At 44.6% G+C, this 72,089-nt stretch overlaps 1 protein-coding gene across 1 annotated transcript; it reads left to right on the forward strand.

Annotated features, from left to right (window-relative positions):
- The first annotated feature begins 3,167 nt into the window (after window positions 1–3,167).
- LOC134044690 (bifunctional heparan sulfate N-deacetylase/N-sulfotransferase 4) lies at window positions 3,168–54,500 on the forward strand. Its single transcript, XM_062494022.1, has 13 exons — window positions 3,168–4,148; window positions 23,404–23,491; window positions 28,031–28,185; window positions 34,143–34,328; window positions 35,257–35,385; window positions 46,069–46,251; window positions 47,140–47,236; window positions 47,335–47,458; window positions 48,331–48,505; window positions 49,553–49,723; window positions 51,089–51,198; window positions 54,028–54,130; window positions 54,381–54,500. Exons 1-13 carry the CDS (start codon window positions 3,168–3,170, stop codon window positions 54,498–54,500), a joined length of 2,622 nt encoding a protein of 873 aa, XP_062350006.1.
- The last annotated feature ends 17,589 nt before the right edge of the window (window positions 54,501–72,089 follow it).

Raw genomic sequence — 72,089 nt, forward strand, 5'->3', positions numbered from 1 at the left:
TGGGCTGAATGGACAACACCTACTGAAGGAGCAGCTCTAGATGACTGACTTGATTCCTTGACTAAATGTGCCCGGTTTTGGGCTTTACCTCCCTGAGGAGTCAGTGAATGCTCATCAGCGACCACAGGAGCACAGGACCTCAAATACCAGTTACCAAAAGGAAACTGCATTAGTAACACTAATTATGAAATATGGCCTATTTTCATGTTTTTCAAATTAATCTAGCACAGGAACTCTCCAAAAACAGTTGAATTCTGGAGCGAATATAAAGCTGTTGAACTTTAAGGGGGAGAGTTTCAAAGGCACAAATGGCACTTAACTTCCAATTATGCCTCGGAGAAAGTTCCACTAATGGCTAATATAGCTGATTTATTTTCATGACCTTTAATTACTTCACACCATTCTTTTTTTTTTACTGAGCAGCATAATCACTTCAACAGAGCAGCTCAAAAACAACGCGCAGACTAAAAAAGGTCTGCTCCAGTGGCAGGTTTCCCTACGCAATTTTAAAATCTTTATCAATTGTATGTAATGATACATCTCAATAAGTGGGAATACTTGCACTTGATTATAACATCTACATAAAACAGATAGCAGCTAACATGAAAGCTGGTTATAAGTATTTTATCTCGATGAGATTTTACCAGTGTTATCAGGAGGAAATAGGGATGAAAACTATAGTTTTGTTTTGACTGGTATCGAGTCAGGGGCTTCTCCTATTTCAGTAATACAAGCGATAATACTCGTGAAGTTTACTGTTTTGGCACCTTGTAATACCAGTACCCGGGAGATCCAGCGGGGCCAAACACTGAGGGAAAACCTTGCAATTTTAGGTCTTGTCACAAGCTATTCCCTTGTTCCACAGGTGGAGGCTGAAACATTTGCAAAGCATCCAGGGTGATCTAGCGGCACATTCCTTAGAGCAGAACTCCTGGCTTTTATTTAATTTTAAACCTAGGAGTCTTAATTAAGGTGTTTCAGGTGCCCTGGGGATTTTGGAAGCCTTCTGGCGGGAGCGTGGCCGCAGGCAGGGCTGTGCGCTCGGGAGCTAGGGGAGAGCAGGAGCTGCCTCGCAAAAGCGACAAGCGATTGCCCTCTAGTGCCCAAAGCAAGCCGAGGATGCACAGTCCGGGGAGGGGCAGTTCAAGATGCTTCCCAAGCTACCTGCCAGTCTCGTGCTGACCGAACAGGCTTTCTACAATCAGCTTTTTGTGGGGTGGGACACATCACCCAGCGCTGCAGGCTGCCCCTCCCACGGACAGCAAGAGTCCGGATCTGCTAAACGCTCGGAGTTGGGCTGAGTGACAAATCAACGTCACCCTAACTCCAACGCCGTCTGGCACAGGATGCTTCACTTGATCCAATGTTATCTTTTGAGGAAATCTAATTGGAGGTTTAATAAGAAGTGAATCCTACCAAGCAGACAATTGCAGAGCAAGGGAGGCACCAAAGCAGGGCAAATACTCTTAGGATTATCAGGATGACTTCGATTTCTTAATGGTAGCTGTGATTTATTTTTTATTTCTTCTCTCACACGGAAGAAAGGAGTGAATGCAGAAGAGGCTTCTTATTTCTGTCCCTACCTCACTGCCCTCTTGGCCAGTAGTGTGATACAGCAGGGTCACTGAAACCCCTGGACTGTGGGCTACTCCAGCAACCTCCTTGCAAGCTTCCAACTGAGGAGTGTAAATCAGATGAAGAGCTTGAACCTGCCAGAGTCACAAATGGTCACAGAAAACAACTCCTTCTCTCTAAACGCTTCTTACAAGTATTTTCCAGTTGTAGGTGCGAGCCTTAAGATGAATGATTAGTTTTCAAAGCACGAGTCAAAAGTGTAATCTAAGTTAATGGAGGAAGATACATCGACTGATAAGTATCTGCCTGGAAAAAGCATTTCTTCCCTGCAGTTCCAAAATCATTCATTGCTTACTGTTCTCATTGTTCCAATAGACAAACAATATAAATAATTCAGAAATATGTTAATTTTTTTACTTAAATCCATAGAGCAGCATAGGCTATTTATTTAGTTAGCTTTAACTGCCTCTGAATCATAGGGTTTACTGTTAGCAATGGCAATTTTTTATGAATTTAGGCAGAACTGCCAGGAACTGCACGAGGGCTTCAGAGCAATGAGGTTGAGGCACCTCGTACTTCATCAGTACAGAGGCAGACCAGAGGCGAGGGCTTTAGCTGGAGTTGTCACGGACCAGCTTGGACACACCTACTTGCCCACGTAGCACTGAAACAGCTCCCTTGAGATAGTTCTCCTGCTACACAGCACCTCCCATTGATCCCTGATGGAGGCAGTCTCATGCACAGCTCCACCCTGCAGTTGCAGGAACCTGCTCATTCACTTGCAAAGCCCCCACAGAATCTTTACAGTTCTGAAACCAGACCATGAAGTACTGATCACTCGAAGTGCAGAATGCCAACTGGAGAGAAAGCCCTACATATCTTGCCTCAAGCTCCTGTCATATCTTTCACTTTGGTTACGTTACTTTTCCAATCTGACACACAATTTATCCCTTCTGCAGTTGGAATTTTGCATGGAACACAGTCCCGTATTGAACAAAGATTCACTTTGTCCTAATTTTGTCCCTGAAATCTTCCAGTGTTCGTATTTGCAACAGCAACAACGCATTTTAGATAAGAAAAGCTGCTAAGTCGATGCAGATCCTCAAAAAGTTACATTCAGAGTTCATTTCTGTCTCCTAAGAGCACAGGGGAGCTGTTTAATGCAGCTTATCTTAATGCACCAAGAAAACAAGTGACACTGAGTGCTCCTTGAACCACTCAGAAACTTCCCTCTTTGCTCAGATCACCGGTATCAATCACCCGCCTTATTAATGTGTGTTTTTAATTGCTTTATGGATTTTCTTTTACTTACTCTTCTTTTACTTCTTGTTGCAGATAATGCTAAAAGTCCTCTTCATTGATTATTGGTGGCTGCTGCATTCTGAGAAAACCTCTTTCAATTTATCTGTGTGGATCCTTTGACTTCCCACCCCAACAGCTTTACAACCTCCCCGAACGCTTTCTCGATGCACTGCAATGGTCACATGAACATCTTGGAAGGGGAACCTCCACAACTCCTCATTCCTATGGCACTTTAGGAAGAGCACCCGGAAAAGCAGCGAGTCCAGCAGGAGCTGGAAGCCCTGCGAAAGATGAATCTCATCGGGAAGCTGCGCAGAAGCTTCCGAACGCTGGTCATTCTCCTGGCCACCTTCTGCTTGGCAAGCATTGTCATCTCTGCCTATTTCCTCTACACTGGCTACAAGCAGGAAATGGCCCTTGTGGAGACCACTGGACAAGCAGAGTGTGAGGACCTCAAGCTCCTGCCCTACAGATCTGCGGAGCTGAGAACACCTAAGCCAATTGATCCCTCTAGGACTGATCCCACTGTGCTCCTGTTTGTGGAGAGCCAGTACTCCCAGCTGGGGCAAGACATCATAGCCATCCTCGAGTCCAGCAAGTTTCAGTACCACATGGTCATTGCACCAGCCAAGGGGGACATTCCCCCTCTCACAGACAACGGGAGAGGGAAGTACGCAATTGTTATATACGAGAATGTTTTAAAGTACGTGTCCATGGACTCGTGGAATAGAGAGCTTCTGGAAAAATACTGTGTGGAATACAGTGTTAGCATAATTGGTTTTCATAAAGCCAACGAGAACAGCTCCCCCAGTATCAGACTGAAAGGGCTGCCATTGCAGCTCTACAACAACGTGGCCCTCAGAGACTGCTCGGTGAACCCTCGGTCGCCCCTGCTGCGCATCACCAAAGCGCCCAGGGTGGAGAAGGGTCCCCTGCCCGGCGAGGACTGGACAGTGTTCCAGTTCAACCATTCCACCTACCAGCCCGTGCTCCTGGCTGAGCTGCAGCCTGCCAGGCCCACCCCCAGCACGCTGCCCAGGGCTGCCCTCTATGCAACCGTCATCCAGGACCTGGGGCTGCACGACGGCATCCAGAGAGTCCTCTTTGGGAACAACCTGACCTTCTGGCTCCACAAGCTCATCTTCATCGATGCCATCTCCTTCCTGTCGGGAAAGAAGCTCACGCTCTCCTTGGAGAGGTACATCCTGGTTGACATAGACGACATCTTCGTCGGGAAGGAGGGGACAAGGATGAACATCAATGATGTGAAGGTAAGGCAGGAACTGGGGGATACCATCCCAGACATATGTATGTGCTAGTGGGTGTTTAAAAAGAGACAAAGCTTGAAAGAGCTGAGAAGCTCCTTTTCCTGTTAAGGGCTCCAAGTGCACAAGTGCAGCCAGCAGATACATAAACCACAGCCTGAGATTAAAAGCCATTTTTCCCACATATGTACAGAGATGCACTTGTGGATGTGTGTATGTAGGGACATACACATGTATGTTGCACACACACACATATGTATAATATACCTTCTGGGGGCATTTTCTGTATTATTTCTCTCACTACCACTGTAATGTAGACAGAACAATACAGGACGGTTGCCTTGTTACACCTCACCATTGCTGAATTTAAAAAGATCAAAAAGACATAAGGACAAAAAGAGTCTGAAGAAGTTACAGCCCCATGTGACTTCTAAGAGTTAGAAGGATAATTTTCATTACCAGACTAGCAGGTAAGTATTTAAAGTTACCAGTGACAGGGTGGAAGCACAGCATGCACTTGAGTAAGTGACATAACCATCTGATAGAGTGAAAGGCCCACAGACTACTCACTGGGGGCTCTTCTGCACTTATTTTTCTGATCTGTAGTATCCAGGGACACCATTAAATTTGTTCAGAGTAATTTTAAAGATGTGTTCAACTTGGAAAGAATAGACAGATCTCAACAGCATGACAGTTATTTCTTGTCATTTTCCACATGTGGGAATCATAGTCAGAGATTAATTGAATCCCTAAGCATGCAATATCACATTCTCCAGCCTTTATTCTGGAGGGTTTTTCCTGTAAACACCCAATGCTTTCAAGAACAATAGCTAAGCCTTGTGTTTTTAAAAGCACATTTCTATTTAATCTAAACTTATTTCCATTTCTACAGTTTCTATATTCATTTCCCTCCTCATCCAGACCATTGAGGTATCCAAATACCCAGCAAGATCAGTAGTCTCACATAAAATAAAAAAAATTTTGTACATCAGAGCACTTGGGGTAATTCTGTTAGCCAAACCAAGCATACGAATGCTCATCAGGACTGATGCTGAGCACCAGGCACTTGGAGTGCCTGATGCCTTTGAGATCGGAGCACTGCGCACAAGCGCAGTGATCAAGGGCTCTCTCTCTGGAATATGTGGGGAAATGCTCTGAGAAAGGGCTCTTACACAAGAGGAAATGAACTCGAAAGGCAATTGTGAAACCAGTCTTTCAGCAGTAGCTTCCCATCTGCACCTCTTTGCCAGCATCCTTCTGACATGGTTTGCTCCACTAAGGAAGCCTGCTAGAATTCCACAGTGGTTCATGAGCCCCACTGCCAGCAGAGGAAGGTCCACGCAGAGACACTTGGAGATCCAGAGCAGAGGTCTCGCTGCAATCATCTCATTATGCAGGAAAAAACCCAAATCAGCCCCATTACTATCCAGCAGTCAACAACATGGCTAGGGAAAGCTTTCCAGCTGTGCTTAGCACAGCAGCCACGCTCCTTCCGTGCTCATTCCAGGAGACACGGCAGAAAACTCCACATCCAGGGGCTGCAGTAAGGGCTGGATGCTGTAGAAAGCATTCAGAACTATATTTACGTGCTGCACACATTTATCCATCTGAAAACCAACTAGTCCACACTGCTGAATAGCTAGACAATAACATCTGCTGGGATTCAGACCTTTTTAATTTCTTTTTTTTCAAGCAACACATGGTGAGGCTTCTTTCCTTCGTTATGTTTGAGCCAGGGAACAAAGGGAAGCTTGCTTTCTTCCCACATTTCTCCAGTGCCAAATTAGCAGCCCACTTTCCTCACTAAAACACCCAAAGTGCCACTCACAGGATAAATCCCCTCCTCACCTCACACAAGAAATCATCTCACACACACACACTAACCACAGGGAGAAATCTTCTGCAGGCACAGGCTCAGAACCTTCCCCTCAAGCTCTCTTCCGGGGACAATAAAAAGTTTATCTCCCCTTTTTAGGAGAATGTTTTACACATAAATCTGCCCTGCAACTTGAGCACCCATAGATACTCTGTCCTCAACATTATGGATTCCATTTTGAAACAGCTACCCGGCACAGATTTGCTCCTCAGGGTATTTCACAAACACTTGCTACACAAATCAGTCAGTTCCTACAGACTGGACATTCCCAGAATACATTAATCCACAGAACAGAGCCCTGTTAATGAACATAACACTGAAAGCGGAGTGCACTTGGGTTAGTTTACAGAAAAGGATAATTACAGCCAGTTAGAGAACAATCTCCCAAGTCACTGGGGGGGAGGAGGCAATTAAGAACAAGCAGACCTGCCTTCACCCAGTAAGGGTGAGCGCCACAGCAGCTTTGCTCGAGAGGCAAAAATAACAACTACTTAGGAGGTTGATATTTCAGTGATGGCAAAGCGTTGCTCTGCCTTTGGGAGGAGCGGCTGTGGCTGCTCGCAGAGGGGTCACTTGGCAGACATGTAGGGACTCCCTGCTAGGCTCTCCAAAGGTGCCATGCCCTCCCAAATCCCTCGGGAGTGCTTCAGTACACAGCGAGCCCTCTGCTAAGGATATTGGCATGTAACAGCAATGAAACAAGTCAACCTGTGCCTGTGTAATTACCTCCTGCAACCCTAATGTTTTTATTCCCTCACAAAGCCATTTCTCAATTAGGGGTCTCAGGAAGATATACACTTTTATAAAGGATGGCATCAGCTACAGAAACAGAGCTTAGAGAACAGGGTTATTATGGGCTCTGTTTACCACAGAAGACCTCCTAGTCCCTGGTGCTGAAGAAGTTGTGCCAGGTCATGTCTGGCTAAGTAATTAACAGGAACTCCACAGACACACAGAAAGCTGTTTTTCCAAGCTTTGTGGAGTTCTGTCTCGAGCCTAGCAAGCCTTTGCAAGTGAATTTCTCCCTTTTCCTGCCTGCCAACGTACTATCTCAGTGCTTTATTTTAGAAAGCAAAAGAATTCACCAGTTAATTCACAGAAACAGTGAATTTGTGCACTTGTAAATGATGCTGGTTCCCAGCCACACAAGTCCAGTACCACCGGCATCAGTGATTAGGTAAAGAAAACGTTGGAAATGCCTTTTTATGCTGTTGTCTGGGAGAGCCACACAGAAAAAATACAAAGCTTTCACCTTTAAAGTTTCCTTTTAACTGAGCACAAAGAGGGCTGCATTACCCAAACTTTCTGAAGTATTTCTATTTTTTCTGTTGCCATTCTGTGAGCTAGTACAATATTTACTCACCCAGGAAGAGCTCAACACAACCACCAGGGCTTTTCCAACACCTTTCACAAATACACGTCCTGTTATTAACTCAAAAGCCCTGCGAGAGCACAGTGCAAGCTGAGGCATTTACTCTTTAATAAATAAAACAAATAAAAAACCCCTCCAAACGAAGCAAAAAGCTTTAGCCTTGCACTTTCTAGCCTCCTCTTAGCTCTACAGTGTAGACTGCAACACACCTTCTTCTGGGTGGATTCAGGAACCACCCGTTCCCCTCTCTTCTCCCACTCTCCCAGCCGGAGCTGCTAAGGTTATCCAGGAGCAATTGCTTGTCCCAGCACCACCATATCCCACAGCCCCTTTCTCCAAAACCTCCATTTCCCCTTTCTGTAACCCCTCCAATTGTCACTACAGGCATGGGAGCATCCTTGGACTTTCTGAGCTACAGTAAAAGGATGGAGCCATGCTTGGCCGCATCCTTTGTGTCAGTGTCAGTGCTAGCTGCAGGCCTTCCTTCTCCTAGCAGCCTGTCTGCCTTCTCTTGCTGCCTTCCCCTCTGAGCTCCACTCCACTTCCTTCCCTGGAAATTAGAATCAAGTTAGCCTGACACGTCCTCACTGCCACAGTCTGCACTTGGTCTTTGACCTTCACCATCATTAAAATGCCTGGAACACTTAAAGCCCGTGATTTCTGGCTCATTTTAGTGTTTTAAAGACAACAATTCATGTTGGAGTTGCATCCTTCCTGACAATTCCAAAGTAAGAAGTACTGGCACAGCAGGGAGGTGAGCTCAACCCCTCCATCTCTCCAGCATATGATTACCCCTGATTTTTGTGCAAGGACAACCGCTCTCAGGTGGAACTACTGGAAATGCCTGGGCCACATCACCAGGCATTGCAGAATGGTCAGTCCTGAGATAAATCACCCTGATACCCTTTTAATAACAGTAAGCCCCTGTCAGTAAAGTAAGCACACCCACGGCCAGCCCAGGGAGAAGCTGAGCCCAGGAGATGTGTGAGCACAGGAACCCAGAGCAGACAGCCAAGCATTAGCCACTGCAGGCTCGGTGCCACTTCTGGCACCTTCTCCAGCACTTGAGAGCGACAGTGAAGAACACAATCAAGTGGAGTTCTGGAGCTCCCACTTTTGGACAGCCTTAAAGTCTTTAAAAGTGAATTTGGAAAGCAGCTGAGAGGCATTACGTGAAAACTTTAATAATCTTCTTTAAAAAATGGGAGTCCCTGCTCCATTGTGCTTCATCAGAGATGACAGTTCCTTCAATATTTTCCTTGTTCAGGTCTCTTCAATCACCCATTTCTTTCTGTAATTATTTAAGTGTTGAGGCACTACTCAACTGCCTTGTCAAGACACATCAGACAAAATGTTTCATACTTCTTTTGTTTCAATGGGGTCTTTTCTTTCATTCAGAATTTCAGTACCTGTGTAGTTAAAAACCGCAATTCCCACCAGCAGAACCTGTATTCTTCTCCTGATGGATTGACTGTCTATCCAAGTACCCTGCCTGAATGATAATAGATTTGGGGCTCTCCCATATGCCAGGTTCCCACTCAAGATTAAGTGGTCTTGACAGTGTTTTATACAGTCTTGCATTCTATGGGCTCAAATTTTCTACCTCTTGAATTTATTAAACAACTTTGTCCCTAGCAAGATTTTCCTGAATGTTTGAAAACTCACTTGGTATTCTTCTGTCCCAGAGAACACTCTGGTTTTCGGTCTGCAGGGTTACGTAACTCCAAGGAGTACAAACAATATACCAAATTGAACAAGCACCACAGATTTCTCAGATGTTTGGGGTTTATCCACAAGGGAAAAAATGTAATATTCCACAAAACAACAGATAAACTAGGGAAAAAAGAAGAGAGAGAGAGAAAGAGGGAAAAATCATCCTTCATTCTGGTTGCAAGAACTTGAGAACTTAATTTTTTAAAAATTTCATGTTCTAAAAAAATGTCACAATATATTTTAAAACATAGAAATGGCAGGTTTTCCAGGTCCCATTCAGAGATTTCTAGTGCTCACATCCTGTGCCAAGCACCACTGACTTGTGACACATTCCTCTTCTACACTTGCACTGATTTCCTGGATTTGTTCTTATTTCTTGAATCCTTTGTCCAAAACAATTCTGAAGTCATAGGTTGTATCAAACTGGAGTATATTTCCAGGATGCACGTGGCACTCTTTAATTTAGCCCCACTTAGGGAATCCATAGGAGCCAAAAAATACATCTGCTTTACATCAACCCCTCAAGAGACCTGCATTAACCTGAGCTTGAGAACAAGGCATATTAGTTAAAAAGGAGCACTAACAGTTGCTTCCTGCACAGAAAACAACACTCTGAAATGATGGAATAGCCTTGTGGAAGGGCCAGGCAGTGCGCACTGCGAGAGCAGTCATAATTATTGCCTTAAAAGCACTTGAGGCAGCAATAAACACATTACTAGGAACCCATCTATAATGCAGCTCCTTCAGGAGCAGCGTTACTTAAGTGACTTTAAATATGCCTTTGTCATCCAAATGGGAGCAGGAGGAACACTTAGAACAAAAGCTCCATTCAGCACTGTTGGCATTATTCAAATTATGTGCAAGTGGCAGCGCTCAGGAGAAGGGTGGGTACAGGGAGGGATGGACAAACAGGTGAGGAACAGAGAAAATCTCCAAGAGAAAAGGAGAATTAGTAAAGTAAATTATTTAGCAATAATGAACTAGGCATTTTCTGTCCACATCTGTGTCACAATGCAGTACAAAACCAAATATTTGAGTATGTCTGGCTTCAGATCCTTAGACACATCCATCTATCCGTCCACCCCTCTAGCTTTATATACATATCCTCACAGAAATTAAAACTTGCAGTCTTTGCCTTTTCTAGGAATATGGCCAAAGATCCCTTCAATTACTGCTTTTACTTACAATGTTCTACACTTTCACCCAGGCAAAAGAAAAAAAGCCTAGTACCAAAGAGTTTTTTCACCTCATGGGAAATTCTAATATAAGATTATTTAGCATTTAACTTTGTCATTTTGTGTCAACACAATTTCTAATGTTAATTACATTAACTTACAACTTAAATAGTCACACCTATTTTACAGATAATACCTTATAGAAGTTAAGAATTTCTCTCCAGAAATGTCAGGGAGACAACAAAACTCTTTTCCTTTAATTCCATTAAGAATTAAATTTTCAAAATTTACAAGAAAATTAAAGGATAAGCTTCCTGCAAACCAATGCTTTAGTTAAAACACTCTGGGTCTTTCTGGGCAGCATTTTCATTCATCAGGATTTGATTTAGTGCGACACATGGCCTGCACTGGAGCGTTCTGATCTCAAACATTTCTGATCTCAAATGCAGCATTTATCACTGACGAGGGGAGCACACAGTAACAAGTTCTGGATGTGCAGTTGAGGCTGGCACAGAAGGCACTGAGGCAGCCTGGTGTCCTTCCAGCCTGACAGCTTATGAGAAAATCAACTTCCTCCTTTCAGAGTCAAGTTGGCCTTCTTTAGGAAATAAAGCCATGGATTTAGTAATTTCTTGCCCCTGCAGAAGCACGGATTATAAACGTCCTTTACCAAGCCATGAAAATTTCTCTAAGTACCTGTAGGCCCTACTCTTTTCTGTGTTTTCATTCTTTGTGCTAGTTACAAGCACTCCCTTAGTCTGCTGTTCACATTTTTCATCCAGACAGCACCCAAACACAAGTGGGATCTGTGGTGTGGTACACAGCTTCTCTAGCACATGAGATCCCTGCTATTTTGAATACTTCTGATTGGAAAATGCTGAATCCCTTAGCACAGAGTTTCATTTCTTAATTGATGTAGTCATTTAATTGGCATTTTAGCATTTAGTTTCAAAAAACCACAAACTAAATCTATTAAAACTGATACCATCTTCCTAATACTTTCTGACCTAGGTATGGAAAAAAATTCCAAGAGTTAGAGGTTTGGATTTTTATTTTCCTTCCATCCTACTTGTTTAGCCATTTATCCTTATACTAAATGGGTGGAAAACACCTCCAAAATGGCAAAGTGACAAGGCAGAGGGAAATGAAGTTGATATTCCTGTTATTTGATCAACCTGGATTGCTCCAATGAAACAGCTTCCTGTGGCAAAATATTGATTTATGCAATGCAGAACCTATCACTGGAATACGATTCAAACAAAATTATGTTCTGCCAGCTCATCTGCTCTGGCAGACTAAAGGAAAAGGGTGCAGCTTGTCGAATATTAAAAAAAAAATAAAAAATCCAAAGATGATAATTAAATGTAGCTTTGGAATTGCTGATCTTCCAGAAATTTAAAAATTGGAAGTAATTCACACTTTGCTGAGAGACTTCTTTAATACAAGAATTTCCCAGGAAATGGATATTTCAGGTTTTTACTGCCTCTTCATTTTACAGAAAAGCCAGAATTATTAAAGTAGCTTTTACATTACCTATTAAATCTAAAATACCAACAGTGAAGCAATTCCTGAAAGTTGTCTCAATATTCCACTTGAACTGCCTAGATTCAATCAGACTGAATTAAAGCCATGGGCTTCAGGACGTGTGTGTTTTTCACCCCAAAATATCAGCCCTTCAAGTACAAAATGGTATAAAAATTGATGGAATTCACTTTTTTGACAGGAGACTGCATTTGCCTGCCTTGCCCAAGCCCTATGAAATATTGGCTCTTAAAGCTGTCAGTGATGCTTGATAGCCACAAGTGTTTTTTTGTTGGAGACCCAATTGTTTTAAGAGGGCAAATCCCATGGGCAGCAGGTTGTAGCTGGGGAAAAGCAGCCTGGTGAAGAGCAGGACAAGGGAGAGAGGCTCAGGGGATGAGGACCAAAGTGCTTTGTCCATTTTGCAGTAATATTTAATCCCTGTGGGCTACAAGACTTAAGACCTCCTTTGTGAGAATATTTACTGTAGCATTTTCAACAAATTAGCACAAATGTTTGGAAATTAATGGAATATACATGCACAAATAAGCATTCATCTATATGAATTTATAATTAATAAAGATTAAATACTCTATAATTATATTCATTTAGGATTTCCAGGCACAAGTGTGAACTGCTGAGGCTACACTCTGCATGGTTAATAGCAACAATAATAACAACTTTTAAAATAAAATAGGTTCAGCTGCAGAACGTGAATTCTTTAATATAAAAAAGCTCTGCATGCGTCTTCCTAGTAACATATCCCAAGATTTATGTGCATCATGAACAAATATGTCTGTGGTATTATAAAGTGTAATTCCACTGTATTTGTTATTAGGAAAGTGAATTTAGTTTCCCTTATGCTTTCACTGTTATTTCTGCTCCAACTGGGAACAGGCTGCCAGTACATTATCAGGAAACAAAGCTACCCATCCCTGCTCTAAATATTCCAAGGTGAACGTTAAAGATCAGAGGGAATTTTGGGCAGGAAACTTGTGCCTGGAAAGATCCTGCTGTAGGATTGTTAAAACCAGCCTTCTAAAAGGCTTCTGCTCTTAACCTGCTCAAACCCATCTGATATTCCACATCCAGAAATATTCTGGACTATTAATTGCACTGGTGGGATAACAGTGGGATAACGCGTGGGGTGTGCTGAACTCCAGCAGAGGAGAAAAAAGGGAGCAAAGAAGGAGGAATGCACAGCCCAAAGAAGAGCTTGAGGAATAAGGAAGGTTTTCCACAATGAGAAAATAGCACCCAGATTTTAGCCCTTTCTTATCTTATAGCTGCAAATGATTTCCAGGATTTGGATGAACACCTTATCAAACAGTCCTGTTTGGCTAGCAGAGCATCACCCAAGCAGAGCCTGTCGCAGCAGTTCAGGATTTGGGATTTTTAAACACCTATTCCCATAGAAAATAAAGTGATGGCATCACCCTTCAGCTGTGAGAGTAACAGAATCTCTCACTTCAGAAATGAGTGGAAATTTAGTGTAACAGCTATAATTAAAAGCTTGATAGTTTGCTGAACATATTTTTCCTGGCTTAATGATCCTGTGTTACATGAATTCATACTTTGCACTTGCAAGTAGCTACAGTTTTCAATGGGAATATTTAGAGAAAAAAGGAATGCCTTTAATGATTAAGATCAGAAGCAACTAGACTTAGAAATTAACTGCCTCAGTAATGCCACTTTCTGTCTGCCACCAAAACACATCTTTCTGGGCTCCTTTTGTTTCTCAAGACAATGCTATGCAAATATTCCATGTGCTGGTGAGCCCAGCTCTCTTCCCTGCTCCCAAGTGCTAGAGACCTGCTCACCACAAGGGCTCACGAGAACCAGTGTTCTAGGTGTGAGAAGAGAGGAAAGCCAAGAGTTTCAACTGTTATGAGACTTCGGAAAGGATCACAAACACTGATTTTTCACTGGATTATTACTGTCATCAGCCACACTCACTCGTGGAAGGCATACTGCTCCTAGAGGGTGTGCTCAGGGAGCTGGGGAACAGCTGGCTTGCTGTGGGCACTTACACAGGGCTGAGCTGGAAAAGCCACGGAGCAGGGCTTCCTGTTATCTGAAGTTTCCTTCCTAGGAAGTTACTGAAAGGACCGAAGGATTTCATCACTTTTCCACAATTACACTGGAGCACTTGAAATCCTCAAGGGTGCAGCTTGGAGTTTTTGCCAGTCTCTATTCCAGAGTGATCTGAGGAAGAGCAGGGCTTCAGTTTTGCCCTGAGTGTAATTCCCCTGCTTTTGGGAAAGGCGTGGTGATACTTTTGAACCTGAAACATTTCCTTTGACTGTTAAAAGACATCTGCCCTCAATTTCACCTGAAATTACCTAGTTTTATAGAAAAAGTAACCTACTGGAACTTCTGAAATTGCTGATTTCCTATGTGCCAGCCTCAGTTAGTGATCTGGATTGATTTTATTGGACAACATAGTGGCCTTTCATGTTTCTATTCAAGACAATTGAGGAGAAATGGAAGATGGACATTGTCATTTCACTTTGCATCTTCCAGGCTCCTCCTCTGGACAGTTCACTATGCTGTCTTCATGCTGGGAAGGATAATAAAGCAGTGCTAAGCAGGAGCATTTTCCAGGATGGAGGGATTTTAAACCTGTCCTGGAGAACAAGAAAGGTTTTATAGCTCCCTCTGCTCTGAACCTGAAGGAGCAGGGGGTGGCAGAAGCATTCTGATGTCTGGTGATAGAGATGTGGTAGAAAGCAAGAATATTTGCCTTGAAATTCCCTCCTCATTCCACAGAAACATCCAATTCTAGTTATCAAAACACTGAAGCAAGCTCCCTGGATAATGGAGGAGAGCATCACAAAAGAAGGAAGAAGGGTCAGAGAAGTTAAGCTCTGTCAGACAAGTGTCAAACATCTCAAAAATATTAAAAAGCAACACTTAATCCTAAGTGTTTATTAAAGCACACCCTTATCCATCAAGATTTTGCAAACAGAAGGTTTCACAATAACCTAGGAAAACAGTTCTCCAGACTTCCATGGGTTCTGATTTTTTACGGAGAGGGCGAGCAATGGGCAGACCGGCATAGGAAAAAAAACCCCAACATATGGAGGCACTCTCCTAAAGCCACAAGACAGATCCATCATTGTGCCAACACTCCCATTCTGAGCCCTGAAGGCCAGACCTCACTTCAGGATATATCACCTGCTCCAATCTCTCCTTTATGATTGAATGTGTGCTGAAAAAAATCCCTTAATTCTCCACCACAAAGCATATACATCAGTTAGTTTTTAAGCAGTAAATTTAAAGCAGGAATTTGAGATTGCTGGTAGGTGCTCAGAATTTTGAGATAAATGTACATGATGAGAACTTGAAGGAAGTTTTATTTTTGTGACAAGTTATCCAAGTGAGTGATTTCCAAGGGCAGTAAAGGAACAGAAAACCATTCTGATTAAACCTTAGTAGATCCAAGTCCATAAATAAAGAAGACAAATAAGGTAGCCTCCATTAGTGTAGCCTTTCAATAATTTATAGCAACTGAGTACCCACCTGTAACAGATTGTAGAGCTTTTTCGTAATTCCTTTTTTTTTTTTTTTTTTTTTGCTTAAGGAAACAAGCCTGAAGCACCAAGACACAAGAAAAAACATACAACTCAACCAACATGGAATTGTTGGTGTTATTTGTCTTTTACCCTATATTTGTATTGTGCCAAAGAGAGGGAGACTTTGATCCTTTTCTTGGGGTGGCCTAAACACGACCTGAGCTAACTAATGACCAGTCTGGGTTTTGCGTGGGAGACAGGCAGCACAGTGACTGACACCAGCACAGTTTCCTGCAACAGCACCACGATGGCCCAACATGCATTTTTAATTACCAAACTATTTCAGACCTTGATGTGGTCCCTGTAAAGCCTTGAGATGGTTCAGTATGTATTTTAGGGTTTTTTTGTGATTGATCAGAGCCGACATGAGGCTTCTCTCCCTGCCTTTTGGGCTTCTTTCTTGGTAGCTCTACAGTGGAATTAGGGACAGATAACCCCTGCCTGCCTCATGCAGATGTGCACATGGGGAAATAGAGAATCTCTTCTTTATTTCACAGGGCTGTTGTGCTGGCCAGGCTGCAGCTGTAGGGACCAGAGCCAGTGAAATTAGAACAAGCATTCTTGATCTTGTTGTTTGAGAAACTGGACCAATAATCCTTGATCTCCCACTGGCAGATTGCCTTTCCCTGATTCCCCTGCCTGAAGAACCTTTCTTCAAGAGTTTTCTTTTGCTGAAAAAAGCTTAAGCCTCTGAAAAGTCAGAAGTGATAAGAAATAATCTCTAAGGCCCTTCGCTGCTCGGCTCAAAGCGCCACCAGCTCCCGTCCCTGCTGCATGAACCTGCAGGGCAGGATCCTGCTCAGCCCCAGGGAATGTGTGCCAGCAGGCTCCCCACAGCCCAGGCAATTGCCACCTGTTCTCAGCTCGGGCTTTCCCCCTTCCAGGGCTTGTCAGCAGATTTGGTTAGTATTCCTAGAAAATCCTTCAGAATCAGGAGTGATGGATACTGGGGACCCTCAGTGCTTTCCCAGCTCGGCTGTAAATGTTCCCAGCGGGTAAGGCCACCACAGAGCAGCAATCACCGCTGGCAGGAAACGCTGCAGCGTTCCCTGCTCCTGCAGCTCCTGCTGCAGCTCCTGGGGATGCTCGCAGCCAGGCCTCGTGCCTCTCATCTTGCCCAGAATGGGGAGCAATTGCCTCAACTCCTCCGTGGTAAAAATAAACCCTGCTTTTTATTCATGTTCTTTATTTTCAATTCCTATTTTTTGCCCTGTTAGACTGTCCCCTTGCTCTCCATTTGAGCTTTTTGCTGCTAGATGCTCTCCAACAAGGCCAGGAATTCCTTTTTCCAAGAAAAGAGACTGGATAATTGCCATGGATATTTTTATGTATCTGTAAAGCCACGCTTGTTGGTCAAGATGCTCTCACTGCTGGGGTATCTGTGTCACACTCAGCATCCTCTCTTCTAATATTAAATCAAAAGCCACCTCCTGAGTTCTCCGGGATGTTATTCACCACGAAGTCATCAGTGAGCAGTAAATTTTGTGCAGTATTACCCCATCCATCTCTTTCAGCTCAAACTGGCTGAACCTCTACTGGGACAGATGCACTCCTCTGGATCCAATTAAATGCAGGTAAAACTCCTGAGTATTTTCTGACTTCAGGACACAGTTACAAAACAGCAGCAGAAATAGATCTGATAAACTGGATATTCCATTCAAGAAGGAAAAATAATTATTTTCTGTTTGCCGTAGACATACTGCACAAATACGTGTAAATTACGACCTTTTTCTTGCTTCAAAGAAACCCACCGATCCTGTCAGACCTCACACAAAGGCAGCCAACTCTAGGGAAGTGCTGAACAGACTCAAGTAATAGGTGTACACTAAAAAACAGATCTGCAGCCAGAGCTGGCGGGGCTCAGCCCCAGCTGAGAGCTCCCTATGAATTATTTATATGGCACTGTGGGTTAGCACGGCGCTTCTGAAATAAAAGCATGAGGAAATGCAGTCCCACCCCTCGGGAGGGCAGGGCCAAAGCCCGGCTCATCTCGCTGGCTGCGCCCAGTGCCCTGCAGCCAGCGGTGGGGGTGGCACCATTTGTAGGAAGGACTGGGTGAAAAGTGTCTCCAGGCCCGTCAGGTTTGGCAGTTGCCCTCCGATCCAGGCCCTGCTATTTCAGTCAGGTTTGGCACAGGGTACAAGGCCAGTCTTTTCAAAAACCCATTAAAGGTTTTGCTAACTCCACCCCCTACAGTGCTTTCAAACTCCAGCCAGTAAGTGAATAATGTAGATTCTTTCTAATTCCTACACTCTGGTATGATCTTCTGTAAGCATGGCAAGTGGGCTGAAATCCTCACCAAACAGAAATTATCAACTCAGCTTCAGCTGGCTTATAAATTCCTCACCAAGTTGAGTTTTAACAAGTGCAGATACAGCAGAGTTGATTGTCCCCCTTACGACAGAAATTCATGCTCCAATCTGAAAGCTGAAAATAAGCAACTTGGAATCCCAGTCTTGCAGTGACCCCATCAGTAATGTCAAGCTAGACATCACTTCTTTACTGACAGCTTTCCTGTCAGAAAATAGCAGTGGCTAGTTATTTCACACCCTCCTTCCAGCCATTACTATGATTTTAACTGCTTTGGGGTATTCCTATCAACTCCATTTCCACCGGCTTTGAAAATCACCAAGACCACAGCAGGCTTAGTCAGATTTTTTTTTTTATCCTAGCATAGATTTCAGGGAGGGAGCAAGAGCAGGAAAAGTCAATCAAAAAATCATATCCTGACAGCAGCTGCTTGCAGTGGAAAGAAACATTGCTCAAAGTACTCTTTGCTTTCTCTTTTTCCTCCCAAAAATTTCAGTTGGAAATTTAGAGTAAAATTATTACTTTGTAGTCCTCCAACTTTCCACAGACCACCAGCAAACAGCTGCACAAAATAGTTTGGGAATGAACCTCAGAGCTATGTAGCTGCACAAGCATAAGGGACAGATGTTAGGGACAAAAATGAACAAATGCATTAGAAGACTTCCTGGTATTAATAATAAGTACGCGCCATAGAATCCTGAGAAAACTGTCTGGAAGTGAAAAACAATTTTGGTTGGAAGGAATTTCTCGAGGTGATCCAATCTAAGCCCCAGCACAAAGCAGAGGTAATGTCCAAGTTATATATGTGCAAATATTTGCACGTATTTTCTATCTACGGTATATATAAATAAAAGGTATTGTGTATATGGTGAGCATACCAATATTTTATACACATACACACGTAAAAGCACAAACCTGCAGCAGTGGAATCACTATCCAGCACTAGCATCTGCTCTCAAATGAATAACGACTTTGAGTAATGGCAGGTGAGCCCATTTTCGACAAGATTCTCAGTCATATCCCTCAGAAGGTGATGGGACAGTGTAACCTTGGCCAGGCACCCCTGGGATGCCGGGCACTGGCATATCGTCCCGTGCCAGAAGCACTTCCTCAAATGAGTCTGTGCAAGTAAAATAACTCAAGATGACAGCAAATGGCAGATACGCTGCAAAGCAGGAATACCTAACTTCCCTCCTTCCCTTCATCTCCTTCCAGACTGAGTGAAGAACTTTCTCACCGGCCCCACACGTTGTGTCCTCACCAACAGGCTCTGTAATAACTTGGGATGGTGTTTGCCCAGGCAGCTCTCCCTGGTGGAATGCCCCAGAGCTCACGGGCACCCTGAGCACCACGACCACACAGATCCTGCCACGGACACAGGGACCTCCCAGCTGTGGGGGTCTAATTTCTGCTTCCCAAAATGCACATTCACTGCACCGCCTCTGGAAGGTCACATGTATGAGCAGGAGCCCTAATGAAATGCCAGGTTTTTCTGCTCCACACTGGGGAAGGGTTAAGTCCTACAAATCTCGCGTCCTCCCTGCGCTTTTCCCGACTCACTGTTTCTGGCAATGTCCCTGAGATACCTCTGACTGTCAGGAACTGAATTCTGTTTTGCAGAAATAACATTTAGAGGTGTCACAAAGATATTCTGACAGCTACAATTTTCAAGCTAAACAATGTTCAGAGATTCTTAGGATTTTCCTCCAAAACTAGATGTTTTTACCAGCTGATCTCAGAGATATGGGTCCTTTCTTTCCTGAGAACCCTTCTTGTCTCTAATGCTATTGCCTGCCATGGGAACAGTACAAAAGGCACATGGAGCAATACTGGTTAGTAGAATACTGGGAAAAGGACAGGGAGCTGGTGCATCAATTCCCATCATTAATCACTTTTTGGTTTAATTGAGGTGCCAGGGATCTCCAGTCCCTGTCTGCGCACTTGGAGACACACACACAAACCCACAGCTGCATTAACATCTGCCTCCCTACAAACAGCCCCAATATTTGCCTCACTTTCCCCAGTAAGAAATATAAGATTGCACTATCCTCCTCCTCGCCCCAAACACCACTGCACATGCAAGCAAGGGCTCATGCTTTAGCAGCTCTGTTGATCCGCACAGACCTTTGGGTGAGCAGGAAAGCCTCTTTAATTACATTGGCTGACTTTCAGGTTCTGTTTTGCCTCAACAACGTCTTCAGAAATCCAGTACCGCGTTTTAGTGTTGTTATCACTTAGATTTGGAGTTTTGCGCCCCAGAGAGGCACCTTCTACCTCAGCCTGGCCAGCTCATGCTTGGCATCAAAATCAAGAAAAGTCATTCATTTGCCTTCTCTAAGGATTTGATAACCTCTACACTCCCCTCAGCCAGAGGTGTTTTGACCTTTAATTAAAAGGAAAATTTGTTGTCTTCCACTCAGAAGGCAGCAAATAATGAACTCATTAAAATGAGGTTACTGTTCAGGCCTTAGAGCAATAAGAGGCAAAGCCTCATTAGCAGCTAACAATTCAGAACATAGCACATAAATCAACCTAATATGGCAGAGCAAAATGCCTTGGTGCATTAAATTTGAGCAGAATCAAATGTTTACAGTCAGTGATGTCTGGGGCATGAAGTTTTAATGTACTTAATGAAGGAAAGCAAATTACTTCCTATTAGGCATGAAATGTTCCCGCAGAAATTGCCCCAAAAAGTTTATTATGCAAATGAAGGATAGAGTTATAATTAACAAGGACATAGCAGGAAAATATCAACTTCTTCCTAATAGATGCACCAATTATGAAGAATAAAGACACGGCAACTTCAAATCTACAAAAGGTAATTATATGGATTAATGTAAAAGGTTGCTGAATGCAGTATAATGAAGAAACTGTATCTGGTGGGTGTCAGAGAAAAGCTTCTCTGACAAAGCAAAGAATCAATTAATAAAGTTAAATCCGTGAGTTTTGAGAGATTCCAGGCAATTAAGGATTTGTATTTGAAAGAACAGCTTAGATTACTTAAAAAAAAAAAAAAAGTCTTTGCTTAGTCTGGCACAGAGACGTGCCTGTTTGTCCATGCACAGTGTGCTCCATGGCTCTTCCCTTGGAAAGTGATCATTATTAAGCACGATCTATATAACTAGAAAATAATATTTATTAACAGAATAACCACTAAAAATAATCACCTGTGGATTCAACAGGGAATGCTGGTTGTATTTCCACAGGCACACAGTGGTGACTGGGATGGGATGGGAACCACTGAGCCCCAGGGAAGGGGGGGATACCTGTGGAGCCAGAGACAGCAGGCAGGAGCAGGCAGAGTGGGAATAGCTGTGTGGCACCTGGCCTTGGAAAGGGAGCAGCTTCCCAGCTGTTCCAATCCAATAGCCCTTCTCCATCCTGCTGAGCCTTCAGAATCAAATCAAATAAATAGCTTCTGCCTCACATGGAGCCTACGCAAATCCCAGGAGGGTTTCTGCCACTGGGTGCCAGGGATGTGCAGCCTCTCCATCCTTTCATTAAAGATAGGCAAGTCAGACCCTAATCACCTAAAAAGTTTTTCCATATTAAGGGTGTGGAAGATATTACAGCCCTTCCCCCAAACACACAAGCAGTGACAAAATAAGTTTGGACTTGCTTAGCTCACAAGACCTTCTTGGCAGTAAGAGGAGGGGAGGTCATGACAACAAAATTTAGCTGCATATTATGTAAATTAATATGCATATATGGAAATCAAAATGCAAAGAAAAAAGTTCCTGAGGACCGAGCCAAATCCAGTTTGAGTGACAGATTTGCCCTTTAGACAGAGGAAGATGCTTGACACACTGCAGGTTGCAGGATTTATATCTTAATCCTCACTCTGTGTTTTTAATGAGACCTCCCTGGGCTGGAAGGCTCCTGCCTGTCCCTGTCATCTTGCTGAGATGTGAGGGGAGCAGGAGAGAGGAGCCCAGGTGATGAAATTATGTTTGTTCCATGCCCCTGCTTGTGCTATATGTTAAGTGATGATAATTTCTCAAGATGCTCTCCCCTCAAAGGAAAATTAAATTGATTTTGCTCAGCCCATCAGTCTTTCTCAACATATCCAAAATGCTCTAGATAGCTTGGAAAATTACGTTCTAAAATATAATGACTCAGATTCTATGCTTCTGACTTTAATGGTGTCAATTTAGTGCCAGTTTTTACCAGCTAGGGATTTTCCTCAATGTCTCAGCTAACAGTGGTGTTCATCTCTGAGGTTTTACATTTTAGTGAGCATTTACTTGTTATATATTATGTAAATATAGTCCCACATGAGAAATTGTCACAGGACTGAAATCATCAACTTACTAAATGTCTGGCAAGATGGGCTGGAAACCATACAGCTACCTTAATATTTAATGCTAAAGCACAAGATTTACTGTCATAAGATTACTTTATTTCCTTTAGCAAGGAGAGGAATTTGCTTGGTGACTGTTGTAGCTGATAAACACTATCTCTGTTTTACATCTTCCTTGCCACCCAATGTGTGCTTCTATTTAAAAAAAAGAAAAAGCCAAGGCAGATGCACCCTGCCTGGAAGTCTCTTGTATTACTCACACACCTCAGCTGCTTAAACCCTGGTTTCATGGTTTATTCTGCACTGGAGATACTTCTGGCTTCTGGTCCCAAGTAGGGGTGCTGGTTGTTGCTTAAATTAGACCAAAAAACTATGTTCCTGCAAAGTTAAGTGAAATTATGACCATTCAGAACGTAATTTTTTCAAATTAAGGACAACATTAGCTTGCCTAGGGGAGTGTGTAAACCACTGCAATCATTTTATCTTTGAACTCTGCAAGAACATGAAGGTCTAATCAATAGAGGTGTTATTAATAGATAATAGAAAAAGTTCTCAAGAGCCACATAATGGAGACAGGGAAAATTGATGAAAACACAGTTCATAACCTATTCAGCAGTGGCAAGGCCAAGAGGGAGATAAAATGCACTCCCCATCTCACATGCAGCACACCCAAATGCCACGGGCTGGGGATTGAAAGCAGATCTGTGCACGAGGACCAGCTCTGAGAGAACGCAGAGCTAACCACCAGTAAACAAAGTAAAGCTCACACAGGCTTACCCTTCTTCTCTCTTTCCCTAGTAGCTGGAAATATGTCCAAAACAGAAACTGGACAAGTGGCCAAGCCTACCTATTTCTTCTATAAGCAGCACCCTTTCCTTCCATTTCATTTACAGTGGGCTTATCTTAGCTTGGAGATAATGAATTAATTAAACATTAATTAAATTAAAAATTAATTTGTCCATGGACACTGCTTCTAGCATAGGTCAAACCTGAAGCTTTGCTCATTCACACTTAGGCCTGAATTTGCTATTCAGACACAGCCCAAAATGGTTCTGCAGGTAAGTCAGTCCCGACCCCTTCATGCCTAGATGATGAGTAGTATTCCTAATTTTCTTTTAGGTTTTAAGCAGATTTAATCAAGCTTCACTAATAACCCAGAGCATGGGTGACCCAGTATATTGCTGCCTGAGTGGCTGGATCCAAATCCTGCCATAGATCACTGCCCCTATGAATAATACCCTGGGCCAAGCCACAGAACCATCACCTCCTTGGATACTTGGGGATTCTTACGCACTTTTCTAGTCCATTACACTCACATGGAACAAATTAAGCTCTCTGTAATAGTCTTATAAAAAAAAAAGATGAGCCCAAAATAATATTAACTTTCCTAAATTCCTGTTAATTTCTTATTTATTTCAGGCTTTACTAGAGACTCAAAATTTACTGCGCACTCAGGTTGCAAATTTTACCTTCAACCTTGGATTTTCAGGAAAATTTTACCACACAGGTAAGAAGGAACTCTGTACTCTCAGGCAGCTGCAAGTTAAATAGGCGACAGAATTTTAAATGTAGCTTTAAAAATTCCCTTTCTAAATAACCCAGCGGCTCACTGGAAATACATTCCATCATTTTAGTGCCTAATTCAGTGTCCGAAGGGGTAAAGACTCATTATGGTTGAACTGCTCAGGTACACCAGGATGCCCTTGGTGTTTTCCTGAGAGATGTGTGCTGGTACATCTTATTGTTATAAAGGAGGCAAAGCAGTTGCAGAGATCTCTCTAATTCCACAGCAGACAGGCCAGCACAGAACACAGAGTAAGGTTTTTCTGGTGTGATAGGTATGATAAAAAACAAAAGATGGGGAAAATCATGTCTCAGAACCTCTGAGGAGACAGAAGCCTTTCAATGGGATGCACCAGATTTTGTTATACCTGTGAAGGTAATCTATTGCAGTGATCTGCAAATCAGGAGGGATGATATAAGGAAAACATGTTGAAAAGAAATTCCTATTGAAACCCTGCCCTTTCCACACTCGGTGCAGTAACAAGCTGCACACTTGCACTGTGCTTCTGTGGAAGATGAGGCACTTCCACATCTCCTCATCCTTGTGACTCCTTTCTCATTTTTGCTTCATTTTTCCACAGCACAAGACCCACTTTTAAAACATGCTGTTTCTTTTCCTCCTCTTTTGCCTTCCCCTTTGCTGCACTTTCACTCAGGCTTCCCTCTGATGCCACTGAGCTGTGCTGCTCCCTAGTACTGCTGAGGCAAGAAAAGACTCCCTCCAGGGGAGAACTTCCTGTTCTTCTTTCCAAACCCCATAACCCTTCCTTCCTCTGGAGACCAGCTCCAAAACCTTCAGCTGTCAGCCCATTCAGCCCCTCTCAGTGAGATATGCCAGGGAAACTTCATCTGGAGCATGGGACAAGGCAGCAAGAGGATGGGAGTGTGAGTTTAGAACTAGGAATGATGCAGTCCCTGCTTTCCTAGACTGGGAGGCAGGTCACCCTGGGAGAAGGGAGATGAGGAAGCCTCTGAGGGATGAGTAGAGAGAAGGCAAAACCATGTATTTGCATCACTGCCACTAAGTCCAAGCTGTTTTCCCCTTGTGCTGTTTTCCCTTAATGCTGAGCAACTGCTGCCCAGGAAACCTCATGGACTAAAGATACAGGCTGGAGAGCCTGGGAAAAGTGAGAGGCAGGCAGAGATGGAACGACTTGCCTGGAGTCATATAACAAGGCAGTGGCAGACCTGTGGTCAGGGAGCAGCTCTGGAGACAGAACTGCAGTGTTCTCCTCCCTTCATGCTGACCTGCCTGTGCAGCTGTTCCTTCTGGAGGTCAACTGCACACACGTGCAATGCAGCAAAGCAGACAAAAGCAGCCCCAGGCTCTGAGCTGCTCTAAAGCAGAATGCTCTCCAGAGCAGAGCTGCTACCCATCTCTCAAGTCCACTGTGGACAAAGGTCATCCGTGGAGGGGAGGAGATGAAGAGTTGGTTTCACAGTTGATATTATGACACAGTGAGCAGTGGTGGGCAGAGAACATGCAGTCTTTATGAAAACCCCACTCCCTGACCTGCCACCATTTTTCCTTCCTTCCTTCCTTCCAAGACCCCCTGCTCTGTCACAGGTTTTCTGATACAACGCTGGCCAATTTCAGAGTTGCTACCCTGTAGAGAGAGAAAAGAGGAGGATATCCATGTGTGCCCATCTTCCTAAGGCTCCTCAGGATCCCTAGAACAGCACAGACCTACTTCCCAAGTTGAAGCTGTCCTTGGCTCCATTAAGGGGCCTGGATGCAGCCAGGTTTTTAACAGAGCACTTCATTTACAGGGTGGGGATGGCCCTTGGTCGTCTCAGCTTACTGCAAAGGGTTCAGCGTATTCTCCACGCAATATACACTTTATTAACTCATTATAAATAAAGCATGGAAAGGTGTTCTTTAATTACGGGACATGTGGCTTGCTGACCAACAGAGGCTTTTACTGTCAGATGCTCAACATGTTCTATTAGTGCTCTACAGCCGCTGTGCCTTACTGACTTCCTTAGTGGGGCATTGTGCTCTCCTTTCCAAAACTTGCATCATTTTATAACTACAGGAGGCAGATGAGCGTGAGGCTGTGTTGGCAGATTAAACTGCTACACATTTTCATGGAAAGATGCTGCTGACACATCAGATAGTGCAGTCCATCAGGCCACATCAGCTGGTCAACTCTGCACGGCATTAACACCATTAACAAAACAAAAGAGCAGACCCTGTTAGTTCTGCAGCTTTAACAAACGCTTTGCACTTGTTTATGCTGCAGCAATTGCAATTAAGATGTTCTCAAGATCTGCCTGAGATTATTGGTAGCGGCTTCCAACTCTGCTTCAGTTTTGAACTCCAGAGACCTCTAAGTACAGTTACAGTTTTAAAATATGGGGTTAAATATTATGAACAAACTTTGAATTATTACCTGTGTCAAGTGCACTCAAAGCAGACACATGCTCATCCTGTTCATAGGTTTTATGCATTTTCAGATTTCACATTTAAACTAACAAAGTTACAGAAAGGACGTTGATTGTACAAGAAATCAAAACCTCAAGATCCCTTGTTCAGCCTCCAATACTCTGAATAAGGGGTTGAGCAGAAATATTTAAACAACATAAGCACCCACCAAAGGCTCCATTCAAACTTCACATGAGATATTTTTTTTTCCCAATAACACTACCTAAGAACTCATAAAAACAAACAACATCCTTTCCTAAGGTTTGCCAGAAAACTTAGCCTCATAAGCAACGTCACCACCTAAGGTTAAACTTCCAGTCTTTCTGCCTCACCTCTGGCATTACACAGATCCCATGGGATGAAGTTATTCTTCTTTAAAATGGAAAGCATTAGGCTTCATCTTGTTTGTTTTTGTTACAGTACAAGAGGCACACTCTACTTCAAAAGTTAGTACGACACTAAATCATACATGGACCTAAATCTACTCTGATTGTAATTCTTTATATATTTCCAATACCCACTTCTTCCCTCTTCATCCCTAACTTTGGCTTATCAAAGCCATCTGCGGTTGCCTCACAAACGCCAATTTCTCCCTGCTCTGTCCCATTTTGAAAGCCTGTTTTAAGTTTCTTCCCTTCCCCATGCCTGAGTGACTGCAGGTGAAGCACATAGCCCAAAACCAAGCCAGCAGTCACTCCAAAAATGCAGGGCACAGAGGGAGCAGCCGTCAGGCCTTTTCTTCAGTATGCAATTCCCTAGTAAACAAGGTTGTTTTCTTTTTCCAGCAGCACTCCCATCAGCAGGAGCAGCTTCCTTGGAACTTGCAGAGTGCTGCAAAGAGGGGAGCAAAGGGATTCAGTGACTCTGGGAGAAAGTTTCAAAGTACTGCTCTCCTTGTGTAGTGGCATTCTTCAAAAACCACCACAGAAATGAAAAATGAAAGCCAAGAGCTGAGGTGCAGGCACTGCACAGGCATCTCTGGATGTTCCTGCCAAGTAAACAGTAACATCCATGGAGCATTCGCTTCCAGTGAGTTTTGCAAAACATTAAAGGACCTGCAAGAAGACAGGATTTCTATGCTTACATCAGGAGACTGATTTTGGCAATTATTTCTCAGACTGAAGCAAAAGAAAAGCCTTCAAATGGCAAAGAACACGAAGGCAATCTGACAAAAAACAAATTCTGTTGGGTGGTTTGAGGGTGAAGCTACTGCAATGTCACCTGGCCTTTCCAGGCTGGAAAAGCAGGGCAGATGTGTCTGCAGATGGTGGGAGCAGCACTGTGTCCTTTCTCAAATGGAAGTTTTCTTGGTTACGGCCCCACAGCCTCACTTCTGCCCCAAGCAGACACCCTTCACTAACACAGATGGTTTTGTTGGGTTTACTTCAAGATTAAATCTGGCCAGAATCAAATCGTGAGCCCTAAGAAATATTTGGAAGCCTTTTGCCATTACAGCTTCATGCTTTCCACCTAATTATATTTTAAAACTTGTTTCACACTTTACCAGAAATTACTAGATTTCAATTAACCAAGACTAATAAAGAGGTAGTTACAAGGAAGATAGAGGGGAAGCATTGATAAGACTGCATTTTTATCCATCTGTTGCCTTTATGGAGAGTATTTTGCATTTAACACTGACATAGTTATCAGGACAAAATGGAAAATAAGTTATATATACCGAACCTTTTCTTTAATACTGATTGAGCATCATTTATCCAGCTTTCAAAAGACCTGGAAAACAGCATTAATATTCCTGACACTGTTTTGTCATGTTAGATCCAAGCTGCCAGGTTATGGCAATGAAAAGATAGTGCGGCATTAAAATAAAGCAAACAGAGAAAATGGGCAGGAGGTGGTTTTTAGGATCATAGATGTTAAAAAAATATAAAAGTCCTACTGTTTATATTTAATATTCCCGTAGTTTATAAACATGACAGTAACACAGTGAGACAGGCCAAGGACACCAGGCTTTTTGGCAGAGTCTCCTGCGTTTAAAAGACAATTACGGGCCTTATTTGCTTTTCTAGTATCTTTTTTCTCCCTTTCTTCCCTCTGCAGGGACTGAGGAGGAGGATGAGGGTGATGACCTGCTGCTGAGATCTGTGGATGAGTTCTGGTGGTTCCCCCACATGTGGAGTCACATGCAGCCACACCTCTTCCACAATGAGTCCTCACTGGTGGAGCAGATGATCCTCAACAAAGAGTTTGCAATAGTGAGTAAGGGTTCCTAAAAGCTTTACTAGGATGCCTTCAGTACCAGGGCCATGCTTTCCCCGCTGGTTTTGTGCTTCTCTATACAATACCTATATATTTACTCAGGCATGCAAACCGAGGCAGCGAGGTTAGAAACTCTTCCCAAACCCAGCCTGTTTGTGACTCAAACTGAATTTTGTCTTAGCCTTCCCCATTGACACAGGCTCTCTGCACAGGGAGCAGCCCTGCCCCAAGTATCCTGGCAGGACCATAGGGGTCAGAGCCCAGGAGAGCACAGCAGACAGCAGCTGGCCCTCTAAGCTTTAGGCAGCAGTTTGTACACAGGTTATCAGCTTCCTGAGGCCTGCTGCAAGCACCCTCAGTAAGGCAGGGAGGAAGTTGCAGGGAGCCCTGAACCTGGTGTATGGTCAGGGAGAAATCTTGATGCTGACAGAGCCAACGAGTGAAGCTGCTGGATTTCACCATGCCTTTCTTAAATGACCTGCTTGAGAAATGCTCTTCATATAGCTGACCTCTTGCTCGTATTGATAGATAAAGGTGCTTCCCTTGTCCTCATTTGTGCTCTGAACTTCCAGGAGTTCAGATCTGAACTTCCCTCCTCCCCCCTTGCCCAGACCTCACAGCACTGGTACTACTTACAGCCTTTCCAGGGTAATTCTGCTGGCTCAATGCACATGACAAAGAGAAGCTGCCATCTGTAAGTACTGGCTTTGGAAAAGACACTGCATGGTCTTTGGTGAGGCACAGAAATTCCAAGCAACCAGAGCTGCTCACAGGAGCAGAGGGACATAGTGGGGCTTTCCCAGCTGCTTGGGGAACTTTAGCAATTGCTAACTGCTTTAGCAATCCCAGTCCTTCCTAGCTCCAAAAGGCCAAGCTCCTTCCTCCCGTCCCTCACACCAGCCAAGGCACATCAGGAAAAAGGCAGAGGCAAATGCCTGAACAAGCAGTTGGAAGCAATTTATTCCCTTGTTTATGGAAATATATCCCTAACAACCTTTAAAGAAAATTAATTAAAAGTGGCTTAACTGTTTACTCATCATGCCAGACTTTCTCCCCCTTCCCACATCCTGCTTGGCAGGATGGCTTCTTTTCCTTTCTACAGTTCTGCTTCCCTGTCAGCCTCATCCCTGGCACAGCCTCTTTGTGCCTTTTGTGTAGCCTGGCCCAGAGACCCAAACGGAGCTGAGATTTTTAAATGCAAGAGTAATTTTTTAAACAATCCATATCTCAAAAACACACAGTCCCTTCATCTTGAAACCTATGGGGAAATTCTCCAAGTAGTTTCAGGAAGCATGAAGTCATCCAGGTCAAGCCACCTTTGGGAGTAAAATCTATAGCATAGCCCAAAAACAGAGCTGGTAATGGAATCTGTTTGGAGCTTCAGCTCCAGAAAGATAAAGCCTTTGTCCTGAAGGGTAGAGACTCCTTAGGGTGCCTATAAATAAGGAGCTGATGTCAGTGAAAAGCTGCTGTTATTACACTTTTATTTCCTGCTAACATTTGGACAGGGGTTGTATCAACCCCTTGACCTTGAATCCATACGAGCTGCACAATTTACTTACGAGAAGATTTCTTCTCAAAAGGCTTCCTCTGAAATTCTCTCTTGTGGGAGAAATTTATCTTCCTGATATGACAGCCTTCCTGATAGCTATCACAGAGGTCCCAGCCATGACTTCAGAGTGGGTTTCATTCTTCCCTGGCTTTCTCATCCTCAGCATCATGTCTTATTTGAGAAGCCAAGTCCCTGTTCTGCACTTCCCTAAGGTCTCCAAGTTAAAGCAAACCTCGTTCCCTTATTCTTTGATTTCACAATGTGGATCCAAATTTAAATTGGACATCTGAAACAATACATAGAAAATTTTCTTGGTGCTACATGTGTTTTGCTTGTAGTCCACTGTCTTTATGTAACATTATACTCAGGAGAACACAGTTGATGCTGGTGCCATTTTCTCTTGCACTTCTCATTTATTTACCCTATCTGCCCACCTCCTGTTTTAGCTGCACACAGAGGTGATACTTTGTGTCAGCTTCTGCAAGGAAAGCTGCAGTAATTATTTGGAAGTGTGATCACATTAATTCTTCACCTAATGTGCTATTTCTTCGTTCACTTTTTTAAAACATGGCTAAGTAGGTAACAGGGTCTTCAGGAAAGGAGAGTACATCATACATCCAAGAACAATACTCAAGGTTGCTGAACATCACAAATAACACAGAAAAGTTCTGTTTATTAAGACCTTTTGGCTCCTCTGGCTGATAGATAAAAGCCTTGGCTCTATTTCACATGGCTTTATCCACACCTCCTAACAAGGCTCTATGAAATAGGAGCTCACAATTGCAGCCTGCCTCAAACAGCTCTGTCACAACACACAGATACAAATCAGGTATCTAAACAGGTCTGTAGACACAGAACTAATTGCTAATTAGGTACCTAATTGCCTTGATTTCAGCGCAGATACGGACACCTCTGTGCATCTGCCTTGAAGGATTCCCTTCCCTTGCTTGTGAACCAGGAGACTGCCTTCACCTGGAGCCCTCCAGATTGTTCTGTGTATCATTGAGATGTTTATTATTTCCACTGCCTGCATGGTGAGAGGAAGAAACTTCCTCACATCTTGCATAAATGTCACCGTGCCATTGCTCTGGATGGGGCAGGCATCAGGGGAAGTTTTGCCAGGCAAAGTGCTTATCCGTGTGTACCTGAGTGATGGGCCCCACAGCTGCACCATCCACAGCCCCTTTGCAACGTCCTCACTGCCAAATCTCCCATCCAACACCAGATCCTCAGCCTCACAAGAACAAGAGGCAGAGATTTGAACTGTGGTAAAGGAAGTCCCAAGCTACCCAAAGCTTTGTTATGCCACTGTCATCCCACTTAAGTAAATGTGGATGGTGTGTTCCACAGCCTGCCTAAGGAAACAAGAAACGACATTTATTTTCATTATCAACTGCATTTGAGTTGAACATGTTTTGCGGTTTGGGTTTTTTTTCCTCTGTCAGAGGTTCCCAAAACTCTTTAAAAACACTAATGAACAAAACCTCGGATGAAATTTAACAAACAGGTAATTCCTGAAGTATTATTCTCCTTGCTCATAGGCAATGCAATGGATACACAAAGAAGAGAGAGGCAAAAAATTGCTCAAGCAGAAGTCTCTGATAGCATCTATTCCAAAAATAAAGCAAACCAAGTTTTCCCTGCCATCAGTAAAAAAGACATTCCTCTTCCCCCTTTGTACATCCTTATCTGACAAAACCAAGTAGAATGTATCTAATCCAAAGCCTGTCGCTCTTCATTTCATCCCTTGGTTTGTTTGCTCAGTGATTATCTTCTCTGCTTATTTGTGAGTACAGAGCCCAAAGCACAGCAGAGACAGGGCAAAAACTGTCACTGGCTGTACAAGGCAGCGGGGAGCTGATAGGAAGAAGAAAGAAAGATGGAAAACGAAACAATTCAATTGAGAACCTGTCTAGTGACACTCTTTGGCTCCCTCCTCCTGCTTAGAACCAGCTGCAGATGCACATTAGCACTTGCTCTGCCTGGAACTCCTGAGCTGCTCAAACCACCACCACACCATGAACTTTTAATACACCAATTAAATACCAACAATATGAGGGGCCCAGTGACCACACAGCCAAGGCACAGCATCTACCTGTGATGAAAAGAGTCTAATTTGTCCTGTTATTAATATCTGTACTTAATGTGGGGAAGGAGAGGTGCCCACTGGAGAGTGCCTCTAAAAATGGGCTGTAAATACAAGATAACATGATCCTGTGCAGCAGGATGAGATTTATTCTGCCTCACCTTATTTTCTTCTGAAACACTCATTTGCTGCATCACCTGCTATCAGACAAAGTCAAAAGGTCGGGCAAACTTAGCTGAGGTTGTATTTAGCTTTTGTACCTAATAAAAGCCCTCACACCTGCATCTTGACTGACTGTGTAAAAAGATCTACAGTAGACATAAAATTTATTAAATAAGAAGTTTGCTTTCTTCTTTTCTCTGACAATGGCAAATCACACCTACATTCCAAAATAAACAAACAAGTTTTGAAATGAAAAAAACCCAATGCACCTTTTAAACGTAAAAATCAGGAAATCATTCCTTGGAATATACAAAGAAAAATGCTCAGTACAGGCATTTATCCTACCTTGACACACCACAGTACTCCTCCTTAAACACATGAGTTTTCAATCCCAAAGTAAGTTTAATACCAAAATGCGAGGAAAAGAAGAAAAGTGCAACAGAAAAATGCTAAAAGGGGACACACAGTATTTAATCTTCCTAGGTAAACTGCAAATAGAACTGCCCAAAGAATATAGAATTATTTGATAGTTGTTTCTTCTTAACTCCATATTGGATGTCTGGGTGCCTGATGTATTTGTGTGATGAACTACGTAGCGAGCAGGTTTTATTCAGAGGCTAATTTGTTTTTTTATGTTGAGAACTCCTGAAAAGCTGCCTTATTTCATCTGTGAATGGCAGGTTGGCATTTCAGCATTCTGTTGCTATGGCAATCCCAGCATCAAACAGCAAGGAGATAAACAGGATCTTAGACGTACTCATCCAGGTCCCTACTTTGGGATATGTCATCCAGAGCAGTGTTCTTTATCGACCCCAAGACACATTTGCCTTACATCTATGTTTCTGTGTACTCCCTGCCCCACATTTGGTGAAGGTTTGTTACATGGAAGCTGAGACAGGATATTCAGGTTAGCAGTTTGACAGTCTGAGCATCGCTGACCTCTCGGGCACAGCAGTCAATGGCCAGCTTTACAGAAGCCTTTTGATACAGCTTTTTCTTCTTTACATGTCCAAGGCAAAACGAAAAAAAAAATAGAGAACAGGATGATTTACCATCTCTCATTATAGGCCTATCACTCATTTCACCCTTAAACTGACTCATGCCTCTTAAGCAGCATTAATAAACTGAAATTACATTTTGTTCTCAGTAAATTACAAAATAGAGAGTTTGGGTTTCTCTTTTACAAGATCAGTCAGTAACCTGAGGTCTTGACTATAAGGAATGGATAATTTTAAGTGGTTGCATTATGTGTTGCAGCAATGAGTGTTCCCTACAGATTTAACTTAATTTTTGCCAATGAATCAAAACCCTTTCTTTGTAAAGTACTTGAGGATGCCCAGCAGAACCTGCTGTTCCTGGAATTAAAGTAATCAATGGATAATGTGGGCAAGAGGAAGGACAAAAACAAGCCACAAAATCATCGTGTCATATTTTAGCTGTTTCCCTCTGCACATCAGTTTTAAAGGAGTGAAAAAGAGCTGACATGTCCAGTAGTACTGGGAGCAAGATGAATTTGTGTCTTTGCAAGAGATTTTTCAAGATAACCTGGAGATTATATTCATGAAGATGCACATATTTCCATATAGAAATGGAGCTAAATATAAATATTTATAAAATGTAAAAGCAGTCCAAGCTATTTTTTACTACTACCTTAATACCATGAAAAAAAAAAAGGAGGTTCAGAAGATGGCAGAATATTTATTCATTAAACTAGAAAGGAATCTTTCTCCTATGCCAGAACTAGGAAACAAAACCCCATCTCTGCGACTGCAACGTCTTGTTTTTTACCCATCTGTTTACTAGCTTAGTAAATAAGCAACACTGGTTCACTAGATTACCTTGAAAAAGAGCCAGACAGATAGGATGCATATTCAAATAGATGTAATGGAACAGGAGGCAAGTCTATTCCGTGCAAGAGCGACGGAACATAACCCAGAAGGATTATTTCTCACTGGAGGTCCCCGGCCGCAATTCCAGTTCCCTCCATCTCCCCCCCCATTTCCAGCTCGTGCTACAGTGGGTACAGCAGCTTCTCCAGCGCCAGTGCGTGGAGGAAAAAAAGCTTTGAATAATTACATAGGGATTTTTTTTTGGGGGGGTGTGTGTGTGCGTGTTCCTAACCGCGTGTGTTGCACCCCCGGGGTGCGCTGCAGGAGCACGGCATCCCGACGGGCATGGGCTACGCGGTGGCTCCGCACCACTCCGGGGTGTACCCGGTGCACGGACAGCTCTACGAGGCCTGGAAGAAGGTGTGGCACATCCGGGTGACCAGCACGGAAGAGTACCCGCACCTGAAACCCGCACGGTACAGACGGGGCTTCATCCACAATGGCATCATGGTACACTGCATTTCCATGTTCATAGCAATAGTACTGCAGGGACCCCAAAGGGGGCTGCTTTTGCTGAATGCCTCCGGCGTGCCAGCACCCTTCAAATTCCCTGGGGTCGAGCACTTGTAAGGATGCCAAGAGAGTGCATTTGTTAGGCAGTTTGGAAGGGGGGGGGCGGGGAAGAAAAACCCGAGTCACACAGACTCGGGCAACTGCAGAAGTACTCCTCAGAAACGAAATGTGCTCGTGGTCCCATCGACTACCACCCGAGTCATGGCTGCGCTCTGCAAAATCATTAAACTGCCTAAGACCTCTGTTCCCAGCTCTGCTTCGTCTTTATGCAGGAAAGGATTAGAAATCCATCACCTGGGAAGGTGAACAGGTGTAAGTCATCTCCTCAGCACTTGTGCAAGGCTGAAATTTCAGCTCTGCTCCTGAAATGGCCAGAGCCAGGACTGGGACACCTGCCTGCCTCTTACAGCCTGTGCACATGTGCCAGGGAAAAGCAGGCTCCTCCCAGGCACTTAGAAGCACACAGAGGACAGGAAAACTGGAGTCCTTTGGCCTGTCCCAGCAGCCCGCTGCAAACCTCTAGATTGGGTGTGCTCAAGTGAACTGACAGCTATTCCAAGGGATGGTTTAAAGTCCCAAAAGCTGTTCTGAATATTGCTTATGCCTACCAAGTCAAAACTGGGATCCCCTGTACAAGGCAGAGGGAGTTTCTCAAAACCAAACTCCCTCAGAGTCCAATTATGACTGGAACAGACTCAAAATCAGCAGTGTTTTTCCAAATGCTCTACTAAATGTAGGTTTTGGTTGTTGTTTTAACTGAGTAAAAAAATACAAAATATTGAACTGAATTAAGGGAAACAAAAGTTGTTCCCCAGGTGGATGATGTCGCTGCAATACCTGTAAGCTGCTGTTCTTTTGTTTCCAGGTGCTCCCTCGACAGACCTGTGGCCTTTTCACTCACACTATTTTTTACAAGGAATATCCTGGTGGTCCTCAGGAGCTGGACAAAAGTATCCGAGGAGGTGAACTCTTCCTCACCGTTCTCCTGAATCCTGTAGGTACCTCCTTTTGCTATTTCTTGGATGTTCTGATGAACAGGAGGGAGGGAGGAAGGGAAGGAGATCATGTTGGGAAATAAAAGCCAGGACCACTTGCTCAGAGGTAACAAGCAGTTTAAGAAGGAAGGAGAAAAATGTCTTCTACCAATTCCCAGCTGCAACTGTATGTGCAACCATCTCCTGGAAAATGCATTAATTCCAGCTCCTCATTGTTTCCCAGCCTGAAGCCAGATCCCCCTGAGAGACCTGTCTGAGGCTGAAGCTAACCTGTGAGGGCAGAAAAAAAACTGCTTTTGTTCATTGTTTCCCTTTTTCCATGAGCTTGGCTCCTCAGGCACTCCTCCTACAGGTCAATGGAAACGCCAGGGCTCAGGTCTGCTATCATTCCTCCACCACCAGCTCCTAAAAATAGGTTTTGAGCTGCTAAAAAACAGCCTGGTACCATTTCAGGCAGGAGCCTAGAGGCACAAGGAGGAAGGCAAAGAGCCCTAACCCCCCATATATCAATTATTTTTTCTTGCCATTGTCCTCCCTCCTTCCCCTTCCATCCAAACAAGCTGCACTTGGCACAAGATAAATATCCCTTGTCTTGCCAGGTGGCCTCATTTTCAGTGAGTTTAAACTGCAGTACTCATTGACTCCTCTGCAGAGCTAAAGAAACTTCAGGTGGAGCTGACTCTCAAATCCAGGTCACTTTTATTTAGACACCTAAATATAGATTTTTGGTATTATAGAGTTAGGTGCTTGTGAGTGAACATTTTGGTTGGGGAAGTTAGTTGGTGTCTGAGTCGGATTCAGTGGGCTTAAAGAAATGAGACATTTCTATCAGGAATTTTCCTATACCATATCCACGACACCTCATTTGAGAATAAAACAAATCCCTCTTCTCTATCCTGTCTCCCCATGACTTGCAATTCTCTCAGGCTGGTTTTTCTTCCCATACTTTCCTTAAGCATAGCTTGGAATTCACAGTGGGCTTTATTGAACTTGGATGAATACCTGTGCATTCCTCACTTAGGTGAAGATTTCCTCAGACTTGGGCAGTGCAGTAGCCTGCAGCAGATCATGTAGAGCTCCTTACCCCATGAGCAATTCTTAGGGCAGCCCAAATTCCTCAGCCAATATGCATCCCAATAAAGTGAGAGTGCCATAGATATTGGTGGTGACATTTGAAAAAGCTGCCATGATCAACTTTTGACTAAAGAGTTTTTCAAGAGGTTTACAGAAACTCTGTCCCTTCCTCAGGACGTGGTTAGCAATTTCAGCAAATGTGTTACAAATACATATTAAGCTCAAAAAGCAAAAATGTTTGTGCTTCCACGAAGCAATACCACACAGATGGATAAATTAGAAAGTGCCCAAGGGACCCTGCATTGGAATAAAGTTTGCACAGAGATTGTCAAGGGGATCTTAGGATGGAATTTTTTTGAAACTGCTTCTACTGAATACTCTGTGGCTCAGAGAGATATTTTCACTTTCTAATTTATGATTCCTAAAGATGAGTCATGTCTGGCAGAGATGATTTAGTAGTAGGCAGAGGAGGGATAAATTCCACCAAGACAGACAGAAATCAAACCAACTTCCTTGGAGTTTTAATGAGGGTTACATGAATCCCAGGCAGACTTTTCCAGAATCCAGCTAAGGCAGCAGGCTGCTCAAGCCTGCAGTTTGGGATACTTACTCTTTGCATAAACACTTCAAAGTAAAGCTCATTGAAGTTAGTGGGGAAGGCTCAGCAAACAGACTGGGTTTGAAATAAACCCAAATAATGAAACTCTTTCAAAGGTATCAATCCAGCTCCCCTCTGAAGAGTTTGCTTCATTTGGAGGCTTAGAGCAATAACAAGGAGCTTCAGATGTATGTACAAATAAGAAATACAAATACATTTTGGGGCAGAAAATGAAATGTTATCTTCTTGGACTTGTGCTTTACTATTTGATACGAGTAAGAAAATTTGCAGTTAAAAGTTTCTTATCTCCCTTGCCAGACCAAAGCTGGATGCTCCATCAGAGTTAAGTTATAATCATCTTTGATGTTATTTACTGTGTGGTTTGACAAACATAAAAATCCAGTTAATCACTAAATCTTAATTAGGACAGACCTCCCAAAAGCTGTAGCATCAGCACTTACAAAGCAGCAGTGAAAAGAGAGCAGCAGAACCACCACACTCAGTAGAAAGAAGGGAAGAGGAAAAAAGGACATTTAAAACTTCAACCAAAATGTAAAAAAGCTTCACAAAACTGGCTTTGTGCCCCATCTAATCTCGATAGCAAAATAAAACTTGTCCCAAGACTATGATTCTTATCACAGCATCTCTATTAAGATCATAAGCCAAGAAAACACGTTATTACTCAAAAAAGTACATTGCTACTCATGGCATATCTTCAAAGCCAGGAATGCAATACCAAAGGGCATCGGACAAGAAGAACACCATGTCCTTAATAGGAATATAACACTACCCAGCTGTGGCAATATGTTAGAAATTTCTCTGCTTCTAATCAGCATTGCAAAAAAATATTTAGGTTTTCTGCAGGTGTGCAGCATTCCACAGCTCCAGCAGCACAAGTTAAGTCAGCCTGAAGGTTGTAAAAAATTATTTTCTGTTTAAAACCACTTTGAACAGCATCATGTCATTTTTCTTTTCCTCAGCCTCTCCAGTTCTCTACTACTTTTTGCAGTGCTTTGAGGTGCTTTCAAAGATATTTTTTAAACATTTGCTTCATTGAGTTATATAAGATTAAAAAAAACTTAGGGCATTTCAAGGAGTTCAACATTTCAGTTATTTTCAGCCTTTTTAAAATTCTACCTCCCATTATTTGCTTAGCTTAATTGTGCTTTAGAATAACTGTTTCTTCTAACAGCATATGTTCTTAAAATCTCCCATCCTCATTGTTTACTTCCCAGTGCGGCGCCACGCTGCTTTCCTTTTAAACGTCTTCCCATCAGCTCTCCAGGCACTTCTGGTTTTGCCACACTCCATAAAGACAAGTTCACCAGCAGAAAAACCAACCTGCTTTTTTTTGGAAAGGAGATTGGTGTGGAAGCTGTTGTGTTCCCAAAGTATTTTCCAAGGATCCCAGCATCTGCTGTCATGACCAAACACAGAGCAGGAGGTGGAGGGAGCAAACGGGATGAACAGAGCAAATCCCTCCCTTTGCTTCCATGTAACCCATGAAAATTCAGAATTAAAAGCAACCCATTTGTAACATATAGTCCCCTAATCTGAAACATTTTCAGCAGCAAAAGAAAAAGAGCAGGTTTCTCACAGGAAAAGTTTGAGAGCTCCATTGGAGTTCAAGTTTTCCACATCAAAATGTCAGGCTCAAAACCAAGTGGGTTCTGTGACTGCTGCCCTTCATTCAGTCTCCGGGGAAAAGCCATGACATGTTTAATGCTTTTGCAAACTGTTCTATTTATCACCTCTTCAGCATCCACAAGGTCTTCCCCCTATCTGTTTGATAGCTCCTCTCCTTTCCTCCCCTGCTCCACAGGCCATAAACAACAGCCATAAACATTTAACAGCCAAGATAAGCTAATAAATACAGCCCTAAATATTATTGCCTCTACAAACAACAGCGAGAGAGTCATTTCTCCTAAAAAACCACCTCTTTAAAGCAGAGCGCTTTTTATTAAGCCAGCAAGTGACAGCACAAAAGGCACCTCAGTCAACACTAGAGCAAAAATCAGTGCATGGGGCTTTGAGGAGAAGCAGCAGCACCCTCTGGCCTGGTTGAGCAGTCAGTCAACGGGATTTACTTGCCAGTGTGGTGCACATTTCCCCATGACCTGCTCACCTTGAAAAGCTTTTGGATAACCCAGAATCCTGCCACCCCTTTCCTGCAGCAGCCTTCCTCCTCTTCCTTTCTCTCCTTGTTACACAGCAATTTGCCTGGGCTGACTCTTCCTTTCCCTTCCCTCTCACAGGGTGTTTTTATTCAGTCTCCCACTGACTCCTTTCCAGAGTTTTACCATAAAAATAGGCACAAGTCCTTGTTTTTCCAGATATTTATCTATATATCCCCCCCCCCCCCCCCCCACTCTAGATTTACACCTGCCTCACCAAGTATCACATACATGCAACTGGCAGAGCAGGTTAAAAATGGAAAAGCAGCAGAAAAAGGGAGAAGTTAAACACTTCTTCAGGCTTCTCTTCCCACTACAGTCAAACACCCCTAAGAAGCTTTAACCAGAGGTGAAACGTGGCAGATGAATTTCAGGAAGATTAGCCTTTTTGTTGTAAGAATTTGGTTGTGGAGAGCAAAATCAGACCTGTGATTGAAAGGTAACTTTGAACTCCCCTTGGCAGAAGCTACAAGGCAGCCCATAATAATGTACATTATTATTCCAACTCCCTCGGAAGTGGCATGGGACGCTTTTAATTCTGAAGGCCACTTAAAGGCATTTCCATTTTTAAACTCTCACTGTGTCTAAAGGGTTATTGCTCATTTTCAGCCTGTTACATCTGCATTCTCCACATCCCGCATGGGCCACACTTGGAAGGTTTTGTTCTTGTTCCCTGCTCTCTCTCATCACAGAGACAGAGGAGAATCACACGTTATTGCTTTGGAATATTAAAAGTAAATGTAGAGAGGGGTTAATTTATACCTTCCACAAGAGATTTGGGAATGTTATTATGGAACATCTTGAGTGTTGATAATATTTTTCTTTTTATTTGCTTTGTTTCTCTGAGTATAGCTATAGAAAGAATAAAAAATAACCTTGGGCATTGTAGGAAATGTGCTGCAATCCAAGAGTAATTCACAGCACGGTTCTGCTGAGGGCCCTGTGAACTGAGCATCTCAGCACATTGTGGGGACAGGAGAAAGCAGGCAGGCAACCTCCCCACTAAAAAGTGTCAATATTTGTGGAGCTGCAATTATCAGGGTATAGCTCACAGGGACAGACTCGTTTCTCTCCAACCTAAGAAAGGGTCTTTCTACCAAATTAAGAGGGAGTTTTACAAGCTAACAAGTTACATCAGAATTTATCTTAATGGTCATAAACACACCTAATCAAGCCTGACCTTCCTCACGTTTTTGAGTCTTTTTTTCCCCCCTCACCCCACATGGCTGCACAGAGCTATTGCAGGGAAATACTATCCCATGGAAACTCAAGCCTTCAGCAGCATATTTAGAAACTAATTAGCTTGAAACACAGCATGAGGAAAACATTTCAAGGATAGCACATCTCCTTTCCTTCTTCCATGACATTTTCCTGCTTTATGAAGGCTTCTGCTCCACTCCACACGTTTTGATATTTTACCAGAATTCCTTCCCAGCAAGTTGGGTGATGGCAGCAATAGCAGTAAACGACTGTGTGTCAGCAAGGGGGTATTAGGGAAACAATCTGCTACCTTCATGCACACACCATGCAATAATTTATTCCAGTGTCCAGAGCAAGCCTTTCAGGTGACAACAAGCTGACTCAGAACTCTCTGATTATTGAAAATGAATCCTCAGTAGAAGTAAGTGGACAAGAACAACATTTCCTCACCATTTAAAATTCATTGGAAAGTGGCTGATTTGAGAATATTATATCCTCTAGTGAACTGAAAATGCTGCTTTTTTTTTATTTTTTTCTCTGAAACCAGAGTGGGGAATTAAATGAACTCTGAGGTTTGTTTGCTCAGAGTAGGCCACCAAACTGGATTAATTAATCATCATTTACAAACACTCTGTAATCCAGAGCAGTCAGAAAACTGCTAAGATAGCAACACGACAGTAGAACTGTTATAAGAACAAATGATAAATTTCCTACACCTCCAATCTACATCAACTTGCCAGGCATTTCAAAAGAAAATATCCTGGAGAAAACTCTTACATAGTGTTTATAGGAGTGGTCATAATAAACAGAATTATATACACTTGTTCTGTAACTTGGTGTGAAGGGTCCTGGGCAGTCATTTCCATAGGGAATGCCAGGATTACATTTCCTTCCTCCACCTGGAGATTACAGAGTGTCATGTCAAGGATTAAAGACATAATTCATCCCATCATTTCAAGCAGAGTTAGAAGCAGATCTTAATTTACCTCAGCTCTAAGGAGAAAAGGCAGAGAAACTGCCATTTTATGGACACTTATCCAAACTCATCATCATCATTTGGACTTCTTTTTGCCTTGATGTCCCTAGTCCTCCATAGCTCTGCTTCATGTTCAGCCTGACCTAAGCCAGCAGTACCCAAAACCATTTCAGTCTGCTTTATTTCCTGAATTAGAACTTGAGTTTATTCTTATGTCTGAGCTGAATAGATTTATTTTTTTTCTTCTTAGAGAAAGTTTAAAGTCTAAGGAAGTCTTTTCAACAAGAAAACACAGATGGCAAGAAAACAAATTCCTGTATGATGAATTTCACTAGGAAATGAAAATAACAAGAGGATTGAATTGCTGTAGACTCACAGATGTGAGTGGCAGCAGTGCATTTGAGCAGAATTCATTCAGCTTTGGCCACAATTAGCTGTGCTGCTGATCACTTACACCAGTGTGATAAATAAACAGCCATAAAACATCCATTCAGATTTTCCACCCTCACGCAGCTACGCAGCAATTGCACAAATTCATCGTGAGCAGCAGTTATTTTTTTCACAGCCCCTGAACACATGCTAAGAGTAAATAAAAGCTAAAACCCACCATTTTTTTCTAATTTTTTTTTCTTTTTTTTTTTTTTTAAATACAACTTATATATATATAACTAATGGATTAGAACCTCCCAACCAGTTTTCTTCATCTGGGACCCCATGCACCTGTGTTGTCAAAAATGACCTGGGGAACAGTGGCTGTGTGGGAATATGCTCATGATTTAGCCCTTATTTTAGCAGCAAAACTTGGAGAGATAATAGAAAAAAAAATAAAAATCAAACCTAGCAACTGTAGTCTCAGAAGGGAAGGAACAAGGCACAGAATTGTTCTGTCAATACTAAGGAATTCATTTAATCCTGCCAACTAAACAACGGAAAAGTAGAAAGCGTTCCCGGGTAAATGAGAAGCAATTTTGCTTTTCCAGTAGGGAATTTTAAAACAACCTAGAGGCTCTACAGCATTTGTACAGCTGTCCCAAGGCCACTTCCCACCACTGATGGACAGCAGCTTCCACTCCCATCCTGGGAGCACTCGAGGTGGAGAGCAGACCCGGTAATGAATATGGGCACAGGAAATAAAGTGCCATTCAGTGGTTTTGTTTCCCCTTCAATCAAAGACAAAAATGTTTCTGTCCAAACACTGACTTCGTTGCTTTCTTTAGAAATATTATATTTGGAAAATATTTGATTATCCTGTCAAGAACATTAAAGTATAAACAGATGTGCAAAGTGGAAGGAGAGTAAGAGTCCAAAAAAAAAAAAAAAAAAAAAAAGGCGAGCGATTTTCAGGCATATAAATGATTTTGCTTCAGCAGCAGAAGGGTCATGAATATGAATAGAATAGCGCTGAATTCTGGAGAAGCCATTTGTCATTATTAAAATTAGCGCTTTGTCAACACAAAAGTCTCCCTCGCAGCTTCCTCCTAGCCGCACGAGCAGCTGCATCAGGGGATCGGTGATCAGGGAACGGGGCTCTGGCCCCGGGGGGACACGGCTGTGATCCGTGACCCGTACCGGGGGCTGCTGGGGGGGAGCGGGACGAGCCGCTCCGGACCGCAAGAGGCGGACCCCGAGCAGCCGGGGACCAGCGCGTGAAAACCCGGCAGGTGTGCGCTCCGCAGCCCCGCCATCCCAGTTCGCACAGCCTGAAATCCAGGGGGCTGCCGGATGCAGATGCCGTGCCGGGGCTTTTCCCGAGCACGCTGGAAGAGCCGCGGAGGAGCACAATTCGTTTTGGTGGGAGAGGAGCCCAGCAGGAAATGCTCTCGCACACTGCGGCAAGAGCAGCTCGGATTGCCTGACCCTGCTCTGTTCTGCACGGGGCCCAGCTACGCCCCTTGCCTTAACTGCTCCCTTCTGGCAAATCTTACTAAGAGGTGAGAAGGCAGGGAAAAAGACTCCAAAGACAGTAAGCATCAATCTCCTCTCGCAACAGCGGAATTCCCACATGACACCCATCTCTGGCTTCTGGGCTTTCCAGCAATGGGCCAGGGCCAAACAAGCAGCAGGAGGAAAGGACTAAAAGGGAACACCGATCCTGTTTAATTATGGAACGGCTGAGAGGATGAGGTGGAGCACATTTATACCTAAGTTTGCTAATGGATTTTTTCATTTCAAGAGCTTGATCGATGAATAGGGAGAGTTTAAGATATCAGCAGAAAGCAATCAGCCAATATTTTATTCCTAACACAGGACTGCCATCCTTGAGCTGGCGTTGCACTTCCGCCGTGCCCTCCAGAGGCAGATGGCTCATCTTTCTCCAAAAACAAACTTTTAGCTAAAGCTGGGCTAAGTTTGGCAGTTACAGAAGGTAAAAAGCTCTTTATTCTGCATTAATAGGGCTGTGCATGCAGAGCAAGCACGCAAACTCTGAGCACAGAATGCAGTTTCAAGGCACGGGTTTATAGTTCCAATAGTTCTTTTAACAAGCCCTTTGTTTCTCTCTACTAGCTACTGTAGGTTTCATTTTCTTTACAACACAAGCCTGCATTCCATATAGAGAAAACACCGTATATGTAAACTCTAGATATAAGTGATATGAAATAGCCCTAGAAACAAAAACCACGGAGTGAAATGGTGTCGTGGTCCTGCCATTAGTTTGCAAGCAATCTGATATCATCCGTGATCTAAACACAAACAGTTAAAACCATCGCCTCTCATCCTCACTGATCTGGAGATAGATGGCAAAAAATTAAATCCTGTTTTATTCCATGAATAATAATGCATCGTCTCTGGAGGTTTTTCACTTCCAAGAAGACCAAGGGAGCAAAAGAAGTCAAAAGAGACACCCAAGATCTTTTGACTCCACAAAGAGTGATTAATTGGATCTTTAAATTGGCTTAGAGCCTAATGAAACTCCTAGAATAAACTAATACTCATCTCCTACAAGCACATTTTAGCATTAAAAAACAATCTCATCCATTTTCAAGTGTAAACAAAGCACAAAGAGCACACAAATTTACTTGCACACTTCATTTGCTGCAATAATATCAAATGTCATTGGCAGACCCTTTAGCACTCATCAAACAAACGCTCCTGAGACAAGGTGATATTCTCCATCAACATTTCCTGCAAGTGTTTTGCTTTTCATCACTTCAAAACAGTTTGCAGGAAGAACTTTTCACATTTACAGGAGTTGAACTAGCAAGGATCTGTTTCAGTTGGCTGGGGGTTTATTTTGTGAGGACAGGATGATTTATTACCTTCCTGATAAGTTTCTGAGGTAGTACATAGAGACATGCACCACGTTCAGGGTAATTTTAAGATTCACTCTGTTTACATCAAATGCATAGCGTTGTAAAAGGTGCAGGATGGAAACCAGCAAATCAATCCCCAGAAAAAGACAACTTGTACACTTTCCAGTCTCTGCTTAGCCAAGACCCAGAGCAGAATAAAAGCAAAGAATAAATTACCTTTTGTGGCCTAAAGTGTGCACAGTGGCCAAGAGGGACACTTTCTCCCAAGCCTCATCTGTCTCCCCCTTGGAGGAGTACTAAAAGCCTTGTTAATAATTTAACCAACTAATGGACACATTTGCAGACACTGGGGGCTGGTGGTTAAAGAAGCACCACCTTGGCACAGGAGAGGCTGAGAGCGGAAAGCTGGTGGCTTCTTATCCCCTGATGATGAGCTAGGAACAAGCCTGGGACAAGAGAGCAGGAATCTGCTGGAGGAAGAGCTTTCTCTCCAGGGGGATCAGTGCTAACAACCATCCTGAGACACACACAGAGGTGTTTTAGAGCATATCTGACCCTCACTCCAGGCTCCAAAGGAGTGCTGCCCAAACACTGTCCCCCATGCCTGGGTTGAGTAAGGCAGCACTCAAACCACATCCAGCAGCCCTCCACAACATGAAATCAATTAATTTTGAATTTAAAAACTCCAAATTCACTGACCTGAACACGACTCCGGCAGCAGCTTTCAAACAGGGAAAAAAAGCAAGAGTTCTGCACATGACTTTATAAACTCCTCCCAATTTCTAATCAGCCAAAGTGAGGCTCACCTGGACACAGTTATCTCTGCAAAGCAAATCATTTACCTGGGAATCAGGTGTCCTCACTGTCCACAGCTAATTTCTGCAGCATGAGGTGCTTCAGTGCCCCAAATCTGCCTGCAGCTGTAATCAGATTTCATTGTCAGTCCATCCTGTCTCAGGCCAATGCACTGACAAAAACAGCCAGGTGACAACATTCCATTTGGTGCCATCTTCATAAAAGTAAATAATACCAATCTACATGTAAAACAGCCACAAACATGAGTTTAATCACCTCGTGGAAAGAAAATGCTGGGAAGCACATTTGTCACATTATTCTTGTAAAATCTCTTTATCCCTCTGAAATAAATCACGAGATCTACAAGGCAGTGGCCACATAAAGGCTAATAAAAAACCAGAAGTGATACCAGCTTTAAGGAGAAAAAAAAAAAAAAAAAAAAAGACAGAGATACTTAACTGAGATACCGTAATTCCCAAAGCCTAGGAGTGTTTCTGTGTCCAAATTTATTCCCCTACTTAGATCCATATTCTAGGCAAAGCAGCCAGCACTGGGAGGAAACAGCATATTGGATTTTCAGTGTGCCGTGCCTGAAAGGCTCCTCTTGCCCCCAGATCAGCATTTTCATGACCCACCTGTCCAACTACGGGAACGACCGCCTGGGCCTGTACACCTTTGCCAACCTTGCCAGCTTTGTCAAGAGCTCCACAAACCTGAAGCTGCAGACGCTGCCCCCCGTGCAGCTGGCTCAGAAATACTTTGAGCTCTTCCCCGAGCAGACAGACCCTCTCTGGCAGGTAAAGTCACCCCCTCTTCCTCCTCCAGCTGCCATCAGCTCATTAGAACCAGCATCTTTTCCTCTGAAAAGGTTTTTTTAATCGTGGGAGTGTGATACCAGCACTGTAATTTAATGGTTACACGTACCTGCCTCTTCTCTGAATTGCATACCAGGAGCCACACTGCTTTTGGCTACTCGGGCATAAATCCAGGGTGGCACCAAGGAAACCTGTGCAGTTACTTGGGGTTTGCACTGGCCAAACGGTGCAGAAAACTTCCCCTATTATTTTTGGCCCGGCTACAAAGGAAGCATAAATCTATAATATTTCCACTGGGCTGCAGCAATTCCCGTCAATTGATGATTTTCTCCATCATATTTTGTTAATTTTATTCACCAGCAAAGTGTATCCTCTGTTACCAGTCAACACTGTGTAAAAGCAGCATCTGTATGATAACTGCTTTGAAGAGCAGCCTGTCCCAGCCTCTTCTGCGGGGCCTTTTGTTCAGAGGTTTTTATTTTGCATTCATAGGTAGTAGAAAGATAAGGAGATGAATAATATCCCACATTTCTATTTTGTCCTTCCCTTTTGCATTCTCACGTAAATGAAAATTGGCACTAAGCCCCGTGCATCCAAAACCATTCTGACAGCTCAAAAAGTAATGCCTTGAAGCTATTCAGAGGTTTCCATTCTAACCTCAAATGGAAACGTGATTAAATCAATGTTTCAATCTTTTTTTTTCCCCCTTTTTTTCTGCTAATGACTGAACCTAGTCCTCAGTCATTCAAAAGCATTGTACACACGCTGTGGGATCTTACTGATCAGTGTAGGGCTCTGGCAGTACTGCATAACCCTGCAAACATTTGGGATCCCCCAGTGTGATGTCCACAACCACCTTTCCTCCTTCAGAACCCGTGTGACGATAAACGACACAGGGATATTTGGTCCAGGGACAAAACTTGCGACCACCTGCCCAAATTCCTGGTGATAGGACCCCAGAAAACAGGTAAGAAGCACAAATTGAGCTTTTAAAAAGTTTCTACAAAGCCAAAGGTGGTGGGGTTTTTTTACTATTTCCTAATGCATCTCTTTTTGCTGTCATAGGAACAACAGCCCTTTATTTATTCCTTCTGATGCATCCTTCCATTATCAGCAATCTCCCCAGTCCAAAAACTTTTGAGGAAGTTCAATTCTTCAACGGCAACAACTACCACAAGGGAATTGACTGGTAAGAAGGATGACAAAAACGAGGTGTTCATTCTTAATTCATGGAAAATCACAGTGGAGCAGTTCCAGGAGCGGGTGTGACATCGCCTTAATTACTGAATGAATTCGTTATGCTTGGAATTATCAGATAGAAAGAGGATCTAATCGGTAATGATGGGACTTTTAATCAAGCCCCTAATTTTGTTTAGATATTGCAGTAAGAACTTTCTGAGTTTTCACACAAATGAATGCAAGAGGCAGCTCTGTCATGAGCTCTGTCATGCTGAATAACATCTCTGTCTGGCCATAGCTGTAGCTGCACTGACTTACGCTCTGTTTCTTCCAAAGTGGCTTTTCATAAAGTAACGTTCCATTTATCTCTTCACGAGAATCCATCCAATCAGTTTGAAATGGAAAAGACCATTCAAAGCCAAAATTCAAATCTTGCATTCTGAAAGTGTCCAGAAGCAAAGATATGTCAGTTCCAAAATGAAGTGCTTCAACAATGTTAAAATTAAACAGTTTGACATTTAAATGTTGACATTAAATGTTGACATTCTGAAGCTTTTCCCATTTTTTTACTGCAGCTAAAACTGAACTCACTCCAAACTGGTGAAAGATATCCCTTTGACACTGAAGTTATTAGCAAAAATCCCATCCATCAGAGGAAAAACCTAATTACCAGACTTCATGAGGGCTTTAGCTATTACCAGCGCCACTTAAGAACCAAGATGCATTCCCATTATTCCAGTCTGGGCTGAGCTGAGAAATTCAATTTTGCATCTTGAGAATTATGTCTGAAAATTCACCTTCTCAGCCACCACGAGATGGGAGGCATGGGGCCGAGACCCTTTTGTGCTGCTGCTAATTCTAACAAGTCTCTTCCCCTCCCAGGTACATGGATTTCTTCCCCACTCCTTCCAACGTCACCACCGACCTCCTCTTTGAGAAAAGTGCCAACTATTTCCATTCTGAGGAAGCTCCCAAGAGAGCTGCTTCCCTCATCCCCAAGGCCAAGATCATCACCATCCTCATCGACCCCTCCGACCGCGCCTATTCCTGGTACCAGGTACGGAATTCTAAGCCTCAAGGAGTGCACGGCAGAACCAGTGGCAGGGGATGGTGGCTGGCAGCAGTGGGAATCTGTGTCCTTGAGCAAGTAATGGGAGTTACTGCACAGCGTTGGCATCGTGTGGAAGCAGGAGGATGCTGGATGCCAGCTTTTGCACTTGGCACCTGTGACACCGGTGTCAGAAATGATGAAACTTCCCAGCACAGAGCTGCCACCAGCTGGAAACAAACAGTTTAATCTCAATTACAGCTGACAGGGCAGAGAGGGAGAGCAGTGCTCCTCGCCCAGGGAGACACACAGGGAAAAGCAGCCTGGCCCAGGCAGGGAATCGCGGCTCTTGACGCCGAGGATCTGAGCCCACATCCCTTCCCCCAGCGTGCGAGCTCAGCAATGTGCAGCCGTGCACAAACGGACCCAGTGCCTCCTGAAGTTTCCAAGGAGTTAAAAAGAGCTGTGTCTGGAGACACTGGCTTTTTTCTCTCCTTGGAAACAAAAGCAAGCCTGTTGTTTTCCCCAGGAAGCTCCAGGAGGATGTTCCTTGCCTTTTCCAGAGCGCACACCCTTCTGTAACGAAACCCGCACTATTTAAAAGTTCTGTTTTTAGAGAAATGTATGAGCGTGCTCGTGAAACACGTCGTAGGCCTGCACGTAAAGGAAACACTAAATGCAGTGTTTAGATTCAGATGCAGTTCAGATTAATAATGTTGGGGTAAGCATGAAACACATCTTTTCTGATACTGCCGGGAAGTTCTGCAAGGAATAAAGCGTGGCCAGGGGCTGCAGTTTGCACCCGTGTAAAATCTCATTGGCGCCTTTACAGCTGCCAAGGCAAAGCAGTAAAACAGTGACTCCTCACTCCCCAGGGGAGCCGGGACTGAATGGTGTCCCCGCCCTGCTCCTTGGCCCCCATCCCTCTCCTACCTGGCAGAGGTGGCACTGAGGGGGAGCCCAGTGCTCCCGGCACGGCCCTCCCGGCAGCTCCCACAGCATTTCAGGCTTCATCTCCATCATCCTTGTGAAACGTATTCCAATATGTCCCTCCAGCACCAGCGCTCCCACGAGGACCCCGCCGCGCTGAAATTCAACTTCTACGAGGTGATCACGGGCGGCCCCTGGGCGCCGCCGGAGATGCGGGCGCTGCAGAGGCGCTGCCTGACTCCCGGCTGGTACGCGCTGCACATCCAGAGGTGGCTCTCGCACTTCCCTGCCTCCCAGGTAAGGCCAGGCCGGGTCCCACCCAGCTCACCGAGCCTTGGCACGGCCCGGGGGAGTCCCCGGGGCTCCCGCGGCCCGAGGGAGCTGCAGCTGCAGCAGGAGACGCTGTGGGAAGGTCTGGCAAATCCATTTAGAAGATGCCAGGGTTTCTGCTAAGTAGAAATTTCATCCTGCTTCCCACTCAGTCCCTGTCATAGAAAGCTTCACATTTATTTGATCCTGATACGGAATTGGCTTTTCTCCGGGCTGGAGCATAGATTCCTTCTTTCAGCCCCTTCTTCAGATATTTCATTGAATTGTCTTTTATAACCTTTGCCATGAAAAATGTACCTAAATGCATAGATCTAAAGAATATTTCCATTGGTGAAGTAATAATAGAAAAAACGACCTAAAGCAAACATTTCAGTACTACAAAGTACATGCATGGGCAGTCTTTATGCATGGACCTGGTCATATGTCAGTTCATATCTGCACCTGCTGTAAGACAAAGCTGTAAAAGGCTGTTTCACGAGTGAGCAAATGAACACAAGGATCCCCAGAGACTGCTCTGGGTGGGACAGAATTTCCTCAGAAAGGAGGCAGAGCTGAGTGTTGCCTACTTTCTCAGGGACCTGAGGGAGAGTAAACAACAAGAAGAACTAGCTCTGCCTTCTTGCAATCCTCATTTTGCTTTTTATACAGGCCCAGCTATACTAGAGAGAGGAGAAGCAGGTCAATCCCATTTCCAGGAGAAGGGAGAAAATCACAGACAGCCATTTACTTCCTCCTTTCATCTCTGGCCTTTCTACTCTTTCATAAATGGGGAGGGAAGTCCTGCCCAGAGCTGCTGAGCTGGCGGCAAGGGCAGTATTGCCCTGGGAGCAAACAGGCCATGTCTCCTCCTCACCCACCTCATCCCAACTTATTCCTCCAAAGGAGGTGGGGATGTCCTGGCAAACTCTGAGCATGCAAAGGATGCTGAGCATCCCATGCCCTGTTCCCTGGGCTCTTCCTCTGCCCTCACCTGGAGCTGCTGCCTTCTCTCCTCAAGATTTCCCACAGACACACCATAAACCTCAACAATATTTTATATTCTTTCCTTATCTCTCCTTCTCAGAATTGTCTGAGACTCAGGTTTGGCTTGGGACGTTTAACTCCTGCATTTGAACAACACGCACACACAGACTTACAAGGCGCCCACCTAAGTAAATTCAACTCAATAAAGTAAAAAGTAAACCTAAAAAGGAGTTCATCCATATGAATGTTTTTAGCACTGTACAAAGTCACGCGCTAGTTTAAATCCAGGTTCTCACAGGAGTGAAACAATGCCATTGTTTTGCTAACCTTAGTCCTGTTTCCAAACAAGTGCCATATTTACCCCTGCAGTTGCTCATTATTGATGGACAGCAGCTGAGAAGTGACCCTGCTACTGTGATGGATGAAGTACAGAAGTTTCTGGGAGTCTCTCCTCATTACAATTACTCTGAAGCCCTAACGTGAGTGCATTGCTTTTATTATTTGCCCTGTGGGATCCCAGGGTACATCCCCTCCCACCAGGATCCCTTGATTATTAATTACAAGCAGACAACACAGCAGGACAAGGATAACTTTGAAAAGCTTGAGGTTCTCTTCTGTCAGTCTCCAGGAGCTGAAGCCTGGACTGTCAGGTGTGGAAAGTTTGGCTTAAGGGTTTTTATCATTCCGGTGGGAGCCTGCTGGCAGAGGTTGGGTTAGAAGCACTCGTTCCCTAATCCCATTTTCCTCTCTGGATTTCCATGGACGGCTGAGACTCCTGCAGGGGCGGGAGTGGGCTGAATTCCCCTCTCCCCTCTTAGTCCAGCAGAAAATTGTAAGAAGCTTTTGCCCTGAGCCTCTCTGTGTGAGGAGCATCATCTCCCTACAGCCCCAGCCCTGGGATATCTGTGGGCTCAGAATCCTGCCACTGCTTTTCCAAGTCCCTGTGGAAGCAGAGAGCACGAGCCCACTCCCTCTGCTTCACCTTCCCTGCAGGCTGGGCCTGAGGGAAACACAACCACGGACATCCCGGCTGCCCCACACTGCTCCTCTCTGCTTACAGTTACCTTTTATGTAACGTTTCCTCTCCTGGGAGGGTCTAGATTATTCATAGGAGAGGTTCAAAGTAGGACTCCAGTGCTTAAGAAAGTTGCTCTGCCAAAACCTTTTTCTAGAGGGAAAATGTTGGGTTTCAGGAGGCAATTTTTTAAGTCACTGGTTTCCAAAGCGGATAGAGGGGAGGAGGAGTCTGATCGCAGAGCTGAGCTATTGATGTTTGAACAACTCACAACTGCACATCTGCAGTGCCTTCTGCTGGGTTTTTAAAATCCACACCCACAGACATACATCTTCCCTTTCTGGAACTAAATTAAAGTCAGTGGAGTCGCACAGCATGAAGAAATTTGGCCTCTCATACTGGTTTGGACAGGAAAAACGGATTGTAAACAGATCCATAAAATTATGCACTCCCTGTTTGGAGGCATTGAGAATGCAAATGTGCTGTGGAAGCACACACTTCTGCACGGATTTGGGATGGAAGGGGAAAGTGCATTAAAGTATGTAGCTGCTTTCGGGTAGGGCTTGTCGAAGGGGAAAAGATTGCATAGGATTGTTCCTAGTCATTACTGCCTGACAACTGCACACCACACATTTTTAAAGGTGTCAGGAAGCAGCCTAAGGACCCAGTCCTGTGAACAGCACTGAGCAACAAGTCCATCACCCTGAATAATCATGTGAAAGTCTTGCAGGAGAGTAAAACCAATGCAGGCAGAAGAGAAGCACTATCCAGAGCCATGGGAGGGGAGCAGAGGGGACACAGAGGCAGGGCTGGAGGAAAACACAAGGTGAGAGGAGTGTGCTTAGGAAAATGTTCTCCCTTAGAGGGCTGCTACATTCTGTCAGAGATGAGAGACAGATCCTAATGGTGGCATTGCTTGGCTCTGCCCTCGCAGGCGTTCCCTGCCTCTGGCATCAGGCACTGCCTCCCCAAAGCCCTGCCTCTCCCCCAGGCTTACTCTGCAGGGAAGGGAAGACAACCAGGCCTCCAAAGATTTCTGCTGACAGCTCTCAAACGTTCCCCTGTAGCTTTACCCTTAGGGCTATCACTGTTTTTAAATAAATACTTCCATTGTGCCCAATTACATTTACAGAAGCCCTGAGAGTTCTGTGATTTCTGAACGCAGAGGGTTGAATTCAGCCCGAACTGTCTCACCCTCTTTGCCCCTTCCCATATTTGCACATCTTTTTCATAATGTTCAATAAGCTCCTTCTGAGGCAGAAATATTGTTTGGGGCATCGTTTTGCAGCTTCCCTTTTACCCAGCACACGATATTGCTGCTCCTCTTGGGAAATTAATGCAAGGCAGCTAAAGCATTTCACCATGCAAGGAGCAGATGGGAAAGGCCAAAGCAGAAATGAATCTATCATCAATATAGCCATTTAATCAATGATTTATTTGTTTTTAATTGCTACAGCTACAGAGACAATTTAGGAAACAAAGGTCAGGCCTGCTTTAATGGGCTGGGCAAGTAAAAGCCCGTGGAGAAGGTTCACCCTTCTCCTGAAACTCGCTCTCTTCTGTACAGCAGGAAATTGCAGGTGCATCCATGTCACACGGACAGAGCAGGGGCAGGAAGGTGGTGTGTAACTAATTAACTCCCTGTCCCAGCCAATTACCCTTCGTCCTTCTCCAACATCTGCTGAGCAGCAGGAATGTGCAGTGTTTGGATGTTTTACGCCTGCTGCAAGTCCCACAGCAATAAATCCCAAACTTAACGCCACGTGCTGTTCGTTCCTCGGCGAGTGCCTGTTTCCAAGCCTTCATCTAAACCTCTTCTATCTCTGCATTTCAGACATCACAATCAAATTGCAAGTTTCAGATAAGGGCTGCTAAGACAGTGTTTATGCTGCAATGCCATGTTAGGAACGAAAATGGTATTTAGATGCAGTGATAGGGAGCAGCTTCTCAGGCAGGTTAAATCATCAGCACCCAACCAGCGAAGGTTTCCTTAGGAGACCCTGCAGATCAGCACTTCACTGTGTGTGCTGGACAAGTAGAACAGAAATTAGCCAGGGCAGATAGAGCACAGCGGGAAAACCTTCCTGCTTCTAGGCACTTCCAAGGCAGGTTTGTGGGAAAAAATGAATCCCCAGAGTTTACACAGGAGAGGAAAGCTGTTTCCCCCTTTGTGCCCAGAATTCCAGTCATCTAGAGAGAGGTGTGCAGCAGTAATTGTGGGCTAACACTGATGTCTCAGTAGCCAGGAGATGTTTAAGTAGCAAGGTCTTTTAAAAGATGTGATCCTCTACAGGTTCGACCCTCAGAAAGGTTTCTGGTGCCAGTTATTGGAAGGAGGGAAAACAAAGTGCCTGGGGAAAAGCAAAGGTCGGAAATACCCACCAATGGACCAAGAGGTGAGGGCTTTTCAGAAATTTATGGGAGCACTTTTAATACTGACCCGAAATAAACACACCGATTCCTTTTGTTGTTGTTATTGTGGTATTTTCAGTGAAAATACTGGGTTGATGCTTTTAAATACCAGAAACCCGAGCTTTGAAAGAGAGGGCACTGAGTGCTCCCTGTGAGAGCAGATGTCTGTGGGATATGTTTCCTTTAACCTGATCTCGGTTTATTTCCCCCCCCCCCCCCCCACCCCGATCTCAGTCCCGAGCGTTTCTGTCGAGCTACTACCGAGAGCACAACGTGGAGCTGTCCAAGCTGCTGCACAGGCTGGGGCAGCCGCTGCCCTCCTGGCTGCGGCAGGAGCTGCAGAAGGTCAGGTAGCACCGGCGGGGACCCGGCCAGGCGAATTCCTGCCCCCTCAGACCGCCCCGCTCCTCCGGCTCACTCGGCATCGTCAGGACAGGACCTCAAGGACACCGCTCTCCGCAGCAACAAGTGACCGACAAACCAGAAGAGAATAATTCGAAAAGCCCCGAACCCAAACCCGACAAGCGTTCGCACACGCGTGCTGCCGGTGGAGCGGCACGGAGCCTTCCCCATCTCCCAGGGAAGCGGGCGGCGCTACGCGGCGTTCCCTGCGCCCAGAGCGGGATCCGCGCGTAGCCTCGCTCCTCCCTTCACCGGGAGACACCCCAGTCTGTAGGACGGATGGACCTCGCGTTGACAAATTGCAGTCTGTCAGGACACGGGCAAAGGATGGGAACACCTCTCGCTGGACTGGGAGGTTGGTCGAACGCTGGGCTTTGCCCGCATTTGCTTTCAATTCCTTCTAAGTTCCAAGCAGGCCGTGCGAGCAGTGCACTTCCAGTAGCCTAATGCTGACAGCTTTGTTTCTATCTGAAGCCTTCAGACGCTGGGCGCGTCGTTTAGGGTCTCAGTCTGCAAGCTGGTGCATTAAAAAAAAAAACTTCATTGGCCTTTTAAAAACGTTTTGGACACAAAACAGTCTGCTGAAGCACAAACTCTTTCTCCGGACTTTTCTGGAGTTGAAAGGACAAACGCAGCCATTGTATATCACATATACACGTAGGACATACATATCTTCATTCCCAAACATCTACCTCGTGTACCTCTAGGTCAGACACACGCTTAGCTTTCAATATCTGCTTTTTGTGCCCACAGGGAAATGGAAGGGTGATTTACCAAAAATATGACATGAACTGTGCTTGGTTCTTAGAGCTGTGGGGGCAAGGTCAGCAAGGCTGGGCAGAAACTCCTGACTTGTCCTGTGTGGAGGGCATTGCTCAAATGTGCAAGTGGTAAATACGTGTATTTGTATGTAACATGCAAACACAGTCCCTTATCTTAGAGCACTGCTAACACCACAGATCACTGGAGTAAAGAGAGCTTTGGGAAAGTAAGGCTTGGTCGAAGAAGAATATCTAAATGGACCATTTGATAGAATTATAGCTGTTAAAATGCATTAGAATTGGCCCAGCTTTAATTAAAAGAGGACCGCCTAACTCTTGATTAAAAAGCTAAATAAACATGACATTGGTTTCAGGAGCTTTTCAGGGAAATGAGACAAACACTACAGAATCTAGAAAATTAGTTCTTGTTCTTTGCTTTTTATTTAGAAAGAAGTCTGTCTCTCCAGCTCTGAGCTCTGTAATGGCACCGTGTCCTGAAGATACACGGGATGTTTTTATACCTCATTGTTACTTTTTAAGTTTCAATGGGCCTCACGTTTCCAAGAGATCTCGTGTTCCATTGAAAACTGACATTTGAATTGACTTATTTATGTGTCATAAAGATGAAATAACAGTATTTCCAAGTTTCATTCCCTCCACTTGTAACAGGACCCATCAGCACAGAATTTCTGTGCAGCACCGTGTGACAGAGGAGCCTTTGTGAACTGTCTGGAAATTATCTCCTTTGCTTTTGTGCCTTTTTATGTCACTGACCACGTAATGGCTGGGATTCGTACAGACCACCAAACGAAGGCAGCAAAAATGAAATGAAACAATTATTCATGGCAACAGGGTTGTGGCTGGGAAAGATGGTGCTGGACCTTCTTCCCTGTTTGTAAGGCACAGGATTCCCACCCTTCACGTGCTGCAGGCTGGAGTTCAGTAGGAGTTTTGCACACTGCTGCAGGGGGGCTGCAGCTGCAGTTGGCTCCCATTGCCCTGGAAATGCAGATTCCAGGACAGGCACAGTGAGGATGTGACCCTGTGGGCCAAGCACAGGGGTCAGGGTCCGTGGCAGCAGATCTGGTGATTAAAGCAGGGCTTTGGCCCTGGGAAAGCTGAGCTTGGATAACTGAGGTTGTCTTTGAGCGAGAAGCAATCAGAATGGAATCCAAACCCCTCTAAATTATGCATTGACCTCTCAAGGTCTAAAATAAAGTTGTGGGATTAACTGCTCCGAGATGTTGTCTAATAAACCAAATTTCCTCTCTGATAGGGGAGCAGGCTGCCGAGTGTCCCCAAAACAAATTAAAATGGCAGAATTAGAAATTCTTGGGGGAGGAAATGGTTGTGTAATGAAAGCACTGATGGGTCCAGACTCTCTGATGTGATAATAAGGCAGTAGGGATGTGCCCTGAATGCAAAAGCAGGATCCGAGTGTTTTCTCCTCTTCCTTCCCCCTGCTCCTTTCCCTCCCCATTCTGAGCCAGGGAGAAGGAGGAGCTTTCATCCCCGAATGATTGAGAGCAAATGGGGTGTGGGGTGCTCATTTCCTCTCTGCTGGGCCACCCAAAAGGGAGACATCAACCATTCATTTACCCCTCACTAGTTCCCATCAGTAACAAATTATGTTTATAATGGGCTTAAAGTTGATGCTTCTAACAGGAATATGAGTGGGTGACATCTGTGTCAAACAAATACAGCACAGGGACGTAAATCAGCAGTGACCACGTGGCTAATTTTATTGTACTTAATGAAGGCTAAATTTTAAGAGGTTTCTTTTACATGACTCTGTGTTCATGGGACAGGAATTTCCCTGTCAGACAATATTTCTTACACCACCTTTATTTCTCTTTTTGTGCTTCCAGTTCATCCTTTTAGTTTGACTGCCAAGGTGTGGACCTGCCCACGGACTCGATTCCTCCATTGCTCTCCTATATAGAAAAGCTGCCAAAAAGAAACAAGGATTTGCAAGCGACACGGATTCTGAAGTGTTCAGTGCTCCAGTGACTGGATAACTTTTATAAGACTTACTATGATTTCTGTAGCATTTCAGAACAAAGGACACCCTGTTGATAGAGCTGAGGAAAAAACTTCACTGTCTTGTCCAAGCTCTTTTTTTAAAAAAAAATCCTTTCCCCTCCTATGTGACGACAGCAAACCCGGTTGAATGCTTGGTGTTGAAGCAGAAGGAATAAAAATACATTTTGATCACTCAAAGTATTTTTGTTTTGGGGGGTGGTGAGGGAGGTCAAGGGCTGTATTTGCTGGAATTGTTTTAAATATTGATGTGCACACACCTGATTATCAGTTCTTCTCACTGCCGCAGAATAAACACTTCTGATGGTGCATTACAGAGTGAGCTTTGCTTCTTTCCTTAAATCCTCTTTCCCATTTCCTGAGCCAAAACATGCTCTTCAACCACCTCTGCCATGTATTTCAAACCCCACAGGAGAGGGACATGCAGCAGCCCCAAACAGGCTCTTGACCTAATTAAAAATAATTTTCTTCTGCTCTATCTGAGGAATCTTAAAAGGCCCTGATTCCAGCTATTGCAAATTCCTCAAACTGGGCACTCAAGAAGTACAAGACAGATTTCTCCCCTCCCTAAAATCTCACAATGCTTCTATTTTTGTTATAAAATATCCATTGGTTTTACTGATCTGTGTCAGAATGAGGTTAAATTGTATCAGAGTCAAGGATTCTTTCTACAAACCTTCCAGAAGAGCAAATTCCACCTCCGGAGAGCTTCTATCGTTGAGCAAATTAGAAATGACATCACAGATATTTCACCACAAGTTTTGGCCTTTTCTTCCAGGTCCGCCAGGTGCTTGCAGACAAAATTTTCAAAGTATTTTAGGAGTCTAAGTCCGCTAAAAAAACAAAACCAAAACAAAAACAACAAGCTTGTAGGCCCCTATACTTGTAAGCCCTAAAAATCAACTGACTTTGCCACCAGGCTTTCCAGGCCCAGGCAAGTTTCCTGCTTCAGTCTTATTTAACAAAAGAATAGCAGCAGTCTCTGAAAAATTTACCACTTCAAATCATCCATCAGACTATTCCCTCCTAGAACCTGGAAACGTGAAAGCACCAAACAAACTTGTGAGGGGATCTGTTTGTGTAACGAACTTCTACAGGCAGTCTGGGAGAGGAGATCCTCTTTGTCAAACCTGTAAAGATCCAAATCCCAGTCAGAAACTCATTTATAGAATGGCAGAAATGAATTCTGCATATAATTTACACTCCTATTTCCGCTCATGAGGAATTAAAGACTTCCCAGGAAACCAGATTGCTATTTGCATTTCAGTCAGCTGCAGCTGCTGGGTGGGGAGAAAAACACTTAAAACATCTCAATAAAGCCATATCTGCCACTTTGGGTTTGCAAACCTGTTTGTCCTGCTGCAGCTCCCTCTGAGCAGGCATGGGCCAGTTTTATAGTGCTCCTATTTCTTTGGGAATGGGAAGGTGACACGTTAATACACAAATCTGTCTCCATTGCAGAAGGTCAGCTGAGTTTATGGGCTGCAAGTTAGAGTCATCCTGGGGATTTCTCAGAGGTTGTTTTCAGCCAGGGGAAGGTCAGCAGTGGGTGGAGTGGGATTTCTCAATCTAAGTCGCAATTCCATAAAACACTGTGGGGGTTGAAAAGTGAGGTTTATAATTTGGGAGATAACTGCATGCCATTCAATTGACTTTGTACTTGCTACTTCTCAGAGTCTGGTGGATGTTCTGGTGTCTTGCAGAACTTATCTGTACCACACATCCCCTGTTGGGTAATTTAGCTTCCCATCAGAGGATGAGCTGAGCTGCAAGGAAGAGCTGGATGTTCAAGGGAATGAGTTTCTACAGAGCTTGCTCTGAGGCAGATATTTATTTACAGTTTCTTTAATTCTCTGTGCGTGTGTGTTTCACTGTGTTTGCCTTGTCTGGGGAATAATCTCCGTATTACAGCTGCACGCCCTCCAAAGGCACACAATTCCCATCAGCATCGGTGACAATTAAATATTCTGGTGAAGGAGAGAAGAAACCCACCAACAGAAAATGTTATTTAATGACAGTGTAGCTGCAGCACATCTTTCTGCAGAGCTTTGTGTAATCATACCAAGTAAGCAAAGAGAAATTGTTCCGCAACGTGAACTGTTTAAAATTTCATAAGCAATCTGATCTCAAAAAAAAAATTAAAAAAAAAAAAAAAAAAAAGCACAAAATCACCTTTTGGGTACCTCTTTTATTTTAGGATAAAGTTCTCTGTCTTACATGTTGGGTCTTCTCACTTACTGCAAGGAAGTACTGGAGCCTGCTTCGCCTCTGAGCTTTCCTACTCACCTACCCTCCCTGGGGCTACTTCTCAGCATTAACATCTACTCATTCACCAGCCAATTTCAATCCCAACTGAATTTGTTCCTTGGCTAACTTCTGCTCCCTGCTTCCAGAGAGGAAAACTGCAGCTGCCCCAAGGAGGCATCACCTTCCATTTCCTAGACTGTACATACACCATACACACTTCAATTCCTTTGAAGTTATCCCAGTTAATTGAGACAATGTGTCCTAGGAGTGGAGCTGAGGATCTCTGATGTGGCTTTCCTGCACAGCCATTATTGCCACAGTTTTCCCAGTGCTCCAATGCCCAGAAGCCAAGCAGGGAAGCTCCTTGGCCTTAAAGCACAGCAGAGCTGGATGGCACCGTGTGTAAATCTGCCATCATTAGGCTGGGAGCTGCAGTTAAAATATAAATTGTCATCCTAAGTAGGAAGAACATTTTTATGGATCCTGGCTCACCCTCTGCAGACTTCAGCTATTTCCAGTAACTGCCACACAGAACACACTAAAATTGTCAGCTGCTTGGAAAAGGAGAGTTGAGCCTGGAGACTTAATTCCCTTCAATCTTCTTAAAAGATACGATCCAATACCTGGGGATGAAAGCTTAGGAAGGTACAGGGAGGCAATCCAAAGCAGCCAGGACCATCAGAAGGGACAAGCACCTCAGCACAACACTAAAACTCATTTCTCCAAAGGTCAGACACACACCCAGGAAGCCACCTCTTTTATTTCCCTCCATGTTAGAAATGTGGCAGAAGAGGAAACATTTGGAGGCTTGCCTGGATTGCTGTGGGAAGGTGTCATGTCAGGGCTTTAACACAGACCACGTTGTCAGATTCTAAAGCCCATCTCATGACAAACAATTTTTTTTCCCCCTCCCACGTGGGACAAGCAAAGACATAAAATTTTGACAGGCATGTTTTATATTGGTGACATGCTGTGACAGTGTTTTGGCTCTGGTGGGCAAAACATCTGTAGAACAGAGGAACTTTTATTACCACAGGAGCCTGCTTGGCAGCTGAAGGTTTTAGTGTGGATCCTAAATCACCATTCCTGTAGTGCTGCAGATCCTTTATTCCAAAATAGCTCCGTATTTTCATAAACCCCAAGTGCTTTTACTTAAGGCTTGGCACGCTCACGGAACAGAGCCAACCACTAATCAGGCAAGGAGGTGAATTGTGCAGGGTGAGTCCATGAGTGGGCTTAGAACAGAGGCAGGAATCAGGAAAACATTGTAATTTAGCATGCTTGTTGATAGGGAAATCCCTAAGGAAGAAAACTGTGTGTCCTCTTGGAAATCTCAGCTGTGTATAGAAAATTTCCACAAAGACTTCAATGCTTTTAGAGCTCTGACACTCTGCAAATTCCAGCTCTCAGAAACTGTCAGAAAACCACAGGCTGGGCAATCCCTCACCTTCCCTCCACATCCAGTGCTGACACACCTGCACATGGACCTGTCCAGGCTCTTTGCATCCATCCTTTGTAAATGAGAAACTCATTTTTGCCCCCCTTTGCAGACACCACCCTGGGGAATTGAGCTCTAAGGGAGGGGAAGGCAAGTGAAGCCCCTTAGCAGCACTCTGTGCTTACCTGACCACTTAGCACTTTACCCTTACCACTCTGCACAGGTTTTTGTTCATAAAACATTATTGGACAAAATACTGAGTGCTAAAGCAGAAATATCCCTCACAGACTTGACTTTGCCATGGACCTATTTAATACTGGCACATTAAACACATTTTTATTTTACACATTAAAGAAGAGTAATTCTGGACACTTAACAGTGACACAATGAAGACATTATAAAATTTGGTAATGTGCAATAAAACTTCTTTCCTAAGTGCCCAATCTTAAGTACATGCATTTTCTAGTTTCCTTCCAGTGTTAAGTTTTGCACTCTTGCACCTTCAATTACACAGCTTAGTGCCCATTTAAAATGGCTCTACTTTGCCCACAGATAATTCCCTTGCATTTTGACTGCCTCTTCCATTTGTCACCTGTTGATTAATAGCCTCAATCATTTATTTCTTTGCAGCTCTGTTGTTTTTCCAATGGAAGAGCTGAATTGTGGGGCAGACACCCATCTCCCTGTGCAATAAAGATCCAGAGGAAAACTCTGCAGTGCCTTGTGTCAGGATTACAGACAGCTGTCCCATAAAGCAGGGGCTGGGCACTGCAGGGAAGCGTCTGCTGGCACTTGAGGGGGAAGCTCAGAGATCCAGTTTGGCCCAGTCAGAGCCTTGGCTGCACTGCTGGGAACCACCACTGTATCCAGAGATGTGTGGGTGGAGAGGACACCGTAAAGCCAGGGAGAAATTAGTGAAAACAGGGAATAGGAAATGAGTAACACGTCCCTGAAAGAGAAAGCACTTCTTTGCAGGCAGAATTTTGCCTGTGGAAAAGAAAGCTGGGGGTCCTAGCAAACCACCCCAGGGAAACCAAGCCCAAGAGATGCTCCTTAGGGTCCCTTCCAAGCCAAACCCATTCCTGATCCTATAAATTGCCGTGTAAAACCCAGCTGACTGACCCAACACAGGCAGCATTCCCCAAATTAAAAAGCATATTCCAGTCTCTCCTCAGAGCACACAGGTTTCATGAACTCTGCCAGAGGGTTAAGCTTGTGTCTAATTTCAGAGGCAACTGCCACGTGTTATTTTAGCAAGTGAGAGTAGGAGAGAATTGGCAGCGGTGCAAAGAACGAGTCCTCATCCAAGGGAGTTCAGTGGCACAGGGATTGGATGTTCTACCTCAAGAGGCACTTGTGCAGGGGCTGGAGGACAGGAGCAATTGCCAGGTTTAAGTCCCCACTGGTACTAAATGTTGGAGGAGTGCTGGAGGTGCTTTCAGACACGAGCCAGCTGCTGGAAGCCAAACCAGCCTGGCACGGCTTCACCAGGAATTCCCACTGCTGCAGGGGCTCCTGGAGTCCAGCACACCATCTCCCACGGTCAGGGACAACCCTGGAGGCACTGACCCACCTGACAGCTCACACAGGGGATTTTTTTGGCTGCAGGCTCCCTGGGAAAGCCAACGCTCCCGCATTGCGGGCGTGCGGCCCACGCTGTGCGCGCCTCACCCCATTCGGGCACAGTGAATCACACCCTCGCTCCCCAGCCTCCCAAAGTTACCAAAAGCCACAGGAATCCAAATCTGATCTCAAAATGCTGCTCTGGAGCTGGAATCATCCAGGGTTTAAAAGCATAATCCTGTTATGGTGACAGAGTTTAAACTTTCCCTCCTCTGCCGGAACAAAGTGGACAGCCAGAACCGCGGCTGGATCCCAGACTGGGCTGGGAACACTCAGGAGGAGCCTCTGGAAAATCGAGCTACATGGCTGTAGGTACAGCCAGGGCAGGGCAGGTTCATGTCCAGCCCTGCACTTCTAGCACCACAGGAAGGACAAAATAGGGATTGAAAGATAAAACAGGGATCAAAGGAAAAAGCCGTGTTAATCTCCAAAGTACCAAATCGCCGCTTCAGGAATAAGAAGCGTAATGCCCTAAAATCCTTTGGCTGATCCCAAGAAGCCAGGATGACTCAAGGGTCTGGAGTCATAGACCACGCAGGAAAACCTGCTCTGCTGAATGGAGCTGCACAGAGCAAAGCTGAAATAAGGCGATTAGGCCTGGAAATAAGAGCAGGTGCTCGGAAAATTCTAACAAATTTTCTCAACTGCTGGAGCTGAAAGTTACCAGAAAAGTTAGAGATGAAGAAGACAGACCTCAAAATCAGGCATTGTGCCTCAAAGCAGCTGCCAACTCAAAATTTAATAACCACATTTGCTTGTTTTGTCTCCTCTCAGCATTGCCTGCTGGTGGGTAAAGTCCCAAATCCATTACTACAATAAAATCACGGAATCAGAGAATCCTTAAGGTTGGAAGAGACCTTTAAGATCATCAAGTCCAAATGCTACTATTAAAAGAAAAAAGGGGGTGGGAAAAGCTCTGCCAAGACATTAGCTAAGGTTTAGCCAAATTTAGCTAGAAATTAGCACGTTATTCAACTTCTCCTTTCCTTGCACCTCTGAATATCTGGCAAATGCTCAACAGCGAATTGACAAAGTAACCTTTCGGTGTTTTGGACTCCAGGTGAGTATTTTTTTAGGCAAGGGAAGAAGGAAAAGTAGGATAAAAGTACGTCTATAGGTGCAGAGCATGACAGGTTAAAAAATAAAATCCCTCTGGAGCAGAGTTTCCCCCTGGGTCAGCCTTCATTTCCCTAGCAGCCCAGCAGAAGAGGAGGCACTTTTAATTAAGTGCAGGATAAGTATGGAAAACTGAGCTGGAGAAACAAGGAGGAACAGGATTATTCTAATCCAATATGACATAATTAAATGCAGGAATCAAAGGCTCTTAGCAGCACAGAACTTGTTAGAGCCTTGAAGTGGGTATTTGCACTTTATTCTGACATGCTGCAACCTCTTGACAAAAACAAAGCTTTTTCAGAAGGGATGAAGAGGCGACAGAGATGCTTGTAAATCACTTGGAAAAAAGGGAAAATAAGCAAAAAAAACAACCTCATAAAACAGCATTACAGCAAAAGGCTGTTCCTCAAAAACACCCAGCAAAACAAAACAAAAAAAATCCTGGCAGCACTGATGCTGACATGATTTTGAGATCTTTTCTTCGCAGCGGTGTCTCAATAATAACAATAACAATAATAATAATAATAATAATAATCTTCCAAGCTACTGTTATCAGCTACCAGAAGGAAATTTGCCCTCTGCAAATATGACTCCAGGGCATGCCTGAAGAACGGAGAATTTAAGGCACAAATAAGCTCATGAGCTTGCAGGTGTATTTTGTGTCTGAGCTCCAGTTTTTTGTTGGGTTAGTTTTGGTGGGCTTGGAAGAAGGGGGCGTGGATGATCTCACATCATCCCATGGTGACCCATGTGGCTCAGGGACCTGCACTTCCCAGGGGATGATGCCCTAGAGCTCACCCCCTTCTCCCATGCAGCTGTTATTTCCAGCACCAACCCCATCCCCATGCCTCCCAGCATTGGCTGTAATAACTACATGTAATTCCAGGTATCAAGCTGGAATGTTCTACTTGTTCCACTCACGTCCTTCACTTCTCATGGAGCTCCCCCAAGACACGAGAGGCGCCTGCCGATGGAGACAATTCCAGCTTCTGCAGTAACTCAGGACATAAACAGAGGAGGTGTCCTTGAGGGGCAGCCTTCCCCCTGCCTAATTCTGAAATATGCTGAGCACACCTGGCATTTTGAGTAGGAAAAGTTGTGCCAAGGCAAGGTCTGGAGATTTTACAGGAGTGAGGTTAAATCCCAGCACTACAGGGCCTGTGGAACACAGCTCCCACTTTCCATATCAACGACAAGTAATCCAATTCATTTTGTCAATAATTCAATACTAAACCAAATTCTGAATAGATTAATAGAAGGATGTCAGGAGTTGTCTTTTCAGGGTTGGGGTTTGAGGTTTTTTTCCTGTTTTGGCATTCTCTCCCTTTTAGCTGTCATCCTTGTTAAATCTGTTCCCAAGACAGGAAAGGAGGACAAGAGGTCAAAAAAGAAATATATTAGGTTTACCCACTCGCTAAAAAATAAAATAAGACCCAACATCCCCAAGCTCTTACCATGTTGTTTGGTTGGGTTTTCTTCCAGCTTCTCAGAAGAGGGAAATAGAGAGGAAAACCAGGGCATTTCTCTCCTTTTAACAGGCTCGGAGATGGAGTGGGAACACACAAAAAGTTATTGTCATCCCTTTCTGGGTAATCAATACACCCGAAGAAGTGTTTCCTATCGATCCCCAGCTCCTGTACCCTTGTGCTGGCATCAAAACCCCATCCAAGGATCTCGGGTGGTGTATAAACTGCAAATAAAAGGCAACGTGTCTGTTGTGATATATTGATGACCGGGCTGTAAAACCATTGGGAAGAGTTATCCGTGGGTGCCTGTCTTTTATTGCTGCCACAGGCACGGTGCTTTGGTTGGAAGCCCCCGTGATACTCACAGAGATAGGATATTTAGGGAAGACAGAGCTCTGGGAATAAACACCGTGGCTCATTTTAGCTGCCTGAGTATCAAACAGATTTTTTTTTTTGTTTGGAGCATGAAGTATCTCCCGTCTCCCGCTGTGGAAAATCTCCTCTCCCCCCCCAGGAACAGTGACAGGATCGCTGCGGCACTTGGCTGCTCTGTGACTGCAGATGGGCACAGGGTGACAATCCTGACACTCCCTCAGCACTGCAGAGGAAGCTCCTCTCCCACTGCATCCCCACTAAAATAGACGGGGAGGTGACTCCCAGGCTGCCTGGATGTGGGCAAGGGAGGGACTAGGCCTGAATTCAGCAATTTAGAACTGCCCTCTCTCCTATGAGCTGGCCAGAGCCCCGACCCCGGACATGAGAAACCAGCAGCAATATGCTCATGGCTACTAGAAAAAAAAAAAAAAAAAAAAAAAAAAAAAAAGGCAGAAATGTTCTCAAAAGAGGACTTTTCCTCCACTGCCCTTCCCTGGTAAAGCCAGTTCAGCTGTCCAGGAAGGCTGGTGCCAAAGGACCATCACTTGGGTCCCACCTTTCAGAGCTTCACTACCCTCAGTAGCGAGGAACTGCGTCTTCTGCCTCACCTGAAGCTACCCAGGTTCAAAAGCATTAACAAACTGAGGGTTTTAACTCCATCTCATGTAAGACCCGAGAGAAGCAAAGCAGAGCAGCAGAGCCCCGTGCTCCTTGTCCCCTCCCTGGCACCCCAGGCCAGCAGCCCCACAGCCCCACCTTGCTCCCCGATTTGTGAGCAGCTCCAGGCAGGGCACAGCTGGACCATTTCCCTCCTGACTCAGACACACATCTCTCCCCATCACGTATAAATGCATTTAAAAACCCCAAAACAACGCAACAAACCCACCCTGCTCCCCCCAAAAGCCATTTCCTTACCGTCCAGGCCTGGTGCAGACAAACTTTCCCATCCCAGCCTGAGGAATTGGCTTCCTGGGCAGCATTGCCAGGATCAGCAAGCTCTCTGGTGCTGCCATACACCAGCTTTCCCCCAGTGTTGACCTGTGAGAGGAGAGGGTTAAAGTACCCAGGGGACCCCCGAGAGCTACCAGGAGTGGCATTTACACACTCTTAAAATAAATTAATGTTCCAGGGCAGCAGGGCAGAGCTGCCACAGGGAGTTTATGCCCTAAAAATCTTACTAGGAGCAGGCTCAGTGCAGTCTCCAGGTGTGAAACGTGCTGGATTATGGACTTCCAACTCCCTCCAGCCTCAGGAACCTCCTGCCACTCTGCCCAAAAAGCCAGCACCACGCAGCTCCAGGTGGCCACCCCTGGGGACAGCCTGGACACGAGTCACTGAAACTGCTCACACAGATGCTGGCAGTCCCAACCTGGGGTTTCCTCAGCAACCCAAAGAGCACAAAAGATGTTTCCTGCTCAAAGATCGCTCCTAGTGGGAAGGCCAGTTCTCCAGGGCAGTGTTAGAGAACTTTTTAATGCCCTTAAAAAAAAAAATTTCACGAGCAGGAAAGCCATAAAATCCTGAAACTTGCTTAACAAAAGGCTGTTCCTGGGTGATATAGCATTAAATTGGTGAACTTTAAGACAGTTAAAGAATATTAATATACGACCTGAGGACCACAAATGTATCAATGCACTCCTTACCTGTCCACAAATAAAGCAACAAAGCTGGGGGAAAAAAAGAAATCTGGAAGAAATATAGAGAAATATTATGGCTACGAGCTGCAATCCAAAGAAGATTCTTGCATAATGAATTAACTAGAATTAAATTACCAAATTCAGGTTTTTAATTTTTTTTTCTATAAAGTCCTTAAGCTCAAAGCTGTCATAAAGCCTATGATACTGCAATGCCTGGAATACTTATAAGCTGCCAAGGAGAGAACCTGCCTTTATTTTTTATGGATTAATTATGTGGTGCCAGGTAGGAGGCTTTGCTCTTGCAGGGCCACCTGCTAATCTCATTATAAGATGTCTTGTACCGAGTCAGAAACTGTGATGAAGCACCCAGTGATGCTGCACAGGTACAGAGGGTGTTTGCAGAGCTGGTATCAGGCGTGGTGAACCTCCTTCTGCTCTCTTGACTCAGCTCCTGACAGCCACTGATGGGCACTTGACCAGTGTGAAGAAAACAGGACCCCCAGAGGGGGTCTTTCCCCTGAAAAACTGCTCACACCCAAAAACACCCACAAAACCCCATGTTTTACTGGGACACTGCAGAGCCTTTTGCCACCAGCACTGGGGTGAGATGGGGCAGTGCTGTGGTCATTTCTGCCCTGCCGAGAGGTTTGCCCGAATCCTCAGAGACCCCAGGAGCTTGGACCAGCACTGCTGGAACAGACCCAGCCTCAGGGTCACCCTCCCTGCCTCAGCTCCTACAGGCTGAGCAGACCCAGAACCTGCTATTAAATCTGCCCTTTTGTCCTCCAGCAATTAGCCAAAACCAAACCCAGCACTGACCACACTCCTACTTTCCCTGCACTGGCCCAGCAGAACCTCCTTGGGGTTGTTTGCTCTCTGATCCAGCAGAAATTGAAGAGGGGCTCTGAAAACAAAGCCACCTTTGTGGCACCTGTCAGCAGAGTTTTGTTGTTGTTCCCATCCTGATGGCTGCCGAGATAAAAGCAGGAGTTCTTTCAGATCACACAATGGATGTAATTTAATAAGTGATCAGCACAGCGGTGGTGAGCAAAGAGCTCGTACTGTTCTTTCTCCTCCCTTTCCTCTGTAGTCAAGTCATTTGTCTCTCATCCCTCACAATTCCCCGTGCTAATTCTTGTCTGGCCAGGGAGCAAACAGGAGGTGCTGGGCAGAGCCACGTTCCCCTTATTCCCCACTGGGGCCACAGTGGATGGCTTGATGCCTACCTGCATCAGGAGCTCTTCTGGAAAACAAAAGATGAGTTTCTGGGGAAAAAAAAAAGAAGTTAGGTTTGCACATTCATTTTCCTTCTAATTAGTTACTAAATCTCTTCTTTTATATATCTCTGCAATAAACAAACTGCAGTATCTGGCATCCTCTTGTGAGGAGGATGGCAGCACCTGGTTTTTTAGCATCATCTGAGACCCTTCACCCTCAGAAACAATACAATAAACCCCAGGTTAGCCTCCTCATTGAAGGAAGCCAAGCACTGACAGTTCAGCTGTGCCTGTGAACTGCAGGAGCAATAGCATGGAGACAAGCAGCAGATTTACAGCTGGAACAGCAGCAACCGTGCAGCTCCAGGGCTCCCGTTTCCCATCCCCATCCAACACCAGCTGCCTTTGCCAGAGCCTGGGAGAGCAAGGTGCAACCACACATGTTCCTCTGTGTCCTGCCACCTTATAAAACATGTCTGAAAAAGAGCTCCCTGAATTTCTCACCACGTTCCCTCATTCTAAGGGTTTCAGAACCCAGATGTACCTTATCCCGAGGTGCTTTTGTCCTCCAGGCCTCCATGAACAGATCCAGCAGCAGGAAAGCACTGCTGACATCCCACAGCGACACTGCAGCAGCAACACAGTTACAAAGTTCTGAACATAAAACTATTATGGTCCAAACTATCTCCCAATCAGTCAGGGACCGTACCAACAAATTGAACTCCTGAGGAGGTGCAGAGGTAACCTGGGACAGAGAGCAGCTGACCACCACCATTCCAAGGAGCAGTGAAGAGCCTCCCATCCCTGCAGGACAGCTGCTGGATGTGTCAGTATTGTGAGAGATGGGTAAACTGTTCCCTGAATGAAACCAGCACAGTTGGCTGCTGGTGGGCAGACCCTGGGGAGGTCCCCTCGTACCCCACAGCCGCCCGTGAGACCAGCTGGGCTTTCAGCTGGAAGCTGCTGCCCAACCACAGAATCATGGAATTATTTGGGTTGGAAAGGACCTAAAATATCATCCAGCCCCCAGTTTCCTGCCATGGGCAGGGTCACCACCCACAGTCCCAGGTTGCTCCAAGCCCCACCCAACGCAGCCTTGGATGCTTCCAGGGATCCAGGGGCAACCACGGCTTCTCCAGCCACCCTGTACCAGGGCCTGCCCGCCCTCCCAGGGAGGAATGAAATCATGCAGCTCCAGATAGGGCTGCATCTCTGACTTGGCTTCTTTTCCCTCCTGCAGGGCCAGGCACACCCCAGGCTCTCTCCACACGCTGTCCTGTGGCTCTGCTGGCACCTCACAGATCCCCTCGGGCCACAGATGATTCCCTTTCGCGGCAATTCGCTCAGGTGCCAATCTCGGAATAATTTTGGGCACTGTAATACTTAGTTCTGTAAATGTTTACCCGGCCCACATCAGTCTGTTCACTCCCAGCACGCCGGGAGAGCCATCTGCATAGGAATGAAAGGGAAATGGAGACAGGCTCTGCTGTACAGATGCTCACAAAATTGCCGGAGCTTTGGATCCAGACACTCAGAAGACATCGCATCGTTCCCCTGATTTATCTCATGTTGTTCCAGCCAGAGAAAATAAAACCTTAAACAGTTCAATCATTTTTGAGGTCCGGCCTATTATGAATTCCAAGGGACATTTGTGGGAATGCTTCCCACTCAGCTTCTAATTTGATGGAGGTTATTTGAAACACGTTGAATATTTCTTTTTCTCTCTTTACAGATAAAACAGCCCCTCCAGGAGGACATGGAAATAAATAGCAAGTGAAGGAGATAAATGGGAAACCTTCACTCACAAGGCAAAGACATGATTTTTCCATGCTATCAGTTTTTTATTCCCCTAAGGAATGATAAGTTCTGCATCAGGTATAAGTGCATGAGGAATAGTCCTGGTTTGAACCCCTCTCTTAATTTAAGTCTCAGAGTCAAGGGCTGGCAGATTTAACCTTCATTGTTCCCTCAATCTGACTGCAGAGACAATCCCTGCAGGGACATGACCCCCAGTGGCCTTGCCAGGTCTGAGCCACCCCAAGGAGGGGACGAGCTGGAGCAAAGCAAGAGTCCCTGGAGCAGACAAAGCACCGCTCTCAGCCGTGAGCACAGAGACAACTCCAGTCCCACTAGCTCCAGCAGACAGCACTTCTCCCCAGGCCACGGGAAGGAAGTTCTGCTCTAAAGGAGACAAACACACCTGGGACAACCGGAATACAAGTCCACGCTCTGGAGGGAGACAGCTCTCCGAAAATAAGGGAAACGAGGCAGGGGTAGGTTCCACGAGAGCAGGTTGCTCCAGGCCCTGGACACTTCCAGGGAGGCTACAGCAAGAGCCCTGCCTGTAAAGGACGATGGTTTAGGCAATGCTTGTGCTGCCTTTGTTTTCAATTGCCACTGCTTGGGCACCTCATCCATGCAGACAATCATTCCCCAAAAACCTGGGGAAAGCACCTCAAAGCATTTTCCACAGAACAAAAGTAAAAACAAACTTGGCACAAGGGCTTCAATCCCTAATTCCCCAAAATCACTCAATGGCAAGGGATGCTGTTGGCCTAGGCAGATCCATTGCCTATCCACAGCGAGGCCTCCGCAGCCACCCAGGAGGGTGCTGGCCACCACCTCAGCTCCCACAGCTCTTTCCTGGCTCCGTCACCTCCCACAGAGCGCTCCAAAGACGGACAGAGCACAGGCATGGAGCCTCACTCACAGGGAGAACCTACACACTGCATTGATAATGTACAATTAAGGTGCTGCCGACAATGCATAAGCAATGTTACTCATCCTTTGCACCGAAGTTCAACAGTTTGGTCCAAGCGTGTGGCTCCAGGTGCATTTTGTGGAGCACAACCCTTGTCTTTATCACTATGACACTTCCTTGGGACTGAATTCAAATGTAAAGATTGATTCTACTTTAATCTTCAGGGCACACCAGAAAAGGGAAAAACCAGTAACCCATGTTAAGCTCTCATTAGCCCTAGATTTGAGTAAGTTCTTAATATATTTAGAGAGCAACGCAGGAACATTTTAACAGAATTTTTTTCCATCTGCTCTACTGGGAAGCAACAGCAATTAATTTTGAAAATATTTATGAATTTTGATTGCAATTACTCAGTGTTTTGGAATTACTCGTAAGTTATTCATTTCTGCAAATATTTATTCTTAAGAGATGGTGATTTGGCTATTCCATTAGGAAAAAATAATTAGTTTTCCACATTCATGCAGCCACCGTTAAAAGGAAAATCTCTTCTGAGAGGGAATCCCAGGATGGTTTGTGTTGGAAGGGACCTTCAAGACCATCCAGTTCGCAGCCCCTGCCATGGACAGGGATACCTTCCCGTATTCCAGGCTGCTCCAAACTCCCTCTAGCCTGGCCCTGGAAAATTGCAGGGATGGGGCAGAGAGGGAATAACAGAAACAGCTGCTTCCCTGCTTTTGCACCAGGTCTCACCCCTGGAACTGGTGAGGCCAGAACCTCCAATTCACAGGTTCACCAACCGCACTGCTCCCAGTGCCCTAAGAAATGGGGAAGAAAGGAAAAGCCTAACTTTGAACCATTTGTCCTGTTCTGGTACCTCCAGTAAAGACATCCAGAATTCAGACGGTGACATGACGGCAAGT

This window comes from Cinclus cinclus, chromosome 5, assembly GCF_963662255.1.
Source record: "Cinclus cinclus chromosome 5, bCinCin1.1, whole genome shotgun sequence".
Taxonomy (NCBI): domain Eukaryota; kingdom Metazoa; phylum Chordata; class Aves; order Passeriformes; family Cinclidae; genus Cinclus; species Cinclus cinclus.

Coding starts and splice junctions, on each gene's coding strand:
- LOC134044690 (XM_062494022.1), top strand. CDS start 3,168: ATGAATCTCATCGGGAAGCTGCGCAGAAGCTTCCGAACGCTGGTCATT. Junction 4,149..23,403: donor TGAACATCAATGATGTGAAG/GTAAGGCAGGAA, acceptor TATTTATTTCAG/GCTTTACTAGAGACTCAAAA. Junction 49,724..51,088: donor CGCACTTCCCTGCCTCCCAG/GTAAGGCCAGGC, acceptor TTACCCCTGCAG/TTGCTCATTATTGATGGACA.